The sequence below is a fragment of the Pleurodeles waltl genome, chromosome 4_1, assembly GCF_031143425.1.
Source record: "Pleurodeles waltl isolate 20211129_DDA chromosome 4_1, aPleWal1.hap1.20221129, whole genome shotgun sequence".
Lineage (NCBI taxonomy): Eukaryota > Metazoa > Chordata > Amphibia > Caudata > Salamandridae > Pleurodeles > Pleurodeles waltl.
The window spans coordinates 896004589-896076677 of NC_090442.1; positions in this window are offsets into that span (position 1 = coordinate 896004589).

Genomic DNA, 72089 nt, shown 5'->3' on the forward strand with positions numbered 1-72089 from the left:
CTGACCCTTGACTCTAGAACCCTGAGGTCTCTGGAATGAGGTTACTTAGTTATAAAAACTAAAATGTTGCTACATGTATCTGGATTTGAAAACTTAACATGGATGTGTGCAATCGAGTCTGATCATAGGCTTTTATCCATTATCAATTGTCTGTTGTCATGATAAAGAAAACAACTGAAATATTAGCTAGCTTTGCAGTACAAATTCAAGACTGATTTTTTTTTCTGGAGGTCTCAGTGCACAGGCATATTGTATTTCAAGGCTGATGTAGAAGGAGATTCTTCAGAGACAATGGAGGACAAAATTGCAGGGTGTGATGTTAACAGCCTAATGTGTGAAGGTGAAGGCAAGTGAAAGATAAAAATGTCTAAGGATAGTGTCATGAATGAAGCCTTAGGGATTTTAGAGAATGGTTAGCCCAAAGAAAAAGCGATGAACTAAGATGTCCAATCATCTGCAAAAACGTTGATAATTTATTAGAGTTGATTGGTTTGTTGTTCTGAAGAGAAATGTTGGTTCTCTCAGTGGGTTTATGCAAACATATTAAAAGTCCACTACAATGGTTATTTTGTAGCTAACTTTACCTCAAGAATGATGAGGAAAGAATCCTGGCGGCCTTGAATATATAGTAATGCGACAAAAGGTGGGGCTGGAATTTGTTGGCCCTTTTGATATTTTGGAGCTGCAGCTCCTTTACATTATTGTTTTCATTGATAATTTCTGGGTTGAGTTGAAGTCAGGTTTGTGTGTAAACCTTCCATTGAAGGCGCAGTAGGTATTTAATATCATATTTTGATTAAGAAGGAAGTTGCAGAATTTATTCTCGTGGACAAATTACATCTTGTATGATGCATGCTTTTGTTAAAGAGTGTGGTGTGAACCATTTAAGAACTCCTCTGAATGGGCCACAAGACAATGTTATGGTTGAATGGTATATTTTGGTGTCAGTATAGCGTGTTTATAAGTGCCAATGAGAGTATGAAAGACGAGTGAAGCTGTGCCTAGAAAGTTACGGTTGTAAAGAATAAGCCCTATGGTTCAGCTGGAATGGTGCCTTTTCATGTAGCATAGAAGATAATCATGCTCAGAAATGGGCCCTGCTTGAATTATTTCTAAAAATAACAATGTTTACCAGGGAGTTTATGGAGGCCAAAATGCAGACTAGCCTTAAAAAAATGTTCATAGCAGACAATAACACACTTAAATGTCCAACTTGTATTGTGCGCAATTGTATGAGGATTAGAGAACTCATTTTCATGAAGAAACACTTGTGCAGATTTTGTGACACTGTGAATTCCATTGATGTAACATGCCTGTGATAGTCAGATGGGGAATTGGTGGCATGTTAGGAATGAAGTCAGAGGATTTCCTCTTCAGTTCATCTCAAAGCAATGGGGGCACTAGCACTGAAGAATAATTCATCCATTGTAGCACACATTCCTGTAGTACCTAGCCAACTGGATTGATTATGCATGCTCTCAAGTGAATATTATCTTTGGCTGATAGTGTTGATCCCCAGAACATTCCCTGTTGAAATATTTCCTTCTGTTTTTCAATTGTAGTTCCATTAGTTTTCCCTATTATTGATCATTGTTCCAGAAGTCTTTTTTTATGCCTTAGGTAATATTTTTACGGGTAGTGTTCGTATTATCATTTGAAAGAGGGGAAGCATGTGTGGTTACTGTAGTGTAATATCCTGTTGTTTTGTCATCATGGAACACTCCTATATCACAATGGAACCATGAGAGTGGAGTTAGATCGCACTGGAGCCTAGTGTGAGTCATTTCCTCACAATTGGGGTTTCACAAATGTACACTTGTTGTGCCTGGATAAACTCATGAACTACCTGAACTCAGTTCCTTTGTGTGCTGCTGGCTGTTTTTCTCTTTTCAGTTGCTTCCATATTACATAAACAGTGAGTTATTATTTATGTTACTAATCTAAGTATGTTTCGGGGTTTAAAGCATTCTAACAGTTTCTGAAGTATTATATTTTATTTAAAATGAATTAAAATAAAATATGGGTGTCACCCTATAACATGTAATTTAGGTCTTTATATGTTTAAACAGGAATAATAAATGAATACAGTAACTAATACATAGTTTTAAAACGTCTGAAAATGTTGGATTGTGTTGGAAATAGTATATCTGTCTCCCAATATATATTCTTTTGAACATATTTGTGGAATTGAAGTTAAAATACCAAATCTTAACCCTCAGGATATGCTTTATCCCTCCTAGTTCTTTTGGGATTGCAGTTAGAATAGCAAATTTGTTCCCTTCGAACATGTAAATTCTTTCCTCATTTCTTTCTTTGGGGATTTAGTTATGTTAGTAAATCTGATTCGCCTCATCCTTGAATGCTTTTTTTGCAATGTCTGTGGGCTTGTTTATTCAATATGGCACAGCAGTATATGCAGTTTCACTGTTTTATGTTGTATTAGTTAGAATAGTGAATCTGACCAATATAGGAACATTTCAGAAACATTTCGATTTAGATTAATAAATATGATACATCTCTTTATATACTGTTTGCCCAATATTTTTGTGCATTGGAAGTAAATAGTAGTAAACCTGACCCTGTGTTAATGCAGGTGTTTCCTCTGTGGCATTGGAATAATGTTAAACCTGAGCTTATTGCAATAAATGTTGTTTCCTTTAGTTTGTGGAATTGGAGTCAGAATGGTAAATTTAGTCTGCCACTAGTAATATCCACTTTCTCTAATGTTTTTATACTTATATACTTGTTTTTAGAATAATAAGCATGACACCACCTGTATGAGCGGTTTAACCTAGTACGTGTAGGACTGGAGTTAAAAAATCTGATCCTCCCTAATATATAAATTTTCGCAAACATTTGAGGGACTTGAGCTAGAATGATACATATGATCTATCTTTAGAAGCTGCTTCTCCAATGTTTTTGGGGATTAGATTTTAAATAGTATATCTGAAACTCCCAAAACATATAGGGGGTTATTCCAACTTTGGAGGAGGTGTTAATCCGTTCCAAAAGTGATGGAAAAGTGACGGATTTACCACCAGCCGTATTACGAGTCCATTATATCCTATGGAACTCGTAATACGGCTGGTGGTATATCCGTCACTTTACCGTCACTTTTGGGACGGATTAACACTCCTCCAAAGTTGGAATAACCCCCATAGTTTCCCTAATGCTTGTTGGGCTGGAATAAGGATATAAACTTGTTGCTCATCTTTCCACTTTGCTTGTGGGATTAGAGATAAAATAGTAAATCTGTTCCTCTCCCATATATGAACTTATTTCAGCATGTTCCTAGGATTGCAGGTAGAAGAGGAAATGTCACCCCCAATGTAACTGGAACTTTCAAATTGGCATTTTGATTGAACTTACTATTCTTACCTTACTAAATTATGTACTTGGTTCTATACACATTTTCTGATCTATAGATTATATACATTAAACTGGAATGCATTTATTTGTAAACTTTTTTAATTCGATTTTTTTTATGTTTATTTTTTTATGAAATAAGAGCTTTACACTTACTGTCTGAATTTTTTTCTTATTGATCATCTTTCAGATGATCAGTTAAAATTGCAATATTTCTGTGTTAAAATGAGTAGAATGATTTTTAGCTGGAGTAGCCACAGTGAAACATTTATTAAGGGGAAATAAGTATTTGAAGTACATGATTTTTTGTGCATAGGTTTCATGGTAAGTTTAATTAATGATGTAAATCAAACAAATGTGAAAGCCTTTTAAGACTGGAGTTTATTCTGTTGGCCAAAGTGGTACCCCTCTATTTCCTCCGGCAGGTGTGCAGTAGCATGGCTTGTTTGGCATCTCTTCCGTGTACACTCATAATTAGTGGTGTTTTCTTGTTAACTGTTTTAGTTTTAAGTTAGATTGATTTATGCAATATTTTAATGATAATATCTTTGTTTTTGGTATGGCTGTATCTTACTAGGATTGTTTACAAGTGGATGATTATGTTGTTATTGTTTAGAAAATGACATGTTTGTTTCATTATGTTCTTGATGTTAGTAAGTAAGTAGTAAGTTCCTATCCACTAGTTTTTGGCGGGTGATTAGGAAGAAAACAATTTCCAGAAATTGGACAAGCCTAATATTCAGTATGTTGTTGCTAGGGTTAAGTCCTTCAATTAGAGCTTGTCTGCATGATCTAACCCCTAATTCATTTAGTTCTTTCTTCAGTATTTAACTTCTTTCTATGGCCAAAGCTGGACCAATACAGACACGTGCACAACGGTTTCTACCGCCAGATGACATAGGCGGCATTCCTGGTTGTGTTTTTGCGAAATATTTTTCCATTGTGGCATGAGGTCTAGCGTTGGAATATCGCCCAGCCTTAGTTTTAAAAAGCGTTGTTTAATTTTTAGTGAGTAGCTGCAGCCAATAATCGTGATTCTTTAAATACTTTATATGAGGTAAGAATCAACCAGCCACAAGACCGTTTAGCAAATTCTTCCCTGTATTCTACCCAGCTATGTAATTTACTAATTTTGTTCACTACTTTATTAAAGGCCGGGCTAGGGAGCGACTGATCCCATACATCAACTAGATTCACATGTGTTAGGCTTTTTTCCAGATAGTTTTCATAATTGCTATGGCCTCTTTACATGTTAATTCCCTGCAACACTAGGTTAGCCAACGTCTTCCTTGTGGCATGAAATATTTATAGCAACATTTGATATATGCCGCAGGTCAAGCCAGTGAGTGCTTGACCACCATAAATTCCAGTCTGACCAGGGCCGGGGAAGCATATCCCGGTAGCTGGAAGACATGCTTATATTCCTTTACCAGAAGTTTATCCAAGAGAGCTTCCTCCATCCCCCTCATTAATTGAATCCCATAGGCGATAGTTGGAAGTAATTCTGCCCTCATTATAACAGTCAGTGGATTCAAAGAGTGGCCACGAATGATATTTGCAAGCATACCAAAAGTGTGAATTAGTGCTTGTGCCTTGCTTTTTATTGCTTATTTCTGGGGTACGTAGTTGCCTCTTACGTCGATCATAGCTCCTCGGTATCTGTACAAGGTTACTTCCTCTGTGGTCTTCCCATTTAGATACCACTTGCGTTGGCTAGAGGGTCTGCGTTTAAAGGCAATCATTTTGGTTTTACTTTAATTTATTTCTAATTTATATATTCCAGCATATCCTTCAAGATTGTTCAACAGTTTTTGCATACCAAGTCTAGTGTTACTAAGCAATATCAGATCATCTGTGTATAGCATGTTGGATAATTGTTGACCCCGAGAGAGGGGGAGTGGGCTGACTGTTTAAATTGGCAGAAAGGTCTGCTATGTGCAGATTAAAAAGAATTGGTACCAAAACACAGCCTAGTTTTAATTCAACTGTCGTTTTAACTACCCTAGATAGATATGAACCTCCCCAAGTTTAACCTTCACCCATGTATCAGAGTAAATCAATTGAATGGCATTTAAAATGGGTGCTGGCAGCCCCCATTGCTGTAGTTCTGCCCACAGTTTACAGCGGGGGACGCAATCAAAGGCAGTTTTAAAATCAACAAAACACAGGTATGTGGGGGTCCCAATTGCCTTTGCTCTGTTGAAAATCAGTCCCAGCACCATAAGTTTCATTAACGTTCCCTGGTTCTTGGTAAATCTGCTTTGATTTATGGGAAGTATGTTGTTAGCTGCAGTCCATACCTCTAAATGCTGCAGCAAGCATGATGTTGATTTTGTGAGTTAGAATCAACAGGAGTTGTTCTGGGTGTCGCACACATCAATGAACTCCTTCTTGTGCCATCATTAACAATGGCCATTATCATTAATTGCTGTGATGGGAGTCCTCTGCTCCTTTGGACCTCAGTACTTTTCCATGCACTATAAGACCATTTTTATTGAAACTCACCTGCATTGCTATGAACCTTTAAGACATCTCTAAATGTCCTCCGAGGTATAATATAATATGTAGCTGTTCTATGTGGCAGCCTTAGGGTGGCCTTCTCCCACATTTTTTTCCTTACTCCTCAATCTTTGCTGATATTGTTTTTCTTGGCCTTAGGACTCTGTGCACTTTACCACTGCTAACCAGTGCTAAAGTGTGTGTGCTCACTCCCTAATATATGATAACATTGGTTTACACACAATTGGCACATTTCATTTGGTTGTAAGACCCTAGTAAATTGGTACTCTATGTACTCAAGCCCTGTAAATTAAATGCTACTAGTAGACCTGCAACACTCATCATGCCACCCACTTAAGCAGTCCATTAAAACCTGTTTGAGGATCACCTTCGCAGCCTATGTGTGCAGTTCTTATCTGCCATTTTGCCAGGCCTAAACCTTTCTTTTTAATAAATATAAGTCACAGCTAGGATAGGCCCTACACAACCCATAGGCCAGTAGGAAGCATATTTAAAAAGTTAAATGAGTACTTTTGACTTTTACATGTCCTGGTAGTAAGAAAATCTTAAATTCATATTTCCATATTGCACATCCTGCCTCTAAAATAGGATTGCGTTTGCTTATTTTATTAGAATTAATAAATCATAACTTCCAATTGAGACAGGTAGGAAGGTTGAATTTGGTGTCTAAAGATCTGTAATTTAAAGCCCTCTTAAATGGTTAAGCCAGATTGTAAGCCACAATTCTGAAAACGCCAAAACACAAAGTTTAATTTTCCTTTCCCCAATCAGTTGGTGCCTGCAGCCTGTCACCTGGGTCACATGACTAGGTGTAGCTGGCAGTTGGTCTGTGTATTATTCCCAGACAGTGAAACAAAGGTGAATACGTATTGGCAGGATTTGCCATCTATGACTAAACAAGGGGGATGAGCTGTTACCTACCACACTTGCACATCACAAAGGCCCTGCCTGAACATACTCACAAAGGGATTGACATTAGTCTTTTGTGACCCCTGACAAGCTGGGTCTAGGACATGCAGGCAAGGAATTTCTATCACCTCTTATGGTGGAAACATCCCGAACCTTCTCCTACTTCAACGTGGATACACGGTATTATTAATGGACTCTCAGACTAACTCTTCAGTACACCTCTGGACCTGTGGAAGTCTCAGAAAGATTGTTGTGCTGCTATGCAAGAAAGACTGCTACTTTGTTGCCCAGCTGCCAGGGTGAGAAGACCTGGACCTCCATCTTGAACTAAGAATGACATGAAAGACTCTAAGGGATCATTGGCTTGCCTCCTGGTCAGTCTCAGGGACAGAAAAGGCTCCAACCACCTTGAACCCAGCAACTGGACTCTGTATGTTGTGAGTCCTACTCCCAAGTGGTACCACATTGGTCATTTACACTTGGAAGTGGGCCTGAAAATGCTCTAACAGCCCAGCTGTGATCCTGTGACCAGAACCAATGCAGTGCAATGCATCTCTTCACAGCTCTGTTTTGGAACCTCTGCAGCACAAATCATCCCTGCTATCAGACCTCACACAGCAGCCTGCAGTCTCCTGAGAGCCCCTGCTGTGTGACCAATCCTCAATGCAGGCCTTCGAATCACCGGACCTTTGTCAACAGAGTCTTTCTCATTGACATTTCAGGACTTCACATCGCAGCACCGCAGCTTCTTTGGAACTGGTACTGCATGATGAGTCCTCGAAGCTGGACTCGCATCACAAACCGCTCATTGATGGCATCCGCAACAATGACAAAGGACTACACATTGCAGCCCCACAACTTCCTTGCATCCGCTTCTGCACCATGCATTCTCAACACAAGATTTTGCGGTACTGCACAAGCCAAGATTTAAGGTTTTTTTGTTCAGCAGTCCTAATTTGGCTAATTTGGTCCCTGTAACTGGCTGCTCTTCATTGCGGTCAGCCTGAACTTGGGACTTCATACTAGTCCAGCAGGACCAGGTAACCACACTTTGTACTTTGTGCTTCTAGGCACTATTCTCACTTAAATCTTTGGAAATGCATATCTCCGGTTCTACTGATTGTATTTTTGTGGTTCCGGTTTCAAATAATTGATTACATTTTACTCTATTTTTCTAAAGTGGCTTGAGATTTTCCTGTCTTGTGTTTTAACGTTATTACTTTTTGAAGTGCTACATAAATACTTTAACCATTGCCTTTACGCCTGAGCGCTTTTGTGCCAAACCATCTGAGGGGTGAGCACAGGTTAATTTGGGGTTTTCTTGTGACTTCACCATGACAGAAATTGTGGTTGCTGCTTGATTAGAGTTTCACTCTCCTCAATCAATAACTCAATTTACAACACTAGTATTATTTGATGGGAGCTTCCAAAATCTAAACTCTAATGTGGCCAATTCAAAAGGGAAAAAGTGTTCAAGTTCTCTGATGAGATGGACATTACAGATGGGAGTATGTTTTGTACACAGCATTCTGCATAACACCAGTGGTGTTGTTGACCTCTTCCTCCTCCCTGCTTACATTTACTGAGCCGGTCAGGGTATTGCTCGCTAATAGTTAAGGATTAGCCACGAGCAGCATGGCCCTAGGATCCGTGGGTAACTGTCCCAATACCCCACAGTCTTCTTTATTTGTGTTGTGTTCCACACCCCTATTGGAGTCCATCAAGGGCACGTGTCCATGATAAGAGACATCGACCACTGCAGTGGATCCATAAAGTTATTGGATCAGCTGCCTCACTTTACAGATGTGACTCCCTCCAAACATCTCTTGTAATGCTTTGCTACTGTATCTTTTCATTTCACTCAAGGTTACAAGGCAGGATCCCGGGTGTTTGGAACATTACCCTGCATTAATGATTCTGTAGTCTCTCATCCCCATTGCTCTTACATTTGTCCTGCAGCTATAAGATGAAAACTAGACAGTGTACATTGCTTAAACTTGCAGCTCAAATGTGATAGACTAATGAAGTGAGGAGGACTGATTTGTTCTTAGCTGTTTCTGCCTATTAAGGGTGCTACTCTTCAGATTGCTGTGCCAGAGGACAGAAGTGGAAGAAATGAGGGGTTGAGAGAGGGCTAAGAAATTGCTAGGCAGCACCAGTATTGCTGGGGTAAATCTGATCACTTCTTTCCTCTTCGTGTGTGTTCTATTGCAGCATTGACACTGAGACTTCATACACTAGAGATGGAAGGCAAAAACAGATGAGGTAATTGACAACTGCAGAGTGGAGACCAGTACTTTCATAAAAGAGGGTTTAATAATGTTCAATATGATTTAATATGTGAATTCCTTAAAGCTAGGATGTTGATCCTGCAGCTTCTTTGGTCCCTACCTTCACAATGGCTGTATACTAACAGCAACTACTTTTGGCCATGGCTAGAATTCTGATATTTGAGGGAATGGTGATGCCTTGCCATGCCCAACGATGGTTGCCATAGCAAAGAACAGTCCTGCTTGTAGCTAGAACCATGATTTCCAAAAATAATCTCTCCTCATGAATCTTATAAAATAAGGCACTTGGTGAAGTAGAAACTCCAGACAGGATGGCTACCTCAATAATGGGGACCACCCCACTGGACCTATTAGGAGTTTTTGGCCAGGCAGCTGGCAGAAACCTCAGTTTCCACCTGCCAGCCTAGTTGGAAACAGGCTACAGCATAAGTCTTTAGCTCGTAATTGAGCCAACGGCAATGCTGTAGCCCACAGGGTGCACCAGCACCCTCACAATGTTCACTGACCCCTGTGGCCCCCTATACCTGTTCTCGGTCAGCCTTGTCATGGCAGTGAAACCACCATGAAAAGGCTGGCAGAGAACAAGGTCATAATCCGTAGGGTAATGCACCAGGCAGCGCCTCCCTGGAGGATCACAATCTTTGCCACTGCCAGCCCATCGGGATCATGGATCCCGGCAGTGCTGGTGGAACCCTGGTGGTCTAATTGCCAGGGTCTTTATGTGGTGGTGGGACCGCCACAGCAGTGGCGGTCCTGACCATCACCACGGGGCTAGCATAATTATAATCTACAATGTGTCCATCATTTATTCCATCTTGGAACGCTTACATATTTTTTTGAGGTTCAAGATTCATTTTACATTTCATGCTTTCAGTTTTTGAATATCTTTTAACTTTAGACTATTTCTACATACTGCAGAAAAGGTCTATATTCAGTTTCATTATGGCATTTTCTTTATTTTATATAAATATCTGTTCCATAAAATCTGTTTTCTCATCTATTTTCACATGCATTAGAACATTATTTACAGATTTGACCAGGAAATACACCAAATAGCTTGATTGAGGTTATTCCCTTACATTGATCACCTGTTGAGGAAGAGGTGTGTGAAAACTGTCATTATCCCTAAGACTCAAGATCAGACCCAGAGAGAAGGGATTAAACAAAACTATTGCCCTTATAAAAAGTCATGGTTGCAATAATGGTTACACCCATTATCTGTATTTAAGATTTTTGTTTTCCAGAAACACTAAGGCCCTCATTACAACCTTAGTGGCAAATGGTGCCTACCGCCATGCTGACGGGTGCCAACATACTGTGACCGCGGCGGTAATACGCCACGGGTATTATGACCCACACTGAGAATACCACCACTATAGAGACACTCACACAAGTCCGCCACACCAAAGGTCAGCAATAAACTGGCGGTACCAAAACCCACACTGTTATGCCAACAGGAATACGCCCACACTATCATGACCCATGAATCAAAGTGGCGGTCTTTCAACCGCGGTAAACCATTGGCGGTACACACCGCTGCGCTCAAAATGCACACACACTTAAAATATTACACCACATTGGACAATTCAAACTTCACACACCTGACACACATCCATACACCAGACCCACACACTCACAACATTATAAAACACACACCCACATTACCCACAACCCCTTACAACCCAAAAAATCTAACAAGCACAGACAGACAAGCAAAGAGCACACATACACTCAGAGGCACAGAACACCATCACTCATACACCATCGATGCACATCACATAAAACATCACAACACATATCACTCACACCACATCATGGCACATCAAAGACACCCCAGGTTTTCTTAGGAGGAGCTAAGGGTCATGGTGGAGGAAATCATCCGGGTAGAGCCACAGCTATTAGGATCACACATCACAGGTGCAGCAGACGTCCATTGCTAGGAAGATAGAGCTATGGCAGAGAATCGTCAACAGGGTCAACGCCGTGGGACTGCATCCAAGAACCATGAATAATATCAGGAAAAGTTGGAAAGACCTACGGGGGAAGGTGTGTTCCGTGGTATCAAGACACAAGATTGCAGTACAGAGGACTGGCAGTGGACCCCCACCTCCTCCCCCACAACTAACAACATGGGAGGAGCAAGTCTTGGTAATAAGGCATCCTGAGTGCCTTGCAGGAGTAGCAGGAGAACTGGACTCTGGTAAGTCAAATCTTTACTACTAGTAGTAAAGATTTGACTTACCAGAGTCCAGCACAATTCGATAAGGGAAACACACCCATTGCACAAGATGACACACACAGATACAATAACAATGCATTTGCATCCCAACAGGACCCCTATCCAACGTCACCGGACAGGAGTTGCCAGCTACATCCAGCCCCCCCACAGAAGAGACCCACAATGATGACAGCAGCTCTGCACGCCTGGATCACGATGACCAACCTGGCCCATCAGGGACCTTTGGACAGTCGGTTACCCTGCCACAGTCCCAACCCACCACAGAGTCTCCCCCCTCAGGAAACACCACCACAGCACCCACCCAGCGGGCCCATGCCACTGTCCCCAGGACACGTCAATCAGCAGTGTGTCCACCACTACAGGGACCCCAGGCAACCCCACTAACACAGGACGATCAGGGACCTGGGGTCAGTGGCAGTGGGCACAAGGTTCAGGGAACATAGGCACAGGACAACAGGGAAACTAGGAGGAGTGCTGTGCGACAGGGGGAGGACAGGCCCAGGGAACTGACCCTCCACGAGGCACTCTCCAACATCATGAGAGTATACCATCATTCCCAGGAGACCATGGGCACTGTACTGGCCAAGTTGCAGGAGACCCAGTGGCTGCAGGCGGGACAGTACATTGGGATCAGGGAGGACCTCACCAAAATCTACACCATCCTGGTCACCGTAGCAGGGGTGCTGGCTGATATGGACAAGACCCTGAGGGATGCAGTGGCTCAACAAAGGGTCCCTGACACTAGTCAAACCGAGGAACAGACTTCCACCTCCACCGGTGCTAGTGGACAGAACCAACAGGCCACCAGCACCCCACCTCCTGCAGAAGGAGAACCACCCCCACAAACGGTCCCTGCGATCCAGACAGAAGACAAAGAACATTGCCAAAACCCCCGCCAGGAAATAGGACCCTCTTGATAGTCACCCTACTGTCCCACGCTGTCACCCTGTACACCTTGAACTGCCATTGCTCCACTTCCTATGTCCCCTTGGACAATGCACCTGCGATGCCATGAGACTGGACTCTACCATGGACCTTCCTCCACCATCACCCCAACTCCTTGCACATACCCCTATATTTATTTGCACCTAAATAAACACCCTTGAAACAAACACCATTCTGAAGTCAGTCTGATGATTCACAAATGTATTACTACAACATTAGCAAAGCATTGCAATGTATATGTTCCTTTACTCATACCAATGTATGACAGTTGTTAGGGAGCAGTACACATAGCAGAAGCCAGAATGGGGTACACAGATCTGAAAAAAAGGGAATCCAAAGGGAACAGCCATTGTCCCTAGACAGAGGGTAAGAGGCTGCCATGTACAATGTCCAAAGTAAACTGAGATGTCAAGAGGAGCTAAAGTGTCTTACCTGTGTGTCACTGGAAGTACTGCAGGATAATGCTTGTTCTGTTGTCAACATCTTCTTCCTCTGCCTCCTCTTCCTCACTGTCCACAGGCTCCACGGCTGCCACAACACCATCACCAGGCTCACCCTCCAGCAGAAAAGGCACCGGCTGTCTCAATGCCAGGTTGTGCAACATACAGCATGCCACAATTATCTGGCATACCTTCTTCGGTGAGTAGTACAGTACACCTGTCAGATTGAGGCACCGGAATCTGACTTTCAGGAGGCCGAATGTCCTCTCAATGATCAACCTAGTCCGCCTATGTGCCTCATTGTAATGCTCCTCTGCCCTTGTCCTGGGATTCCTCACTGGGGTCAGTAGCCATGAGAGGTTGGGGTAACCACAGTCACCTGCAAATGTTGAGGGAAAATAGTGAGACACACACCCTTAGGGACAACCCCATATCCAGACACCTACACATACTGTGGGGGGGCCTTGGGCTCACCTATTAGCCACACCCAGTGCCTCCAGAGTTGGCCCATCACATAACGGATACTGCTATTGCGCAAGATATAGGCATCATGCACAGAGCCAAGATACTTGACATTTACATGGGAGAGGTACTGGTCCGCCAAACATACCATTTGCACATTAATTGAATGGTAGCTTTTTCTATTTCTGTGCACCTGTTCATTTCTGTGAGGGGGAAGAAATGCCACATGTGTCCAATCAATGGCACCAATGATGTTGGGAATATGTCCCAGGGCATAGACGTCTGCTTTCACTGTGGCCAAATCCTCCACCAGGGGAACATGATGTAGCTACGCATATGTTTCAGCAGGGCAGACAGCACCCTGCTCAACACGTTTGAGAACATTGGCTGAGACACCCCTGATGCCATGGCCACTGTAGTTTGGAAGGAGCCACTTGGCAGAAAATGGAGCACTGACATGACCTGCAATAGAGGGGGTATTCCTGGGGTTGGCGGATAGCTGACATCAGGTCCGGCTCCAATTGGGCACACAGTTCTTGGATTGTGGCACAATCAAGTCTGTATGTGATCATCATGTGTCTGTCCTCCATTGTCGACAGGTCCACCAGGGGGCTGTACAACGGAGGATGCCGCCATCTCATCATCTGCCTCAGCGGTTGTAGCCTATGGAGGAGAACGGTGAGCAGAAGGTCATATTTCCACTTAGAATGCACAACTGTGTCTGAATGAATGTTACAGAAGCCGTGTGTTAAAGCGTGATTGTGTGTATGTGCCAATATGTTCTGTGACGCAGTTAGCTGCCATGCCATGTGCCCCCCTGAAATGGCGGCTGCCTGACTTGTGAGGAGGGACAAGGGGAAATGAGGTAACTGCGCTGGCATTGTGCAGTGTCGCGGTAGGCGGTTGAAGACCGCCGTGCAACTCCGCATTGGTTAACATTGGGCCCTATGGGTCCTAGGAACCAATGGCGATGTACGCCGGTGGAGACGATACGCACCGCCACAGACGTCACCGCCATTTTCTACCCATTCACTCACTTGATACCTGCCCTTCAACAGGAGAGGACCTACACTGCAAATGCTGCTGTGACCTGAGTCTGGAAGCGACAATGGCTAGAGTGTCTGGGAAAAGGGCCCCTGCCTTCACTGCGGAGGAGTTGGAGAAACTGGTGGATGTGGTCCTCCCCCAGTACACACTACTTTAAGGTCCTCCAGACAAACAGGTGAGTACACTGTGAGCATGTTGCATGGGCAATGCCTGTTTGGAGTGGTGTGGATGTAAGCCACATTCTGGGGGGTGGCCGGAGGGCTGCAATTGAGGTGGTCAGTCTATGTGCGTCAGGGTATGGCTGGGAACTGGTGGGCAATGGGTATGATTGTCCGGATGGGTAACTAATTCCCTTTTCTGCTGTCTTTTCCCAGTGCCCACCAGAAAAAGGGTATTTGGGGTGCCATTGTCAAGGAGGTGAGGACCCTTGGGGTCTATCACAGGCAGAGCACCCACTGCCGCAAGAGATGGGAGGACCTGCACCGCTGAACCAAGAAGACGGCGGAGGGCCAGCTGGGGCTGACCTCCCAACGTAAAAGGGGTGCCCGTCGCACCATGACCCCCTGATGTTCTGCATCCTGGAGGTGGCCTATCCGGAGTTGGGCGGGCACTTGAGGGCATCACAGCAGCCACAAGGGGGTGAGTACAGTTCAGAAAGCTGACTTTGCACGCTTAAGGAACTAGCTGGGTGGGGGGTGTGGGCTGTGGGTGTCCCTAGGCCAGGGTGATCATGCCAGGATAGGTCCCTTGTTTACAGGCTCTGAAGCACCCCTACACCAATGATACAAGTGGGCAAGTACTACTGGGCAGGGTCCTGTGGGTGTCAGGGGTGCAGGTGCTGGCGGTGGGCATTGTACCCTATTGGCTGGTGACTGTCTTTGTAAACGGTTGGGCATGGCACAGTGTATACGGCAGCACTGTGTGTTGTGTCTACCAACGGTAGTGATGTTGCTGACATTGCCCATGTGTGTACACTGTCTTTCCCCCTTTTTTTTCGTCACCCTGTCCTTGTGTGCATTAGTATCATATGGTGGAGGAGCAGAGGCCCAGCGACAGAGGGAGCTGCATCCCACATGGCCCATGAGGGTGAATCCATGGAGGGTGAAGGCACCAGTGGGACAGAGGGCGAGGGGAGCTCCAGGACAGAGACAGGGGGAGATACCAGTGACAGCGACTCCTCCTCTGATGGAAGCTCCCTGCCGGTGGCGGACACGTCTGTGCCCACCCCAACAATAGGTACAGCCACCACCCCTCGCCTACCATCACCGCCCTCCCAGCAGCCCCTCAGCGTGTTTCCCGTGCCTGCTCACCCAGGAGGGTGGGCATCTCCTTCACCCAGGCACCTCAGGCTCTGCCCCAGTCAGCCCTGCTGCCCTCCTTGAGGAGGCTATTGACCTCCTGAGATCCCTCACTGTTGGGCAGTCAACCATTCTGAATGCCATTCAGAGTGTCGAGAGGCATTTGCAACAAGCACATTTTTTTCATTCTGGCATGGCGGCCCAACAGAGAGCATTTCAGGCTCTGGCATCAGCACTGATGGCATCCATTGTCCCTGTGTCCAGCCTCCCCCCTCCAACTTCCACTACCCAGGCCCAATCCCCTCTACCTCAGCCTATCCCAAGCACACCTTCAGACCAGCATGCACACACATCAACACAAAAAATGGCTGAGGAAAACAAGCACCACACATCAACACACAGCACTCACACAAGCACCATACCCATGCACACACACCAACATCTACTGCCTTCACTGTGTCCCGCTCCTCCTCGTCCTCCACCTCCCTCCCAGTATCATCTCCACTCATACCTGCATGCACAACATCGTCAGCCACTGCCTCCATCACCAGCACGGCCATCACAATAACGCTCACTGGCAATCACCACCCCCACAACCATTCACACATCCCCTGTATCCTCTCCCAGTGTGTCTGTGAGCCCTCCTCCCAAAGTACACAAACGCAGACACACACCCACTCAACGGCCATCCACCTCACAACAGCCTCCAGCCCATACACCTTCACCCAAACTCAGCAGACGTACACCTCCTACAACCACTCACTTTTCCTCCACTCCCACACCCCCTCCATATTCCCATCCCAGTGTGTCAAAAAAACTTTTCCCAGCTAATATCTACCTCTTCCCTACATCTCTCCCCGTCCTTCACCTAGGGCCAGGATGTCTAGATCCCAGGCCAGCACCTCAGCTACCAAATCCGCATCCACTGTGGTCCCTGCAAGTCCGGGTGGATCAAAGGGGGCACCCATCCGAGCTGTCAGTGTGCCTCCTACAGATGGGAAGGACTACCTGATTGTGCCATCTGCCAAGATCAAGAAGGGGCCGGCATGCAGCAGGGGAAAGTCACAACACCCACCAAGCAAGGCCTCATCCAAACCCAAAGAGGACAGTGCCAAGGTCCCAGCAGTGACTACCAAGGTGGGGAAGGGACACAAGAACAAGGCCAGGTCACCTCAGGGAACGGAGCCTCCTGATGAGGGGTTGGTGACCACCGTTTCCCCAGACATGTCAGCGACATGTACCACGGTCACCACCACCTGCACCGCCACCTGCACCGCCGCTGCCACAGCGTCAGTCAGCAGCATCCTCCCCAGTGATCATCTGGTCTGGTGTCTCCCTCCACCACTACAGACACCTGCACCACGGCCGGCACCGGCAGCATCTCCACCACAGCCCCCACCACCTTGTCCGCCATCTGCACCGCCACGTGCCCAGCCGGTGCCACTACATCAGACAGCAGCAACATTCCCAGTGGGCAGCCATCTGAGGCTGCAGGTGACGTCCTGGACCCTGGACACACCACTTGAGGCACCATCACCAGCACTGGCACTACCAGCAGTTTGCAGCCTAAGTCGCCGTAGGATGGAGTGTGGCTCTGCCTCCATGGAGTATCATGCTACCTTTTCTGTGAACATCTCGGTCCGCAGTCACCCAGGTGAGAGAATGTGAACTGCCGCACTACCGGTGCAGCATCGCCAGGCAAAAAGCCCCCTCTAGAACCAGTGGAGAGATGCATCCATTCCCCCTGTCCTTGGCAGGATGAAGCACACTGGGCACAAATACCCCTCCAGAACCACTGGAAGAAAGCATCCACTCAGCCCCTCCTTGGCAGGATGAAGCACACTGGGCATCAAGCCCCCTCCAGAACCAGTGGAGAGATGCATCCACTCCCCCTATTCTTGGCAGGATGAAGCACACTGGGCACAAAGCCCCCTCCAGAACCAGTGGAAGAAGGCATCCAGTCAGCCCCTCCTTGGCAGGATGAAGCACACTGGGCACAAAACCCCCTCCGGAACCAGTGGAGAGATGCATCCACTCCCCCTATCTTTGGCAGGATGAAGCACACTGGGCATAAAGACCCCTCCAGAACCACTGGAAGAAGGCATCCACTCAGCCCCTCCTTGGCAGGATGAAGCAGACTGGGCACAAAGCCCCCTTCAGAACCAGTGGAGAGATGCATCCACTCCCCCTATCGTTGGCAGGATGAAGCACACTGGGGACAAAGCCCCCTCCAGAACCAGTGGAAGAAGCCATCCACTACAGAGACTGTGGCCTTGCACTCCCCAAGACCAAGCAGTGGGCAAACCACCCACTTGAAAGACTGTGGCTTTGCACTCCCCAGGACCAAGCAGTGTGCAAATCACCCACTTGAGAGACTGTGGCTTTGCACTCCCCAGAACCAAGCAGTGGACAAACCACCCACTTGAGAGACTGTGGCTTTGCACTGCCCAGGACCAAGCAGTGGGCATGTATCCCCCTCCAGGAGCAGTGGAGTTGTACTTTCTTCTGGCTGAGGTGCCCTCCCTCCCCTTCCCCCTGAGGTGCCTGTGTTTTTTCAACCTGATGCCTGATGCCTGATGCATGTTCTCTCCGTTTTGAGGCAGGTGTCATGTGTGGGCTTCGCCCATGATTTTTGGGACCACTGGTCCACGGACTTTACAAGGGACAGTGTACGTCCTTCTGTACATGATGTAAATATTTGTATATACTGATTACGGTAAATTCTATTGCTATATCTGAATGTTCCAATATATCACTGGTTAAACTCATTTCCTTTTGTCCGTGTGTTCTTCCAGGGGTGAGGGGGTGTATCTGTAATGTTGTTGGATGTGTTGGTGTGTATGGTGTTGTGGGTGAGGGTGGGGGGTGAGGGTGTTCCCTGCCACGTGTGTATGTAACTCTCTTTGACCTCCCCCCTCCACTGTGAGCTAGGGGCAATACTCACCGTCGTCATCGCTGACGCATTCTTTCAAATTCCTGGTGTATTAGTAGACACACTAACATGGGGAGGACCTGAAGTTCGGGCTCCATGGCGTCCTGGTTCTTCGTGGAGTGTCAAAAGGTGAGTGGTTCTCCTTCGGTGTACTGCTTCCGCCGTGCTTTTGATGTCGTTTGTACCACCCCGGAAAAGCTGGCGGATTGGCCTGTCATAATAGAGTGGGTGGTACATTGTTTTCCACCTGTCTGTTGGTGGTGACCTCCGCGGTGTTGGTTGCTACCACCCTGGCGGTCGGAGTGTTAAAGTGGCTGTCTATGATGGCGGTTTCCACCATGGTCGTGATCCCATTTTGTTTACCGCCGGCCTGTTGGTGGTATTGCCACTGCTTGAACACTGACCGCCAGGGTTGCAACGAGGGACTAAATACCTAGAAGAAAGACATATATAGCTATTTTCCAGCAGATTTTAGTTAAGTCAGTTGTGACAAAAAAATGTCATTTTAAATTGTTGTTCACCTAAACGTGGCTATAAGCTGGTGATAGATGTTTCCTTTCATTTTGAACAATCATTTCACTTTATAGTGTGTAATACTAAGCGAGAGTGTAGTGGGAAGTGGCAGATCTGCCATTGAAAGTGTAAAATCTGCTGTTCTTTAAACATTAGTTCTACTGGCTTAGCCTAAAATGCATTGTGGTTGTTTGAAAGATGAAGGCTTTGCATGCCAGGTGAGTAGAGAACTCCTCCCTTTTTGATTTCATTTGGAATGTGATCATTAAGTACAACTGTACACCTTACAAAAAGAAAGAAAATGAATATATGTCACTTTAGCTGACATTTGTCTTTTCATTTTAAGTGAAGGGTGCATGAAATCGGGGGATGTTTAGTATGCACCAGTTGCCTGCAATCAAAGTGCCAGAACTAAGATTGATTTCATAGAGGTGTCTGTTAATACAAATTTCTTCCTTTCTTTCTTTCCTTCCTTCTTTCTCTTTCTTTGTTTCTTTCTTTGTTTCCTCCTTTTTTCTTTCTTTCTTTAAGAGACATTGTAGAGAGTGTGCCGTGTATGTTCCCTGAGCTACCTTGTGACTATTGCACATGGTTAGTGGAGGTGTTATGCAAGAATTCGCCTGAGAAAGCTCTTTTTCATATGTCTTAGGTGTCTGGTCATATGTGATAACATGAAAGCTAGTGCTGGAGATGCATGTTTTCTGCCTGTTTCCACCTCACATATGCCCTCACTGTATATGCTCAATTATCAGTGGAGTGGATGTTCAAGACAGTCTATGTTTGGCTTGCTGAACTGACTTGTAAATTACTCTGCTTGTTTTAGTGTGGTACATGTGAACATGACATTCTTTCTGGTGTTTGTCATCCATGCAGGTCAACGTACATTAGAAGAAGGGGATTTGGTGTTCCATCCACAAGAAAGTGTGAAACCTGGGGGTCCACAGCTAGCAGAGCGCAGTGGGAGGACCTGAGGCACTGGGCCCAGAAGATCACAGAGGGCCCATAATGGCCCACATTTTTGTGGTGTGGCTTACCCTGAGTTGGATGGGCATTTGAAGGCAGCACAGCAGCCACAAGGATGTAATTTCAGACCTAAGAATGTTTGCTCCTTTTTCAGGTGAATGAGTTATGAAACAAATGGTTAGCTCTGACAATATGGGAAGTGGAAAGTGTCACAGCTCTCATGTGAACACAATAATGTACAGTGCCATCTATAGCACACAGGTGTGTACATCCAAATGCATTTTGAAACATATTACTCAAATTAGACCTGACAGCCTTAGGGTGGTCATCCCTAACTTTTTGCCTGCCTCCCTCCACTTTTTGGACACTGTTTTTGCTGGCTTTTAGACTGCTAACCAGTGCTAAAGTGGATATGCTCTCTCCCTCGAAACATGGTAAGCTTGGATCATACCTGATTGGACTATTTAATTGACTTATAAGTCCCTAGTAATGTGTACTACATGTGCCTTGGGCCTGTAGATTACATGGTACTAGTGGGCCTGCAGCACTGGTTGTGCCACCCACTTAAGTAGCCCCTTTACCTTGTCTCAGGCTTGCCATTGCAAGGCCTGTGTGTGCAGTTTAACTGTCACCTCGACTTGGCATTTAAAAGTACTTGCCAAGCCTAAACCCCCCCTTTCTCCACATATGTCACCTCTAATGTGTGCCCTAGGTAATCCCTAGAGCAGGGTGCTGTGGGGGTGAAAGGCAGGACATGTACCTGTGTAGTCTACATGTCCTGGTAGTATAAAACTCCTAAATTCATTTTTACACTACTGTGAGGCCTGCTCCCTTCATAGGCTAACATTGGGGCTGCCCTCATACAGTATTGAAGTAGTAGCTGCTGATCTGAAAGGAGTAGGAAGGTCATATTTAGTATGGCCAGAATGGTAAAACCAAATCCTGCTGACTGGTGAAGTTGGATTTAATATTACTATTCTAGAGATGCCACTTTTAGAAAGTGAGCATTTCTTTGCACTTAAATCTTTCTGTACCTTACAATCCACGTCTGGCTGGGCTTAGTTGACAGCTCCTTGTGCATTCACTCAGACACACCCCAAACACAGGGTACTCAGCCTCACTTGCATAAATCTGCATTTTGAATGGGTCTTCCTGGGCTGGGAGGGTGGAGGTCCTGCTCTCACACAAAGGACTGCCACACCCCCCACTGGGACCCTGGCAGACAGGATTGAACGGAAAGGGGACCTGGTGCACTTCTTAGCCACTCTTTGAAGTCTCCCCCACTTCAAAGGCACATTTGGGTATAAAACAGGGCCTCTGCCCTACCTCATCAGACACTTGCTGGAGAAGAAACCTGAACCAGAACCTGCATCCTGCCAAGAAGAACTGCCTGGCTGCCTAAAGGCCTCACCTGACTGCTTTCTACAGATGACTGCTGCCTTGCTGTTGCCCTGCTGCCTTGCTGAACTCTTGCCTTGCTGCTGAAGTGCTCTCCAAGGGCTTGGATAGAGCTTGCCTCCTGTTCCCTGAAGTCTAAGGACCAAAAAGACTTCTCTTTCTTATTTGGACGCTTTGTGCGACAAAAAATTTTATGCACAGCTTGCTCCGCAGTGAAAAATTCACTGCACACTGATCCGGAAAGACGCCGCTCGACGCGACGCCTGCGGTGCGACCGGAACTTCGACGCACGGCCTCGCCTGGACAACGCCACCCGACTTCAGGAAGGAAATCAATGTGACACCTGCCGTGAGGGAGAAGATTCCACACACTGCCCACTGGAACGACGCGCAGCCGGAAAACAAGCCTAGGATTCCACGCACAGACCCCGGGACATCTGTTAATCCCGCGAATCACAGAAGGAGACTGTCCGCGCGCCAGAAAACGACGCACGACTTCCCGCATGAAAAATAACAACGCAAGTCCGTGTGTGAAGGGGCGAAACCGACGCACACACAATTTTTCCACGAATCTTCTCCTCTGCGGCCCTTTGCGGAGATTTTCCACTTTAAGCCAGGTACTTTGTACTTGAAAGAGACTTTGTTTGCTTTTTAAAGACTTAAGACACTTTGGCCCTCATTCTGACCCTGGCGGTCGGTGATAAAGCGGCGGCCAAGCCGCCAACAGGCCGGCGGTCTAAAATATGCAATTCTGACCCTGGCGGGAACCGCCAACACAGCCCGCCGTATTAACACTCCGCCCGCCACGGCGGTACAAACAAACAGCGCCGCGGTCCCCGCCAACAGCCAGGCGGCAGACAATGTACCGCCCACCCTATCACGACCCACCAATCCGCCACCTTTTCCGGGGCGGGAGCACCGCCGATAAGAACACGGCGGAAACAGACTACGAACGGGAAAACGCTCACCTCTACGCACTCCACGCGAGATTCCGGCAGTATGGAACCAGAGTTGCAGGTCATCCCCACACTCCTATACCTGCTCATATACCAGGAGCACGCCCGGCGGCGCGGAAGACATCGGTGAGTACTGCACCTACGACACAGGGGAGGGAAAAGATTACCGTCACACACCCACCCACCCACACCCACTACAACACACACATCAATGCATTCCCACAGATCACTGTCACAACCCACAAACCACCCCCCTCCGAAATAATGCACAGACCAAAATAAGAGATCATAAACGGGCAGATATATTGAAATATGGACACCAGTAATCCCAATAAATAAATAAACTATGTACAAAATATACACAGCTACTAAATGTAGTCCAACCACTGTCCGTGGATCACAGGGGTCCTGTGCAAAGGGGCAAGGCCCAGTCCCACGACAAGAACTCCACGGAGAGAACACTGCAGGGGCATCAGAAAGAAAATAGGACAGGCACCTCAGGGGGAAGGGAAGGGGGGGCACCTCAGCCACTTGAGTACACGACGCCAGATCCACGAGGGGACTCCATGACCACTGGGCCATCCTGGGGAGTGCTAAGCCACAGTCCAAACAGTCCATACAGTGGGTGGCCTGCCCACTGGGCCATTCTGGGGAGTGCAAAGCCACAGTCCATACAGTCCATACAGTGGATGGCCTGCCCACTGGGCCATCCTGGGGACTGCAAAGCCACAGTCCATACAGTCCATACAGTGGGTGGCCTGCCCACTGGGCCATCCTGGGGAGTGCAAAGCCACAGTCCATACAGTCCATACAGTCCATACAGTGGGTGGCCTGCCCACTGGGCCATCCTGGGGAGTGCAAAGCCACAGTCCATACAGTCCATACAGTGGGTGGCCTGCCCACTGGGCCATCCTGGGGAGTGCTAAGCCACAGTCCAAACAGTCCATACAGTGGGTGGCCTGCCCACTGGGCCATCCTGGGGAATGCAAAGCCACAGTCCATACAGTCCATACAGTGGGTGGCCTGCCCACTGGGCCATCCTGGGGAGAGCAAAGCCACAGTCCATACAGTCCATACAGTGGGTGGCCTGCCCACTGGGCCATCCTGGGGAGTGCAAAGCCACGGTCCATACAGTCCATAACAGACCCCACTGCCACTGGAGGAGGCAAGTTGGCCAGAGGACATCCTGCAGCCCTGCCCGAGATAGATCCTGCCCTGCCAAGTCTGCCAAAGGGCCAGCGGTTCTTGCCTTGAAGGGCCCAGTTCAGCGGTTCTTGAGACGGCGGGGCCCAGCGGAGCGGTGCTTGAGACGGCGGGGCCCAGTTCAGCGGTTCTTGAGACGGCGGGGCCCAGTTCAGCGCTCCTTGCCTTGAAGGGCCCAGTTCAGCGGTTCTTGAGACGGCGGGGCCCAGCGGACCGGTGCTTGAGACGGCGGGGCCCAGTTCAGCGGTTCTTGAGACAGCGGGGCCCAGCGGACCGGTGCTTGAGACGGCGGGGCCCAGTTCAGCGGTTCTTGAGACGGCGGGGCCCAGCGGAGCGGTTCTTCAGACGGCGGGGCCCAGTTCAGCGGTTCTTGAGACGGCGGGGCCCAGTTCAGTGCTCCTTGCCTTGAAGGGCCCAGTTCAGCGGTTCTTGAGACGGCGGGGCCCAGCGGAGCGGTGCTTGAGACGGCGGGGCCCAGTTCAGCGGTTCTTGAGACGGCGGGGCCCAGCGGAGCGGTTCTTGAGACGGCGGGGCCCAGTTCAGCGGTTCTTGAGACGGCGGGCCCAGTTCAGCGGTTCTTGAGACGGCGGGGCCCAGTTCAGCGGTTCTTGAGACGGCGGGCCCAGTTCAGCGGTTCTGGAGACGGCGGGGCCCAGTTCAGCGCTCCTTGCCTTGAAGGGCCCAGTTCAGCGGTTCTTGAGACGGCGGGGCCCAGCGGAGCGGTGCTTGAGACGGCGGGGCCCAGTTCAGCGGTTCTTGAGACGGCGGGGCCCAGCGGAGCGGTTCTTGAGACGGCGGGGCCCAGTTCAGCGGTTCTTGAGACGGCGGGGCCCAGTTCAGCGGTTCTGGAGACGGCGGCCGGTCTATGGCCAACTGCTCATTGCCTGGTGGTGCCCCCCTGGGCAGCAGGGATGGTGCTCCTTCAATGCCCACCTGGGCTGTGGGTGGTGGGGCCCTCCTGGGCAGCTGGGCTGGGTCCTCCCTGGGCAGCGGCTATGGGGGTGGTGGGCTCTCCCGGGGCAGCTGTGCCGGTTCCTCCCGGGGCAGCGGCTATGGGGGTTGTGGGCTCCTCCTGGGCAGCAGGCCTGCTGCCTGACCTCTCCGACTTGCTGCCCTTGCCCTCCTTAGTCGTGGGCCTGTGGCCCTTTCCTCCCTTTGGAGCTGTGGCTGGTGACTGTCTCTGGGTGGTGTCCGGGGGGGATGTAGAAGGCGGGCTCCTGCGGCACCCTGAAGTAAATCCATAAGAAAAATACCAATTCAAAAAGTAGAACACTTGTTTATTTGTTCAAGTCCTGAATAATGAAAGACCCCAGCCGCTCCTGCTCAGCTCCTTCTTTAACTGCCTCCAATCCCCACATTCCAGGCAGTACCATTCTAAGAGCAGGGAGAGCAGGAAGATACCATTTCACATAACATAAATAAACGAAGCGTAAAGGGGCAAGATATAATTACCTGAACCTTGAATTACAATTTGCATACATAAATGTTTCCCCAACAAACAGAATACCACACCATCTTTCCCCTTCAAACAAATAACTATAAACATATATACATAATATTATTTTGACATTCCTATTGAGATTCCTAAATAACTATTAATATATACACATTATTTTATTTTGACAATTCTATTGAGATTCCATACACGTCCATCATCCAATTTAACCGCTCCTTTATAGACTTTAATAATTTTAAAGACTCTACTAAAGTGAGAATGCCCTCCACCAGTTCTCCCTGGTAATTTGACTTTAACCAACTCCCCTACCCCAAAATGCATCTCCTTTACAGATTTTCTCGCATCATACACAAGTTTTCTTTTCTCCTGACAGGACAAATGCTTACTCCTTGCTGAAACTCTCCTGCCCTCATAATTGAGATGTTCCTTGGTATAATTTTTAACCCACGGTGGATTTATCACAGTGTGAGGTATACGTTTCCTGAACATGATGAACGGAGATTGACCAGTGCTAGTGTGAGGGGTGAACCTATATTCCTCAACCTTCTTCTTCACCATATACTCCCAATCACAATTTAAATGATTAGCTAACTGGATAGTCTCTTTTAATGTTCTGTTGAAGCGTTCTACCATGCCATTGGTTTCTGGATGATATAATGCACTCTTTTTGTGTAAAATCCCTCTTTTCCTCAAGAACTCACACATAAGTTTGGATGTGAATTGAACTCCATTATCAGTCAAAATAGACTTAGGATTACCCTCTCTACTAAATACTTCAGTGAGGAATTCTAAAACAGTCAAAGAAGACAGCTCAGAGACAATCTTGACTTCCGGCCATCTAGATAACTCATCCATGAGGACCACCACATACTTCGAATGAGATTTATAATTCAAAGGCCCCAAAATGTCAATAGATACAGAATCCCACACCTCACTGGGAATTTTTTTGAGTATCATGGGTTGGGTTCTGACTTTCAACGATTTATCTGCAACATTACACTCCACACAATCACGCACCCTTCTCTCGATAGATAAATCCATCCCTGGCCACCAATACACTCCCCTAAGTCTTTCTTTAGTTTTGCAGATCCCATGATGACCACTGTGAGCAAGATCCATAATACGTTCACGCAAATTGCACGGCGGGATCAACCTTTCCCCTCTTAACACAATTCCATTTTGAATGGACAATTCATGCCAAATCTTACCAAAACCATCACCTATACTCTCACTTTTATCTAAAACCTTACCAACAGAAAGTAAATCTCTCACACGGGAAAGTTCAACATCATCATCCACTCCTTGTTTCCATTCTTCCTCAGTAACACATCCATCCGTTACAGCACATACTTTCACCTCCTCATCTACCCACCAGGAACTTTCAGGGTCATCTTCTCCCACTCCTTTATTTCTGAGTCTGGATAAACAGTCTGCAGCTTTATTCTCACAACCTGGCACATACTTTACATCGAAAAAATAATCCTGTAGGCCCACAATCCATTTACAAATACGACCTGAAACATTATCCAAACCCTTCTTCTCAAAAATCTCACGTAGTGGTTTGTGATCAGTGCACACCACAAATTTAGTTCCCCACAGAAATTGTTTGAATTTCTTTATAGCCCAAAAAATTGCCAAAGCCTCTTTTTCAATGGTAGAATATTTATACTCCGCTCCACGTAAACTCCTTGACGCAAAAGCAATGGTTTTGTTCTCATCACCACTAAGTTGTTTCAAAACACAATCTAACCCTTTCTCAGATGCATCCGTAGTGATAGAGCACGGAAGGCCAGGTTGGAAACTATTTAAGGATTGCGCCGATGACAAGCTCTCTTTCAAGTCATCAAATTCCCTTTGACATTCTGAGTCCCACATGAATACAGATCGACTTTTAAGTAAATTTCTGATAGCACAAGTTCTTTTAGCTAGATCAGGAATGAACCTAGAATAATATTCCACCATTCCCAAGAACGTCTGCACATCAGACTTACTTTCAGGTACAGTAAGCTTGATAATAGATTTCACTAGATCATCTTTCGGCTTTACACCTTCTGCAGTAATCATGTGTCCAAGGTAAGAGATTTCATTTTTTTAAAACTTACACTTATCCCCTTTAAGAGTTATACCTTTGTTCCGGAAAATGTTGAGCACACTCCTCACAGATGTTCTGTGTTGTTCAAGAGTACTGGAGAATATGAGAACATCATCTTGAAAAAATTTCACGAAAGGCAACTCACCAAGAAGCTCATTCATGAGTCTTTGGAAGACCGAAGCCGCAGAACATAGACCAAACGGCATCCGGTTGAATTTATAAACACCAAAAGGAGTGATAAAGGAAGTCAACACTTTAGATTCTTCACAAAGCTGAACCTGGTGATAAGCCGAGCTGAGATCCAAAGTAGTGAAAAATCTAGCATTACCTAACGAACTTATCATTTCAGTTATGTTGGGTAAGGGAAACCTATCTTCAACTACTGCCTTATTTAAATTGCGCAAGTCCACACACAATCTTATGTCTCCATTGGCCTTAGAGGCAACCACAATGGGTGCAATCCATTCCGCAGCCTCAACTTTTTCAATGATACTTTCTGATTCTAATCTCTGAAGTTCCTTTCTCACATTGTCCCTTACACTAAACGGTATACTTCTAACTTTGCACATTACAGGTATTGCTCCTTTCTTAAGTACAATGCGATGCTTGTAGCCCTTAACACACCCAATTTTGTTGGAAAATACCTCAGGAAATTCATTCTTGAGATCTTCACCCTCCATACATACCTTCTGCACTTGAACTTGAGGGTTAGCATTAGGATTCAATATAATATTAAGTAATTTTTGATGAGGCCATCCCAAAATCGTGTCACCCACAACAGGAATATATATTTTTCCTTCAATTACGTTTCCCTTGAACGTGATCTTAGCCTCAAAGTACCCTCTTAACTCAATAGGTTTCCCACCATAACTAAACGGCATAACATCCGGAGGGAGAAGAGTCACATTGTTGATAAAGTATTTCAAATAATCTGACTCCGAAATCAGGGTTAACTTTGCGCCTGAATCCATCATCATGGAAACCTTGATCCCATTTACATCAACCTCATCAATGGGATAATCACAATTTACCCTGGCAATACAATTTACATCATTAACAACCTGTAACACAAACGACTTCTCTTCCTCTTCATCACTGCAAGCATACTCAATTTCATTCACTTTCACCATTTTCTTCTCACTTGACTTGCAACATCTAGCAAAATGCCCTCTTTTACCACATTTTTTACATAACATGTTAATTGCTGGACAATCCTTGCTATTGGCTAAGTGTGATGAAGAATTACACCTATAGCATAACAGTTTAGATTTGAGTGATCCAGTCGGTTTCTTTGTTGCCACCTTGGTTTCAACTAACTGGATATCCCTCAAGGCATTTTTAGATTTTCTTAAGTTTTCCATGCAAAGTTCAGAATGTTCAATTTGTTTTGCCACCATTATAACTTCATCCAAATTTGGATCACCTTTGGACCACAAGGCTTCTCTAATCTTGTCGCTCTTACATTCCAGCATAAATTGGTCCCTAATGCGCTCCTCCAAAGTGTCACCAAATTTACATTGGGCAGCCAATTTACGCAAAGCAGTCACAAAATCCTCCACTGTCTCAGTTTCACTTTGCTTACATTTACCAAAGTAGTACCTTTGTAAAATAATGGACACTTTAGGGAGATAATGTCTATCCAACCTGAGCAAAGTTAATTCAAACTCATTCAAATTTGTGTCGCCTTCCGCTCCATCTGGTGAATCAATTACCGGTAAATTCTCCAAAATCTCCTGACCTTCTGCACCCAGACAATGTTGGAGAATTGAAGTTTTCCGTTCTGCAGATAAATTGCTGCCACAAACTCGAATGTATGTAAGAAAAACCTTTTTCCATTTACTCCATGGTATAGGTGGATCACCAGGTAAAGACAAGAAAAAGGGGGGCGGTGTTATATTCTGCATTCTCTCAGATATACTCTTACTTAAATGCAACCCTTTGAAATGTAAAACTGCCTTAAATGTTAATAATCATGTGTAACAAAGCAGAGCATATCAAAAGAATACATAGTTGAAAACAAAGAGGAAAAAAACAATAGTCTTACAGCACTTGCTAGTGAGGTTGCTAAAGCTTGTGCGTTGCCTAGCAACAGAACCTTAATGCTGAGATAGAAGCATTGGCCCAAAGCCAAGATAAATACCCAACTTTTCTTAAACACAATGAAACAAGGTAATTATCAAGTTCAGCTGAACACTTCAAGACTCATGTTGGCAGGCATCCAAAGTAAATACCAAGCTCCGACAATCTTCTTAGAAGCACAGCAGCTCTAATAATTGTGAAATGTAAACATTGGCTGGGAGCCAAAACAACATCACACGGGTTAAATCCTTTCTTCGATAGTTTCAGCTGAACACTCTTTTGTTGGTAGGCAGCCAAAATCAATACTGAGCTCCGATGTTTTGGCTGGGAGCCAAAACAACATCACACTTAAATCCTTTCTTCCATAGTTTCAGCTGAACACTCTTTTGTTGGCAGGCAGCCAAAATCAATACCGAGCTCCATGAGCTAATTCTGTTTGAAGCAGGGATAGCACAATGTGTTAAGCTTCAAAGTAAATATTGGCAGGTGGCCAACATGAAATGAAACTCATCCGAATTCCTTCTCCTCCTCTGTCAATTAATAGGGGAAGGGCAGACAGCCTAAAGTAAACACAGATCCTTCAGTTCTAACGGCCTTAGGAGAGGAAATCCCTTCAGCTTCAGCCGTTGCCTAGGAAACCAGCAATGTCGAACAGCATGAATAGCTCTGGTTTAAAAGCTCAGATGAGAGCAGGTCCTGGGGTCAAAAAGTCACTCGTCGCCAAAATGAAGTAAATCCATAAGAAAAATACCAATTCAAAAAGTAGAACACTTGTTTATTTGTTCAAGTCCTGAATAATGAAAGACCCCAGCCGCTCCTGCTCAGCTCCTTCTTTAACTGCCTCCAATCCCCACATTCCAGGCAGTACCATTCTAAGAGCAGGGAGAGCAGGAAGATACCATTTCACATAACATAAATAAACGAAGCGTAAAGGGGCAAGATATAATTACCTGAACCTTGAATTACAATTTGCATACATAAATGTTTCCCCAACAAACAGAATACCACACGCCCCTTCCGCCTTCTGCTCCTCTTCCCAGGGGGTGGGCTGCCTGTCCCCTTGCTGCTGGGCGAAGATCCAGACATGCGGGCTGGCGGGCTCCAATACCCCTGCACCCTTGTCAAGGGGGCTGCAGGGCTGGTGGTGGCTGAGGTGCTCTTCTTACCCCGACGAGAAGGAGGGGGGGGCTCAGGGTCAGGAAAGAAGTTAGTAGTGGCGAGGAAGAGTTTCTTGGGACAATGGAGAGTGGTAGGTACAGTGGGAATGGGAGTGGAGGGAGAGGATGTGGTTGTAGGTGAGTCACGTTTGCTGTCTTTGGGTGCAGGTGCAGGAGGGATAGGCTCTCGTGAGGTGGATGGCTGTTGGGTGGGTGGGTGGCTGCGTTTGTGTGGTGTGGAAGAGGGGGTGACAGACACAGTGGGAGAGGACACAGGGGACGTGTAAATGGCAGTGGGGGTGGTGACTGCACGTGTGCGGACTGGAGTGGAGGGTGTGCTGGTGATGGAAACACTGGCTGATGGTGAGGTGAATGGAGGTGTGAGTGTAGACGTCACAGGGAGGGAGGAGGGAGACGAGGAGGTGGGGGTCACAGAGGTGGTAGTGACTGTTGGCATGTCTGCATCGGAATGTTGCGTGTGTGAATGTCTGCGTGATCTGTGGTGCTTATGTTTGGATGAGCTTCTCTTGGGTGTTGAGGTGTGTGCAGGCTGGTCTGATGGTGTGGGTGGGACAGGCAGAGGAACAGGAGACTGGGAGGAGGGAGTTAGTAGAGGGAGGCAGGAGACAGGGACAAAGGCTGCCTTCAGTGCTGAGGCCAGAGCCTGGAACGATCGCTGATGGGCAGCCTGACCCGAATGAATGCCCTCCAGGTACGCATTGCTGCGATGAACCTCCCTCTCCACCCCCTGGATGGCATTCAAAAGGGTAGTCTGCCCAACAATGAGCGTTCGGAGGAGGTCAATGACCTCCTCACTGAGGGCAGCGGGGGTAACAGGGGCACGGCCTGAGGTGCCTGGGGCGAAGGAGATGCCCGGCTTCCTGGCAGAGCGGGCACGGGGCGAACGCTGAGGGGCTGCTGGGAGGGCGGAGATGTTGCGCTGGGTGGCGGCTGTACCTGTAATGGCGGGGGGCACGGATGGTGCCACCCCCGCAAGGGAGCCCCCTTCCGAGGACGTGTCCGTGTCGCTGCAGGGTCCAGTCGTCCCCGTCGTGGAGCTCCCCTCGCCCTCCGTCTCACTGGTCCAGTCTGACTCTGTGGCATGGCCCTCCTGGGCCATGTGAGATGCAGCTCCCTCCTGCCCCGATGCCACTTCTCCTCCGCCTGATGATGCTGATGCACACAAGCACAGAAAGACAAACAAAAAGGGGGGGGAGAGAGAAATAAAGGGATTTTGAGTACATGGATCTCCGGTACAGTTAGCGGACATGACAGACACAGATGCCCCCTGCACTAAGTTGCGCACTTGGGGTCCGCTACACATTCCGTGGAACATGCCCTACACGCCTAGAGTTGACAACTGCACCCATGGATGACACGGCCCAGGGATGGCTGTACTGACAAACTACTGAGGGTGGTGGCTGGGGACACAGGGGCTTACGGGGGTGCCCAGCCTACAGATATCGCCCTGGCCTAGGGGGACCCCCAGCCCTCCTCCCCCACCCAGACACCTCCACTGCGCGACAACAGAGTAGATAATGCTTGTACTCACCCCCTTGTGTCTGCTGTGCTGCCCTCACGCGCCCATCCAAATCAGGGTAGGCCACCGCCAGGATCCGGAACATCAGGGGGCTCAGTTGACGGCAGGCACCCCGCCTACGTTGGGAGGCCATCCCCAGCAGAGACTCGGCGGTCTTCTTGGTCCCGCGGCGGATGTCCTCCCACCTCTTGCGGCAGTGGGTGCCCCGTCGATGGTGGACCCCCAGGGTCCGGACTTCCTTGGCGATGGCACGCCAAATCCCGATCTTCTCATGGGCGCGGACCTATGTGACACGTACAGGGAGGGAGAAATACCACGTTCAAGTTTGTCAGCATTTTCCTTGCCAGTGGCCCAACGCCCCCCATCCCCGCCAGGCCCCCCGCCATGCCCCCCGCCAGGCCCAACATGCCCCCCATCCCCGCCATGCCCCCCGCCATGCCCCCCGCCAGGCCCAACATGCCCCCCATCCCCGCCAGGCCCCCCGCCATGCCCCCCGCCAGGCCCAACATGCCCCCCATCCCCGCCAGGCCCCCCGCCAGGCCCAACATGCCCCCCATCCCCGCCAGGCCCCCCGCCATGCCCCCCGCCAGGCCCAACATGCCCCCCATCCCCGCCATGCCCCCCGCCATGCCCCCCTGCCAGGCCCAACATGCCCCCCATCCCCGCCAGGCCCCCCGCCATGCCCCCTGCCAGGCCCAACATGCCCCCCATCCCCGCCAGGCCCCCCGCCATGCCCCCCGCCAGGCCCAACATGCCCCCCATCCCCGCCAGGCCCCCAAGCCAGCCAGTGGCCCCAAATCCAGATTGAATTTAACTCACTTGTTGGTCTGTAGGACCGTAGAGTAGCGCATACTGGGGGAGGACCCCATCCACAAGTTTCTCCAACTCCTCTCCAGTGAAGGCAGGGGCCCTTTCCCCAGGCGCAGCAGCCATTGTCCCTTCCAGACCGAGGTCACAGCAACACTTGCAGTATAGGTCCTCTCCTGTGAAAGTTCAAGTCGCAAGTGGATAAGTAGATAGAAAATGGCGGTCACGTCCGCGGCGGTGCGTACCGCGGCGGTGCGTCCCGCCACCGCCGGCGCCCTTCGCCATTGGCTCCTGAAACCCATAGGCTTCAATGTTAACCAATGCGGATACGCGCCGCGGTCTTCGACCGCCGCCCGCCGCGGTGTGCCACGCCAGCGCATTGACCTCACATCCCATTGTCACACTTCACAGGTCAGGCAGCCGCCATTTCCAGGGCCCACATGGCTCAATTTCAACTGCGTCACACAGGCCTAGGCCTTGCATAGCCACTCAGACACGCCATTCACTGCATAGAGAATCGTTTACTGTGCTAGCTGTGAGTACGTACCTGTGGGTTGCTTGACTGTGTGCTCCATGTTGTCCTTCCTAGGCACCGTCCGCTGGGTTGGGCGAGGAGACGGATGAATCCTCCCGTGTACCGACCGCTGGTGGACCTGTCGACAATGGAAGAACGCCACATTATCCTGACCTACCGTCTTAACCGTGCCACTATCCATGAACTGTGTGCCCAGCTGGAGCCCGACCTGATGTCCCCCATCCGCCAACCCACAGGGATTCCCCCTCTGGTGCAGGTCATGTCAGTACTCCATTTCTTGGCAAGTGGGTCATTTCAGACAACAGTGGGAATTGCTTCTGGGATGTCTCAGCCCATGTTTTCGAAGGTGTTATCCAGAGTGTTGTCTGCCCTGATGAAATCCGTGAGGAGCTACATCATTTTCCCTGAGGTGGGTGAATTGGCTACAGTGAAGGGTGATTTCTACGCCCTTGGACATATTCCCAACGTCATTGGTGCCATTGATGGGACCCATGTGGCTTTGGTTCCCCCAAGAGACAGGGAGCAGGTGTACAGGAACAGAAAAAATTACCATTCAATGAACATCCAGGTGGTGTGTTTGGCTGACCAGTACATCTCGCATGTCAATGCCAAATTCCCAGGGTCAGTGCATGACGCCTACATCCTAAGGAATAGCAGCATCCCTTACGTGATGGAACAGCTACAGAGACACCGTGTATGGCTAGTGGGGGACTCTGGGTACCCCAACCTGTCGTGGCTACTGACCCCAGTAAGGAATCCCCGGACCAGGGCAGAGGAACGGTACAATGAGGCCCATGGGCGTACTAGGAGGGTGATCGAACGCACCTTTGGCCTCCTAAAGGCCAGGTTTAGGTGCCTGCATATGACAGGTGGATCCCTAATGTACTCACCTAAGAAGGTGTGTCACATCATCGTGGCCTGCTGCATGCTTCACAACCTGGCTTTGCGCCGCCAGGTGCCTTTCCTGCAGGAGGATGGTCGAGACGGTGGTGTTGTGGCAGCGGTGGAACCTGAGGAGAGTGACGAGGAGGAAGACGACGGGGCTGAAACAGACAACAGGGACAGAATCATTGAACAGTACTTCCAATAGGACACAGGTAACATTTCAAAGATAATTTAGTAAATGTGAACTACTCTCCTGCATCTCTGCTGCCTGTCTATTTGCCCCAGTGTATGATGACTGAGTTTTGGCTTTTCCCTCCCTATTTCAGATCTGGGGTCCCCACTACGAGTCCTGTGCTTCGTTTCCCCATGGACTACAGCTTTGTGGCAGCTGTTTGTTGACTTCACCATGTACAAGGACATATTTGCACTGTCATGTCAATTACAATATATTGAAATCACAGCCAGACTCCAGATAGTTTTGTGCAAAATAGGTGTTTATTTAAGTGCTCAAAATGGGATGGGTGGTTTCAAGTGGGTGGGGGCTATGGTGAAGGAATGTCCATGGCAGAGTCCAGAGTAACAGTCACACAGGTGCATTGTCCAGAGGCCTGTGGAGAGATGGAGCATGGGCAGTTCAAGGATGGACAGGGTGACAATGTGGGACAGTGGGATGACATCAGGTGGTATCCATTGCTGGCGGGGGTCTTGACATCCTACTCTATCTTCTTGCGAGATCTCAGGGCCCTCTTGCGGGGTGGTTCTTCTCCTGCAGGAGGTGGGGGTCTGGTGGGCTGCTGCTGTGCGGGGGCCTCCTGTCCACTAGCGCCGGCGGAGGTGGTTGGCTGTTCTTGGTCCAGGCTAGTGACAGGGGCCCTTGGGTGTTGTTGAGTGTCCGCCCTGGTGTTGACGAGGTCCTGCAGCAGCCCTACCATGGTAACCAGGGTGGTGTTGATGGCTCTGATGTCCTCCCTGTACCCCCGATAGTGTTCCTCCTGCAGTACCTGGATCTCCTGGAACCGGGCCAGTACCGTCGCCATCGTCTCCTGGGAGCGGTTGTATGCTCCCATGATGGTGGTGAGGACCTCGTGGAGAGTGGGTTCCCTGGGCCCGTCCCCCCCCTGTCGCACAGCTGCCCTCCGAGTTGCCCTGTTTCCCTGGGCCTCTGCCCCCTGGCCGGTGTGCCCACTACCACTGCCCCCAGGTCCCTGTTGTTGTTGGGGTGGTGGGTTATCCTGGGTGCCCTGTAGTGGTAGACACACCGCAGATTGACGCGCCCTGGAGACAGGGAGCTGTGCTGGTGTTCCCAGAGGGGTTTGGGTCTGTAGTGGCCTGGGCCTGTGTGAGGGGAACCGACTGTCCAGAGGTCCCCGATGGTCCGGGCTGGTCATCGGTGTCCAGGTCGACAGAGCTGCTGTCATCGCTGACGGCCTCTTGGGTGGGGGGTGTGGAGAATTCTGGCCCCTCCGCCGCGGTGTGTTGACGGTCGGGTCCTGCAGGGGTATAGAGGTATGGTTATAGTTTCAATGTGTGGCATATGGGTGTATCTATGGGTTCTCGTGTCCCCAAGTGCTGGCATTCGTGTGTGGGGGCTTTGGTGAGGGTGGCTTGTGGGGGGGATGTGTATATGCATTGGGCATGCTTTGGTGATGGGTGTCCATGCTTAGTGGACGCATGCAGGCCTAGGTTTTGGGATGTGTGGGTTGTGATGGTGAGACATTGGCGGGGAATAGGTGTGCTGGGGGTGAGGGTGAGGATGGTGGTGGGGGTGAGGATGGTGGTGGGGGTGGGGGTGAGGGTGGGGTTCGAGGATGGGGGTGAGGGTTGGGGTATGATTTGGCATGCAGGTGGGGGGGAAGCAGTATTGAAGCTTCAACTTACCAGTATCCATTCCTCCGCCGACTCCTGCGAGGCCGTCAGGATGCAGGATGTTCAAGACTTCCTCCTCCCATGATGTGAATTGTGGGGGTTGAGGTGGGGGTCCTCCACCAGTCTTCTGCACGGCGATGTTGTGCCTGGATACCATGGAACGCACCTTCCCCCGTAGGTCGTTCCATCGCTTCCTGATGTCTTCCCGATTTCTGGGGTGCTGTCCCACAGCGTTGACCCTGTCGACAATCCTCTGCCATAGCTCCGTCCTCCGGGCAATGCTGGTGTATTGTATCTGTGTGCCGAACAGCTGGGGCTCTACCCGAACGATTTCCTCCACCATGACCCTGAGTTCGTCGTCTGTGAAGCGGGGTTGTCTTTGGGGTGCCATGGGGTGGTGTGTATGATGTGTGGGGTGGAGTATGTGGAGTTAAGTGTGTTGAGTGTGGTGGTGTGTGTTGTTTTGTGTGTGGATAGTGTGTGGGTGATGGTGTTGAGTGGCTGTGGCTGTTAGTTTGTGGATGCTGGTGTCTCGCTCTGGCCTTCTTTCAGAATTTTTTGGCGTAGGGGTTTGTGGGTGATGTGGGTGGGTGTTTTATATTGTATTGTGTGTGTGGGAGTGGTGTGTGTATGTGTATCAGGTGTGTGGGATTCAAATCGTCCAATGTGGCTGAGTTTTGTTCGTTTGTGTGTATTCTGACCGCGGCGGTGTGTCCCGCCAATGGAATACCGCGTTTGAATGACCGCCGCGTGGATTCGTGGGTCGTAATGGCATGGGCGTATTTCTGTTGGCGTGGCGGTGGAGGTTTTGTCACCTCCACCTTTCCGCCGACCGCTGGTCTGGCGGTCGGTTGTGGCTGTCGGATTTTCGGAGGTTTGCCTTCTGCGGGTCAGAATGACCGTGGCGGGTTTCCGCGGCCGCGGCGGTGTTATGGCGGTCTTCTGACCGGCGGTAAGTACATTTTACCGCCGGGGTCAGAATGACCCCCTTTATATCACTTTTCAGTGATATCTCTACAATTTCATATTGCATCTTTATTCGTTTTGACCTGCAAATATCCAGATAAATATTATATATTGTTCTAAACACTGTGTGGTGTATTGTTGTGGTGCTATATTGTGTTATTGTATGATTTATTGCACAAGTACTTTACACATTGCCTTCTAAGTTAAGCCTGACTGCTCGTGCCAAGCTACCAGACGGTGGGCACAGGATAATTTGGATTGTGTGTGACTTACCCTGACTAGAGTGAGGGTTCTTGCTTGGACAGAGGGTAACCTGACTGCCAACCAAAAACCCCATTTGTAACACTCAACTATGTTGTCCCTTCAGTACAATAGCACATAAAGGTGCACATATGACTTTTCTACCCTGTTGTTTGTCAATTCCCACCAACAGGTCAATCCTCCCAATCTCATAATGGTAAGGTGTGTAGGTCCTTGCTCTCTGTCTTCTGCAATGTCTCTAGATGCATGTCTATGTGCTACATAGTCTAAGACATAATCATGTCATCTCTAGTTTTCTAACAGTTTCTAATAAGTGACAGTATCATGTGCAGCTGTGATGTCCATTTGACATGTCATATGACATACAAGGTTAACATCTTCACACTTGTTACAAGGTAATCCCCCTTGGTAAGTGAGATAGGCATTTATGATGCCCCATCAGAGTGGGCAATATGCATATTGGATACCATTGAGGTGTTGTAACATTTATATAGGCATTTATATAGGCACACATATATTGGTATCAGTGGTATAAATGTAATCACCATGCTGATGTTCTGATAACAGAAACTGCCCATCAAGGTTTGTTCATAGGCATACTGTTGTAGGTATGATACATAGGCAATGGTAGCCTATTCACAGCTATGGCCCAGACATTAATTTGTCAATATCATGTGCCAATGGAAAATTAAGTAATGACTCAACATTGGTATCTGTTATGTGTACCTGCTGTTGCTATGAAGAGTATGTCAAATGAGGCCTGCCTGTTTCGTAACCTCCTGTTTGCTATGACACTTATTTGGTGCAGTTGTGGAAGTTCATATACATATGTGAGTAGATTGGTTAGTGTTTCAAGGCTTTTCTCATGTGTCATGGTTGTTGTACCAGTTATGTCAGCATCACATATGCTTTGGTTCTAGAAATCCTCCACAGACAGATGTCAGGTATGCCATGTCTTATATGTGGTTAGTGATGTTGTTAGTCAGTCAGTGGCCTATTGATGGACTAATTGCATAGTTAGCTAGGTCTGGTTCTCACCTTCCTGCACAGTGCAATAGTCCATCTGATACATACACTTTATTGACAACTTCTTATTGTGTGTGGAAGATCATTTTCCTATATGCCTTTGTGCACACTGCATTGTCACTCATTGGTAAGTCACCATTGGTGCATGTGTGTGTGACATGCATTCTAACTCCTTGAACAAAATATGACATGCATGACAATTTGAGGTGTTCCATGTTGGCATGTGTCTATTGTTTATGGTAGTAACTATGTGACATGAAACAGGTATGGCTTGTTTGCACAAGGCTTGCTTGCCCTTACTTCACAACGTGAGGCATTGCCTGGTATATAACATCAGGGTAAAGTATTTGTGTCTTAAATATGTGTTTTAGATTTGTGGAAAACTATTTCACATATCTGAACTATTGCTTGATTGGTGCTTTTCTATTTTGTTCTGGATGGAGAACCTTTCTCAAGTGGCATAGTCACCTTGTCATGTTATGGTCAGTGGGACTCGTCACCTGAGATCATGGTATTGTAGGTGTCTGCTAGGTAGCTTTGCTGGTGTGTCATAATATAGATTTTGAGTGACATACATTATATTTTCTTGTGACATGATGTTGGCACTATACTGGCACTTCCTGAGGGTGTTAGTGAACAGGATGGCATGAGATGTAGGTGTAATGTATGATGGAAGTGTTATCTTGTGAATTTAATAACCGCACTTCACTATCCATTTTAAGCATCAGCACTAGCAGGCAAAGGAGACAGGGCACAGCCAAGTGGGGAAGCTTCTGGCCACAGGACCTCCAGTCACGACACCACAGACACCAAGGGACCCAATGGCCGGAGGGTGAGAGGAGTGCCATGGGGAAGACCGGATCCACTACATCTTCTTGAAAATCCTCTTCCAGTGACCCCTGCCTAGTGGTGGCAGACCCATCTAGGACCACCTCATTACTACCTCTGTCCACCACACCCTTTCTATCAGTGCCCTGCCTGTAGCTCCCCACCAGTTGGCTGTGTCTGCTCATCCAAGAGGGTGGGCATCTCTTTCACCGCAGGCACCTCTGTCCCAGCCCCTGTTAGCCCTGCTGCCCTCAGAGAGGAGTCTATTGACCTCCAGATGTCTATCTCTATCAGTCAGATGGCCATCATGAATGTCATCCAGGGACTGGAAAGCCAGATCCAACAGAACAATGTGTTCCTGGAGTGCATTCACATTGTGATCTCTGGCCTACAGAGATCATTTTAGGCTCTGGCCTTCACACTGATGGCAGTCAGTCACCCCCTGTCTACTGTCCCCTCTCCACCTTCCTCTTCCCGGTCCAAATTCTCCCTTTCCACGACCCAGACAAAGCACAACTGACAGGCATGCACCCACCTCAACATCGAAGGGTCCAGACAAACATCAGCACCATAAGACACACCACTGGCAAGCACACAGACAACATCCACCTACAGACACAGCAACAGTCAAAACCTGCCCTGATACCCCCACCAACCCCAGAATAACAGACACAACACCTGACACACCTGCAGACACCACACCAACATCCAGTGATCCATTCACCACATCTATCATACCCACAGACAGCACTCCAGCAGACCCTTAGACACCCACCTTTGTCACAACACCTGCAGACACCACAACCACTGACATGCCTACAGGCAGCACGTCCACCATGTCTGTAGTCACCACCCAACAGACAGACAACCAAGGCATCCCCCAGCACCTCTACCCCCTCAGCCCAAGACACATAAACACCCTCACTCACCCACCCAACAGACACTCACCACCCACAAGCACACCAACCACAAAAATGCACCCAGGACATCCACACATAAACATCAAACAACCACTCCCTCACTCTCCACAACCAAATCCCCTTCTGATGACTGTTCCCATGTGTCAAAAAAAGTTTCCTTTTTGAGTTTAACCTTTTCCCTACTTTCTCCCATGACACCCCTAAAAGAACTGTTTCCCTCCACAAGACCATCTCTTCCAACTCAAAGGACTCCCCAACCCACTGTAAGCACCCATGCTTCTCCCCCGCCAAAAAGAAGTCCACCCCTAAAGCCCCACTCCCAAGCCCAACTCAAACCCCCCCTTCCCTACCATCCTCCAAGAATCCCTGAGGTGCCTGCCCCCTTGATGCCCCTACCTGTGGAAGTTACATGGAAGTCAGGAGGCAAGTTGGGGCACCATTATGTGCCTTTGGTACTAATCAAATGGGCTATGGACTGGCCTATGGTCTTGGACCTTACTATTTATTGTGAGTTTGAATACATGAAAGCCAACCTGTTGTTGGTCTTTTGGTAAGATATTTTTCCTGCATTTCCTTTCCTGGGTTTGAGTTGTTCCTGTCTGTCATTGGTAGTGTGCCTGTATTTGTGCTTGTGTGCTGCTTGTGCTTCATGTATTGTTAGAGCAGTATGTGAGGTTGTGTGCAGTGCTTTTATGTGTTGTGTGATGGGTTATGAATGTGTAGAAAAATGTGTTGTTGTCATGCTATTGTGTTGTGCTTGTGTTGATATGTGTTTGTTGTGCTGTGTGGCTTTGTTTGTTTTGACTTTTTGACTCTGTGTGTACTCTTCATGGCATAATGGGTTTGATTTGCTGTGTGTGTGTGAGTGATGTGTGTGTCAATTGCTTGGATGTATGATAGTGTAATTGTGTGTGTTCCATCACAGATATTTGTACATTGTGTTGTATGCGTGTTGAGTCCCTGGCCAGTGTTGGTTGTGTGTGACATGTGTTCATATTTGTGCAGTTTTAGTGTTGTTGTGACGTGTTGGTATGTTGTATGAGAATGTGTGAGGCTGCGCCTCTGCTGTGTTGCCATGCGTAACTGTATATTATTGATGTGAGTGTATGTGTGTCTGTGCTGGCTGCAGTGTGCGTGCTGTGTATATGTCGGTGTCGTTGATGCAGTATGTGAGTGTGTGTGTCACTGTACTTTTACATGTGTGTGCAGCCCTCAAACCCCCACGCTATGGTATTTTATGTAACTGGATAGAATTTGACAATTTACAAATATGACAGGTGAGTGTGTGTATTCACGGTTGTTGCTGTCCTCATCGGCGATGATTCCATTGTCTTTTGGCAAGCAGTAGCAGCAGGACAACATCTAGTTCCATGGCGGCTCCAGACATGCATGGCTTCCTGGAGGTGAGGGTCTCCTTTTATACTGGAAGGCTAAAGGGGAGACAATGACAAATCATCCGCAACTGCCTTGTTACTGCCTTGTGTTCCATAGTGGTTCGACTGCGGCGGTTATATTGAAAATGTGGAACCTCGTAATGAGTCTGGTGGAAACATGGTGTATGTCAGACAGTTTGTGCCTCCATTTGACTGCAGTGGTCTGTCCTGTCTGGCAGTGCCGGAGGTGCCTTGGCCGTCTTCTGTTTGCACTGCTGCCAAAGTCATCATTTGGTGGTCTTCTACATCAGCCTGTTGGCAGTCGGATCACCATCATGGGGGTCAGGAGACCATCAAAGTCATAATGAGTCCCTAAACATGGTGCTGGGCAGGGCCAGCTGGGATCTCTGCATATGCTTGGACACTACACTTGGAAGCCTCTTTTCGCAGTCTTAGGTCCATGCAGCAAGGTAAAAATGCACTCTTCACTGCAAAAGTGGCTTTAAAGCTGTCAGAAGCACTAAAGAGCCCATCAAGCCCTAGGCTGTGACAGGTGATGTGGATATACTTTATCCAAGGAATCTTCAAGTGATGATCCAGATGGAGGCAGTCAGTGAGGATGGTCCTTTTGAAACAGTGTGTTCCCTTGTCCATATATGTAGCAACAATAATAAGGGTTGCATATTTATGACATCCTCAGTGTAACTCAGTCTCACCTCCGAATGACAAATAAAAGAACTTGTACTAGTGGGAACAGATAACTGCCTTTTAGGGAACCCATTCTTGACAGAGTCAAGACCCCCTTGATCACTGATACCTTGGACCCCCACTCCTTAGGAAGCAACAGCTTGACACAGCCCAGTAAATAGCTATGTGTTCTCTAACTGGCTTCTGACCCATTCTGCTGGCAAAACTACAAACCGCCTCAACAGCTTTGGAGAATGCAGCAGTCTTATTAGTCATCAGGGGTCTCTATGACAAATGATTGTCAAAGAAAATACCTAAATAGGCAAATGCCAACACAGTGTGTCACTATTTACAATGAAAACTGATTTCTCTTTCTTCCCACCGTAAACCATGATGTGAGTTTTTGCCTGGTTGACCCTCAAGTTGAGGCTCATCATTTAGTGGCAGAAGCAGTTTAACAATTGCTGCAGCATCTTGGCTGTCCTGGCTATTAAAATCATGTTCTTGGCATAGAATGAAGTTAGAAGACTGCAGCTGCCGACACAGTGCTATCCACCCAATGTCCACTAACTGCCTCTCCAGACAATTAGTATGTATAGAAAAACAAGAACTGGGCCATCACACAATCCTGTTGCACACCCCTGGCAAGGCTAAAGGCCGCTGCGGTCTCCTCCTAGGCCATATCTTATGCTAGCCATAACATCACTATGGGGTTGCCTTAAGAAGTCACAATATACTGCTCCACTCCTATCTCTGACAAAATACTCCATAGTTTTATTTATTGACAGAATTGAAAGTGAAACTCAAAAGCCAAGTACAATTTGCCATTATTGGCCATGGCGTCCTTGACAATTAGGAGATATAAATTGAGTGCCTGCATCACTGCTCCCAGTCCAGGTCTAAAACCAAAAAACACATCACGTTCCAAAGCCCATGCCTGCAGTCATTCCAGCAAGACTTTCCCCATGGAAGTGGAATTATTCAGTGATATTGAGCAATAACAGTCTGTGTCACCTTTAGAGCCCTTCTTAAATATGGGTTATATGGTGGCATGTGCCAAAGATTTTTGGTGGGCCTATGGCTAGGGAAACATTGTGGATGTACAACAAAAGTGGGGCCCATAGCTCCACAATAGCTTTAAAAAGGTCGGCAGGGATCCCATCAGGACCTGGGGCTTTCCCGGGTGGCCAGCTATGCAGTGCTGTTAGGACCTCACTAAGTGTAATCTCTGGATCAGCCAAGGATGCTACCTGTGTTAGGGGATTCAAGGAAGGCTCAAGGGGAGACAATGACAAACCATCCACAACTGTCCCAAATGTTCCAGAAGTTATAGAAGCCCCAGTCTTTGGATCTACATAGAGGGCCTGATTCTAACTTTGGAGGACGGTGTTAAACCGTCCCAAAAGTGGCGGATGTACCACCTACCGTATTACGAGTTCCATAGGATATAATGGACTCGTAATACGGTAGGTGGTATATCCGCCACTTTTGGGACGGTTTAACACCATCCTCCAAAGTTAGAATCAGGCCCAGAGTGTCATAAAGTGGGTCACCCAGGCATTGTTGGTAAAATACTTTTGGTTAACTGTGGCCAAGACTGTCATAGCTCACTGGTCTGGAGCAAGGACGAAAAAACTTCCTCTCTAATGGTGGCTGTCCTCTCATAGTGTGTCTGTAGTAGGCCCTACATTTCTGCACCTTGTTCTGATCTCTCTGAGACTCTTTCAAAGCAACCAGCAGATAATTATGAGCTGCTGTACAATCTGCATCAAACTACTTAACATTCATCCTCTTTTTGATCTTACACGGGCCCGGAGCAGATTATGTCCGGAGCTACAGATCCTGACAAAGCACTCAATGACCTCCCACCCAATCCCCGCCATGTAGTCATCCACAAGGCAATGTATGTAGAAAACCAAGCAGTGTTGAGACTATCAGGAATGGCATGAATGAAGCTACATGTACCATAGGACACCTCTTAACTAACCACTTATTCCATGTGTGTTGAAGAGGTTGGGGATAACACACATGGAGATTTTAGCCAAAAAGTAGGCATGCAGAGGTAGGAATAGGAGCCTATGGTCACTAAACTGTGAATTCATCAGTTCATAGGCCATAACCCAATCCCAAAATGATAGGGAGAACAGAATAAAAACCTATCTGACTAGGAGTTCCCCTCCCTACAGATGTTGGTAGCACAATGGTAGACGGGCTCCTCCATCAGCAAAAGAAAAGAAAACAGCAAATCATACTTAGTGGTAATATGATTAAATTCATCCCCAAGCAAACTGTGGGAAAAGTGGATGATCAAATCCCCCACACAATCCACCAACAGAGACATAGAACGCTGGCAAAGCCTTAAAAAAAAAGTCTCCCATAAGCACCACTATATAATTCCCCTGTTTATTGGTAATGCAGTTGTCAAAGTCTTCAAGGAGGGACCTGAGCAGATTTACCCTAGAGTTTTCAAATACTTTATTGTACACTTTTACTAGATACAGCTGAGCTGTTAGACACTAGAGAAGTATAAGTTGATAATATGGGGAAGTACGATTCAACCATGTAACCTGTGCAGGGAATTTAAGAGAAATAAAGGTTATAAGGCCTCCTTTTGCCCTTTCAACAGAGCTTGGTAGAGCAGGCATGAAGTGCATAGCATATCCACCCTTAAACACAGGTTTGTGAGCCATGTCTCCTGCAAACAAATAATCCTGTAGGAATTGACAAAATCATGTCAATCATTCCCATCCAACATACTAGGCAGACCAGCAACATTCTATGAGGAGACTGAGAAATGCGTACTCCCAAGCTAGCAAAGCCCACAGCGAGGGCACCACCAATCATATTAACCAGAGACAATGCAGCATCTCTGCCCAGTTGTAGTGGACCTATCCCCACCTGCAAAGTAATACCTGTGATAGTAGCACTAGGCAAAGTCTCAGCTGGAACAAATTCCCTTGAACTAGTCTCTGCCACTGGAGTTGGCTGAGGTGTGGTTACTCAAAGCTGGGACAAGTCAGTCCTGCTCATCCAGGTGAGAAATTGGTGCAAAGCAGTGGTCTGGCCTGAGCATGACTGAGGAATCGAGTCATTCTGGAGCTTATAGAAAAACCCAGTAGGAAGGGCCTCAATGACTTAAGGCGATGGGACTGGAAAATTTGCTCTCGTTCAGATTTCCTTGGCCACCCTTCTGTCTTTATAATTGATTACTATACAGTCTTTAGTGAATTCCCGACCAATGCCAACCTGCAAACAAAGTTGATCTGGTTATGTGCCCACCCAGTCTCCACTGGTTCAATGGACCACTTTGTTTACTAGTTGATCATGCTCCTCCCTTGCTTTACCTCTCAAAGATGGAACATTCTTCAGAATGACCAAATACAGGGTTGCCCGTGGGAGGAGGTCATAGCGTATGAAGATTTAAGTGAGCCGGGGCCTTCAAAGACCTAATGGACCCTGATAAAGTCACCCTGGGGTTACCACTGACCTGAGCATTGTGCATTGCCTGTGTATTGTGGCAGCATCTCAGGCCTCCATTCAGGCCGAGAGTTCTGCACAAGTCCATTAGACCTTCCAATAGACACATCTGTTGAGATCACATGGCCCATACCCTGCTGCGCTGGGGCATCAACTTCTCCACCTCCAATCAACCCCAAAGTCAGTGCAACCCCAAAGGCAGTGCCTTTGCAGGGCATTGACCTGTCCCACCACTCCTCAAGTCTCTCAGGGCTGCTTGCACTTTTCTAACCCATCCAATATTGGACACCGTGCAGTGGTGTGACAAAGTCCCCCACAATTCCCATGGTGTGGAGAGCCCTCAAGCTCCAGGGAGCTCCCTCAGCACAGTACACTGTGCACTGGTGGCAGGCCTCTGACTAGGTCCAGGTGGGAAGGGGCCCCATCATGTACTTTTCATGGGGCCCCTCTCAAGTTTCGTTACACCACTGGTCCAGTGAATTACTGAGCGATGATACCACCGTCTCGCAGATTTTGCCCAGACTGTTAGCTGAAATTTATGAAATTTAGCCAGGGTTGATTGACGGGAGGCTGTGAGGATCTAAGTTAGGCTGGGGTGCTTGGCTGGAAGGGGTCAGTGGATACTCAGGGCACTGTCCTTTGGACTTAGTACCCTTTTCCACTCTCTTTCTCTGTACCCCATTGCCTCTAGACTTCCTTTTTTCCACACATATGCTGTTAGGAGAATGGAAAACCATTATGGCATTCCCTGACGTCCACCATGGCCTCAAATAAATTAGGTGAGCTGAGGGGAACCAAGATGGAGTTCAGTGGCAGGGTTAATGGATAAATGTGGAGAAGAAGCAGTAATGGCGAGGCTGTTTGCCAGAGTCCTTGGTGGGGTCCTACAGTCTGAATCCAAAGAGGCAGATAATGATAAGCACCGCTAGGCAAGTTCTATCTTTGTGCTAATTACCCCCGCCATACCCCGTAAGAAGCTGTCAAGGGTGGACCTTGACTTACAATTCACACCTGTGGCCCTTTGTTTCCCCATCACGTGCTCTCAATTGGGGTTTGTGCTGTGACTGAAATCTTGTAGCCTAAGAGTTACAGTCAAGTATCAAGAGAAAATCAAATGAGTAAAAGGAAAAAGTGCTCAGTACCTTTAACAGGAGATCAAGAGGGATGACCCAGTCCAGCCTCTTCCAGCCAGTGATGGGCAAAGACGGGCCCAGTCTTAGCCCAGGCTTCACATGGGTGTGTGCCCGGGCATGACCCGCATACGTCCCGTGCAGCAGGTAGAAGCACCTCTTTTTAAAATGTGCTGCATGGCAGTAAATGGCTGCAGGATTCCCATCCTCCTCTCAGGGATGTCTGTCAATGAAGCGATGCAGGGTAGGCAATGGTACCCCTGTGAGCATAGCGTCCCACACCACAGGTAAAAGCAATTCTTTTTTAAAGATGCAGCATGGCAAAAGGTGGTTGCTGGAGGCCCCTCCTCCTCTCAGGGCAGTATCTCACAAAGCAACGCAGGGTGGACAATGGAGTCCCCCCTTTGAGCACAGCCTCCCATTGTGTCATCTACCTATGAGTGGTAGCACAGACCCTTCTTCTTCAGTAATTTACAAAAACATTTATGCTCATGCAATGGTGATATAACCATATTTACTACAAACTTAGATTATCAAGGATAACCAGAGGAGGGCCTGTAGATTTGTAGGACTTCTAGTTCAAGTGAAGCCTTTTTAATGAGCTGGAATAGCACAGATATCTTTTGATAAACTGGGAAATTGCCTGCCTGCAATGGTTAGCGAACCAAATTCATTACACCTGGTATTTCTGCATCCGCTAAGTACTCTTTTTCGGTCACAAACAATCTTAAAAAATACAATAGATCATAAGTAAAAGCAAGGTCTTAAAACTTCAAGCTAAAAACAGATTAATAAATGTAAAAATATAAAAACAAATATCAACAGGCAATGATCTTTAGAAACTGCAGAAGTGGCATACATAAATTCAGGACATCGCATACCAGCAAGGGCAGTTTCTCACAAATTAAGCCTCATGCCAGGGCCTGACAGGTAGTGGCAAAAAATGCATGTGTCAGAAATATAATGTACACTCCAGATAGACAGTAAAGGGCAAAACAGCTCAACAGTGCATCCTAAAATATTTTAGATGATCAATTATTATTTGGAATTGCACACTTGCCAGAGTAGAAGTAAAAGTCAAGGAGTGTAAAATAAATTATATACCTTTAGCTGTAATATCACAAGGCCAGCCCAGGTCGCGACCAGGCAGGCAGAGCGACCATTATAAATCCCAGTTGCTCATTTACATAAATACAAATTCAGCAACTCTGGCATAAAATGTATGAATTATGAAACTGGATCACTGTCTCTAATCAGGCCTTTAGAATCCCAAGTGGAGAGAGAGTCATACAACCAGTTTTGGCACCTCTAACACAGGCCTACAGCACAGCAGCTCTACAGACCAAGCCCACTATGGAAATCTTGAAAGAGCTAATACAATATGGTCTAATGTGTCAAAGTTTTATAGATGTAAGGCAAGCCTACACAGCTTTACCCCAAGATTAGGACATAAACAGAAGGTTCACATAGATCTCAGAATTCTATACTTCTGGCAGACTAATAAAAAGTGTACCTCAGTTTCTGATCCATAGTGGCAAAAAAGGCAATCGACCACCACTTTCCCCTCATTGTTCCTCTCAAGGTAAAAGCCCTTTGTGGGAATGTACCAACTTGGAAACAAATGTACTGGGTCATTGCCAGAGTGGGGGTGATTCTGTCAAGAAATAATTGAAGCACTGAATATATTTATGACTTACAAAATGTATCCATGAGGTCATTAGGCCTCATCCCACACCATGCCCTCTAAAAAACAAACTCCCATTAAAGACCTTTCACCCATTTGGTTGTGTTATTCGCCATCTTGCTGGGATCTTCTCACACACCCTTGAGCTTTAGCTCGCTACACAAAGTTTTCATGGCTTCAAGCCAGGGTGTTTTACAGCACTTATCTAGGAGGATTAGCTCCTGCAATGCAGCTTATACAGGGCCAATTCCTGGGTTGTATAGATTCCTACCCAGTGAATCAAAACTTTGAGGTGGGCAGTGTGCACAATCAGTTTAAGATTCATGTCCCATCTCATAGGTAAAAGTGGTGTGCTTACTGGGACATTTAAAGTTTGCCTTACAAATTTATTTTCCATGATGTTGAGTTGCAAAATATCCCCAGGGCCCCAAATTTCTGCTCCGTACAGTAGACCTCCTGTGGCCACAGCTCTATACACATCAAAAGCTGAAGACAAAGCAATATTAATTGATGCTTTGTATTTCCTGACAATGGCTGCTGATTTATAGGATAGTGTGGAGTTATTTTTTTACAGCTGGAGATCCCAAGAAAGCTTATCCATAATTCTAACTCTCAAGTGATCAAAACTCCTAACCTGATCAATGCTTAAATGATCCACAGATATTTTTTCACTTAAGGAGCAATGGGGGTTGATGGCAATCTTGGATTTGCCAGCATTGACCTCTAGGTCTCTGTACTTGCAAAACCCCACAAAGTGGTTTAGCAATTCCTGCAAACCCACTGGAGTGTGAGAAAGCAACAACATGTAGTCAGCAAAAGGCAATAGAGGGGTAAACGCACTAGCTATCTTGGGAGCATCATGCTGGCAATTGTTTAGTGCTTCCACAATGCAGTTCATAAACAAAAGAGCAGTGTGGGGACCAGGAAACATCCCTGCCTCACACCTCACTTAATGGGAATCCTAGGAGTCAAATCGCCTTGATCATTCCATCTAACCTGAGCATACATATCCGCATGTAATCTAAAAAGAAGATGGAGGAGATCAGTGGGATCCATGTTTGAGGCAATACCTCTCACAAAGTATGTCTTAGCACCAAATTGGATGCAGCCCTCATGCCCATGAAGGATGCATACAGATGGTTCTTGTTGAAAGTAATATACTTCCAGCAGATGGTTATGAAGTAGAATATATGGTCAATCCTGCCTATATTCTTATGGAAATCTACCCGTAAATGTGACAGGACCTGATGTTCATTCATATACTCCTGCAGGCGGGCTAAGGCTTGCCTGTGGAAGAGTTTCTGTGTATTATCAGTAAGACTAATTGGCCTATGGTTTGCTGGAGTGTCTTTTGGTCCTGTCTTATGGATTGCAATGATGATAGCTTCATGCCATGACTTTGGAATGTTCTCCCTGTTTACTACAGTATTACTTAGCATGTTTAAGTATAGCATCCACATATCACACGCAAGGTGAATAATTCCACTGGTATACTGTACTGACCAGGAACTTTTTCCTTCTGCATGTGAGAGAGCCAACTTGGTTTACTCTAGGGAAAATACTACTGGTTGAGCACTAGGGGGCCAGAGTCACAAAGGTAAATGTAGATGTTTGGTCTAAATTTAGACCAAGGGTCTACATTTACAACTTTGGGAATTCACAAAGGGCACTTATGAGTACTATCTCTAGTCTGTACTCAGGGCAGCGATTGGTGCAGGGCACATGGGGATAAATTGCCATGGAGTTGGAGTTTCTGGATGTGCCAGGCCTCCCCGTTCCCCGGTAGTTCAGTCAGTTTATCTACCTTCTCTGACAGTGTCTGTGTGAAGACACTAACAACTCTCTGTAGCTCACCTATTTCTTCCCTCAGGGCAATCAGCTGGGCTTCTTTTATGCTGCTCACTGGAGATTGAGACAAAAATGAACTCAAGTCACGTAAGACTGGCTCACTAATAGAGGGGGGATCCTCTAGCAGGTACAGGATTGAAAACCTGTATGTACATCAACATTGACCCTTATTGGGGTAGATAGGATTTCATCCCACCCGATACCAGGGTCTACATTATCCAAAGGTGTACTTGATGGTGCCAAGGTATTGTTTTAATGAGCATGCGACCAAGGTACCAAAGTCTGACTTAAGTTAGGGAATGGTTTTGTTAAATAAGACTTTGGCCCTCATTACGACCCTGCCGGTGATTGATTTTTTATAACATATTTTATTGTTTTCTATACAAGTCATACAGTAGTTATCAATGACGTTAGTCCAACAGCATTTATGTTGATAAACAGCACATATTGGTATACATCAGCTGTAATATCACAATGTATTTCGCATATATGCATTATTATAAATTAGCACATTATATAATCTCTTTATGACAATTGTAATCACTACGACTTCTTGGATTCTTAACAGTGAACATTACTACTCAACTTTAAACTATTAACTAGACATCTTCTTTACATTTGATAGGGGTTGTCTGCTCCTGCATTATCAGCTGTCGTCTTTTGTATTTGCCTCCTTGTATGTATAAAAACATGTATTCATCTATACATCTATTTAATTGGGGGAAGTACCATATCCATTACACGTACTAAAGGACTTATTGTGGACTGCTCCACTCAGGTTGTAATGATTTAATGGCGTTCGTTATTGTGACTATCTTCCTTACTAAGTGATGCGAACGTGTCTAGTAGTTCATCACATTCTTGGGCTATGGGGTAATTCCTAACTCTGGCATATTCTTCACTTCTAAGGACAGCTCCTTCCGCTTTTCCCCATTCCATCACTTCCATACTCCATTGTGTCACTGTGGGTGCTATTGTGGCTTTCCTGCACCTTGTCAACAGGCGCTTTGCTAGTATAAGTGCAAGGTTTATCAATTGTGGAAGCATTTTCCTTTTCTTGGGGCGTGGAAGCTTACCCAGTATACTGTACACACTTCCATTCTTCCGTATATGACATTTCCTGCCAACTTATTTAGTATGGTGGTTATTTTCTTCCAGTATTCAATTATGCCTGGGCAGCTCCAAAGCATATGCAAGAGCCCTGCCTCATCCCCCCTGCATCTAGGACATGACGACGACAGTTCCGGGTATAGTATATGTAACTTGTGCGGAATGAGATATGCTCTGTGTAATATAGCATATTGGATAAATTTGAATCTCGTATTATGTGATATTTGACTAGGATATTTTAGTATGGTAGTCTATTCCTTATCCAAAATCTCTCTCTCCATATCTGTTTCCCATTTAAGTTTAAGCGCCGTCAGAGGCCGAAACAAGTGGGTCCTCAGCCCGCTGTACAACCATTTATTCAAGTGTTTACCTTGACCTATAATATAGATAGTATGCACAAGGGCATGTGTAGGAGGCGCTATGTTATCCGGGGCCCAATGCTTTTTAACATAGTGTATGATATTAGCGTGTAGGAGGAAGAGCGCTGACGACAAGTTATGTTTGTGTATAAAGTCAGTGTGTGTTAGCAAGCGTTGATCTTTGAACAGTGAACCTATGGTGTCAATTTCTTCCTGTGTCCATCTTTGTAGTTGTGTGCCGGTTAATATGCCTTTAGTTACTGGTAAACCCAATAGCAGACTATTAGGAGAGTAGGGAATCGCATTAGATGTGTATCAAAGCAACAATTTCTAGTACTGCAGCGCTATTTTCAATAAAAGAGGGGTACACTCCGGGGCTGGGGCCCCAGAGCGTAAAAGGGAATGCATGCTGCCTCTATCCAGCATATGTTGGGTATATTCTATTTCCTGTAGATTTCGGCCAATCAGCCAGAACGCTAACCATTGAAGTTGACTTGCTTTACAGTAGGCCTCAAAATCTGGTGCACTCATACCTCCTCGATCCACGGGCATCTGCACCTAGCCAAACTTATTCTACGTCTTCCTCGTCCCCATATAAGCTCCAGCAACATAGAGTTGAATGTTTTAAAGTTTGTTTCTGGTACTCCCACCAATAAATTTGTGAAGTAATATAAGAGGCGGGGCAACATTACCATCTTGGCCAATGCTAGTCTACCCGCAATCAAAATTGGCAATGTTATCCAAAACTGAATCTGTGGCTTAAGTGAGGTAATGGCTCTTTTTAAGTTACCCTCTAGGAGATCCGTCGGTGTGCGATACACCTGGATACCAAGGTATCGGAATGTGTCACCTGTAACTGTCGATCACCAAATGGTATTGCAGAGCCTCTATGCAATCCACAGAAGGAGAATGCTATGGATTTATTAAAGTTTATGGCCAATCTGGACAGAGGCGTGAACCTCTCGAAGATACGTGCAGCTGTAACAGGGTTTTGTCCGAGATCTTTTAAGTATAATATAATGTCATCTGCATATAGTGAAACTACATGCTTAATATTTTCCATGTCAATTCCCCATGAACTACCATCCTGTCTCAACAATTGCACTAGGGGCTCTATCGCCAGGACAAACAACAAGGGGGATAAAGGACAGCCCTGTTTGGTGCCCTATACACGTGGTAGGAATCAGAAATATTTTGCCCTGTACGTGCTCTGGCCGTTGTGCTGCATATAATAGGCGGACTCATTGAATATAGGCCGGAGGGACCCGGAACTTCTCTAGGACCACAATCATGTAGTCCCAACTCAGGGAGTCAAAAGCCTGGTGGAGATCTAATGAGAGGCATCCCGCTTGTGGGAACTTCCCCACAGCTACATCCATTACATGATACAGCCTCCAGATATTTAGGGAGGTGCTTCTGGCCTGCACAAATCTGCATTGATCCGTGTGTATGAGACTACCTATATATTTGAGGAGTCTTTGTGCCAGTATCTTTGCTAATATTTTATATTTCGTGTTTAGTAAGGACAATTGTCTGTAGGATGAGATATCAGTTGCATCTTTACCCGGTTTCAGAAGGGATGTCACTAGTTCCTGTCTAGTAGTGTCTGGGAGATGCCCTGTCTTCAATGATGTCTGGTATAGTTGTTCTAAGTGTGGAGCAAGTTCTTCACTGTACAATGAATAAAATTCAGCTGGGAGACCGTCTGATCCCGGCGTTTTATTGCGTGCCATGGTTTTAATTTTCTCGTATCTCCCCCTGTGTGTGTTGTGCCTCTAGCTTCTGTCTAGCCTCCACATTGAGTGTCAGCAGTTCAACCTTAGCCAGGAAGAAGTAAATTTGTTCCCGCTCTATTGCTGGTGGAGTGGAGTATAGTGCTGTGTAATAATCTTTGAATGCGGTGTTAATGTCCAATTGAGTAATGATATCACCCTGTTGTGGGGTGTTGATATGTAATATGGGAGTGAGAGCTAGGTCCCCTCTTATGAGACGAGCCAGGAGTGGTTCTGCCTTATCTCCTTCTCTGTGTGTTCGTTCTCTGTGTTTAGCATAGTCAAATTTCCATAATCTTTCAACCAGTTGTGCATGCTCAGTTCTGAGTTCCTGTAACTTTTGAGCTTTAGTAGGGTGCGATATTGACTCATTCTCTAAGATGCCCAACCGGTCCTCTACCTGTGTGAGTTCTCTTATAAATGTTTTCCGCACTCCTGATATTGCTCCCATTGTTACACCCCGTATCACTACGTTGAACGCCTCCCATTCTACCAGTGGAGAGGACGCCAAGCCTGCGTTGTTATGGAAGAAGGTTGGGATCGTCTGCGCTAGCTCTTCTCGTAGAGCAGTATCCTCTAGGATCGTTGGCTATAATCACCATGTTGGGATAGGCGTAGACGCTCGCCCCCATCTCATGGTCAAAGGGGTTGTGATCTGATAGTGTCTTTCCTAGGTAGGTGGTCTTAGTCACCTGTGCTTGCATAGATGTTGTACAAACAATACGTCTCATATGTACTTTGTGTGGGTGTGAATAAAAGGAATATTCTTTCATGTCACTATTTTTAACCCGCCATACATCTGATAGGGACCAGCCCTGCAGCCATCTCCGTGGCGCATCTGCCTGCCTCTGCGCATTAGTTCCGGACACAGACGGGGTGTTCCGGTCCATTGCAACATCTAGCACTGCATTGAAATCCCCACCAACCACCCAGGGGATATGTGTCCATTGTATCAATGCCCTCGACAGGCGATCCAAAAAGATGTCCTGTCCATTGTTTGGGGAATATATGCTATCTAGTACTATAAGTTTCCCATCCAGCCTGCCACTAATCAAGGTGAATCTGCCCTCATCGTCAATCTTAGTATCAATCACCTCAAAGGGTACCCCAGCCCTTAACCACACAGCTGCTCCATGTGCAAACGCCAAGTACGACGTGGTAGGATTTGGCCTCAGCATTTTTTGCGGAGCTTCGTTGCTTCGTGTGTGGTGAGATGGGTTTCTTGCAGATAGGCAATGTGCGTTTTCTGGAAATTTAGTTGAGCCAGGATTCTGTGCCATTTTTGGATAGATCTTATCCCCCTTACATTCCATGTGATAATATTATATTCGCGTTGTGTAGCCATATGGAGACCTTAATATAACTGTTGCTTTTTTGCCCAATTCCAGCCTATATTACCTTCGGAATAGTGTATATGGTATTAATGCAGATGTCTGTCTTTGAAAAAAATAAACAACTCTATACATTATCGAAATACCAGGTAAAGCTTAAACCAGCTCTACCAAACAGTTATATAATACATAACCCTTGTGCTAGAACAAAAGCAAATGGGTGTTCAAAGAGCCTACGCAATGGGGTTGTGGCCAATAGTTCTTGCCCGCGGTCAGCAGGTTTCTCTAGTTATAGCAAGAAAAATATACCAAGGAGCTCCACCGACCGAGCCCGCCATATCAAGGAGGGAGCAAAGGCCCCCACAAAACAAAAGACAGGTGCATTGTTAATGGTAATGTGGAGAGATATCTGTTAAAAGTCTTGTGCGAGTTGTGGAGTGATAGCAGGAAACAGAGCTAAGCTCCCTTCCGAGTCCGACGCCGCGGTGCTGTCCATGGAAGAGGTAGCAACACATGGGGAGGAGTTCATCTCTTGCATAGAGTATGCCAACTGTATTGCATCATTTGGCCTTCCAAGGCCTGCTGCGGCATCGGGCCTGTTTTTTTCTGCACTATTTGAGCTTTAATACGCTTGTCTCTATGGGGCTGAGGGTGTTGTCTCATATAAGAGGTGTAACTTTGTTCTTCAGCCTGTGAATGCAGAAAAGTTTCATCAAGCCAAGCACATACCAGGTCAAAGAAATGTGTTTTTTGGTGAGGTGTAATTCTGAGTCTGGGTGGAATAGTAGAGTGTATGTTATTTCCTCTGGGCGCAGTCTTTGTTTTATGGACTGAAATGATGCTCTTCGCTTCTGGACCGCTAGAGTGTAGTCCGGATATAATGAGATTCGGGCGTTGTCCACCATAATGGGGTCCATCCCTCTTGCCGCCTGTAAGGCAACATCCCTATCTCGATAGTTCAGTATCCTTGCTTTCAAGGGGCGTGCCGAAGCTCCCGGTGTGGGTTTTCTGCCTGGTATACGATGTTCTCTTTCCACCATTAAGTGTACCGACAGTCTATCCATGGCTATGGACTGCAGCCTTTTCTCTGTATATTGCATTGGATCTTTTCCTTCTTTGACCTCCGGAAGCCCAATTATGCGGACATTATTGCACCTTGAGCGCCCTTCTGCATCTTCGATTCTTTCTTGTAGAACTTCCACTTGTTGTTGAAGTCTTTCAATGGCGGTTTTATTCTCATTGTGGGTTGGGAGAATTTCTGCGAGGCTTGACTCTGTCTTTTTTATTACATCCGATAGCTTTGTTTGATCATCATTCAGGATATTCAGTTCCACTGTGATAGAGCCCAATCTGTTCTCTATAGCTTGTCGAGAGTCTTTGATTTCTTGCAAAATGGTGTCGAGCTTGTCCGCATTTTCTTTTGCTGATAATACCAAGATTTGGTCTTCGGGAGTAGGACTTTCTCCACCTTCCATTTACTTGCCTTTTGTACGACCCATAATTTAGTTTTTCTGCCGGGTGATTGTCCCCGCAACACAAAGCTTTTAAACGGGCAGCAAACTACAGGAAGACGTTTGAGCCAGGTGAGTTTACTGATTATAAGTGGTGCGTGCTCTGGAGAATTTACAGTATGGTTTAGTACATTGCAAGGCTGTCAGAATTGAGCTATGCCAGTGGTATTTAGTAGTGGATCTGGGGTTCCCTCAGGGTCAGAACTGTGCCTTTTGTGTAGATTATACTTTTTAACGCTCACTGTTCGCAGTATTGCACTATGCTCATTTTAGTGCCATATGCATTAAAAAATGTCTCCAGTTCACCCGACCTGTCGGCGCTCTATATCTTTTTAAGCGCTATTTCCCGAGTATTTAGTCTCTGCCATGCAGCAAGATGGTGGTGCGAGGCCTTTCGATAAGCCGTGTATTGCAACCTATACCACCATTTAGCATGGTATGTCTTTCAGTTCTTATGCCGCAGTATATTTCTCTCTGCGTGGATCTCTAGTTTCTCGCCCTTCTGTATTGCTCGCTGGCTTCTTTGTCTGCCCGGCCACTATATTTTCCACTCTCTGTCTCAGCCCCTGTCTCAGGGCTACTTGTGTATCACACATGTCTCTTGCGCTTTGCGCCTGCGGCGCCGTACTGCTGGAAGGGATGGGAGGAGGGGGGGCGAAGAGCTGGAGCACCTCCTCTCGACGCAGCCGAACTCGGCCCCAGCCTCCAGCTTCTGGTCGTGTCTCCGTATCACCCCCCTCTTACCTTCCCATGGCCACGATCCTGGCTGCGTCACAACCCGTTGTCGTCCGTACGCCGTGGGCCCAATTTTCCTCCGTTTCTTTCTGCAGCGTCAAGACTTCACCAGGAGTCTGGAATCCGCTTCCCCAGTCCCTTGATCGATTCCGTGGCAGTGTCTTCGCTCCTAATTGTACCGGATTGTAGTCTTGTGGCGAGCCCGGTCGGGAGCTCCTCGATTCAGCGACTGCCATCTTGGGCAGTTAGCCACACCCCTCCACCCTGCCAGTGATTGATAAAGTGGCAATAATACTGCCAACAGGCTGGCGGTAAGTACCTCCAAATTATGACCTTGGCGGTGATAACTCCCATAGACAGCCAATGTACACACCAACCGCCAGGGCGAAAACAACACTCACCATGACGGTAGCCATCAGTAGCCAGGCTGAATACAAAGGACCACCCACCATGTTAAGACACACAAATCCTCCACCTTTTCTGGGCCGGTACCAGCGCCATCAAAAGCCTGGCCAAAACAGAGCTCAGAAGGGAAGGGACTCACCATGGGAGACACAGGGAAGAACTACGCCGCCATGAAACCCGAACTGCAAGTCTTCCCGATGATCTTCTACTTTATGCTCTACCTGGAACACCAACGGCGACAAAGATTACGACGGTGAGGGAGGGAGGGAGGGAGGAAAACGAGAGTGACACAAACACGCACAACATACACCAGACACACACACACCATATACACAATCAGTTGCAGAGGAAAAATAATGGCACATGACACACGGCACAATGAAACAAAGACCAGATTTCGGAAGTACTGACAATGTATTAGCATAGCGAAACCTACCACACAAACCAAATATATACAATTGTTCATAAAGGGCCAATGCCAAGTCCAAAGTCATAAGGGCACACAAGGCCACAGGGCACAGTCCAAGGCCCAACTTGTATCCTGACATCATCCAGAGAGAACACTGCAGGGGTATCAGTTTTCAAGTGGGCAGGCACCTCAGAGGGATCTCAGACAAATATGGGAACTGCCCCACTGGTGCTGGAGGGGGCTCCATGCCCATTATCCTTTGCTGGGGAGTGCAAGGCCACCGTCTCTCAGGTGGGGAACATGCCCCCTGGGTCTGGAGGGGGCTCCATGCCCATTTCTGTTTTCTAGGGAGTGCAAGCCCACAGTCTCTGAGGTGGGGAACATGCCCTTCTGAAGGGGGCTACATGTCCAATGTCTTTTGCTGGGAAACATGTCCAATGGTTCTGGAGGGGACTCCATGCCCATTTCTTAGTGTTGGGGAGTGTAAAGTCACAGTCTCTGAGCTAGGGAACATGCCCACTGGTTCTGGAGGGGGGCCCTTGTGCAGCAGTCCCTGGGGGGTGGCCTACATGTCCTCTGCTGGCGGTGATAGCTGCACTGCCTCAGCTGATGGGAGGTGTTGTTCTATGGCAACAGGTGATGGTGCCTCCTGGGCTGCCTCTTCCGGCAGTGATAGCTGCACTGCCTCAGCTGGTGGGGATTACTGCTCTGTGGCAACTTGTGATGGTGCCTCCTGACCTGCCTCTGGGGGCAGTGAGGGCTTTGTGACCACAGACGGTGATGGTGGTGGTTTCACCATCCCAGCCTCTGATGGAGTTGAGGGCTTTATTCCCTCCATGGCAGGAGGTGTGGGCACCTTCGCTCTTTCTGACTGTAGGTGTTGTGGGCTCCTTCCCCTTCCCAGCTGTAGTTGTTGTGGGTTCCTTCCCCTTCCTGGCTGTAGTTGTTGTGGGATCCTTCTCCTTCCTGGCTGTAGGTGTTGTGGGCTGCTTCCCCTTCCTGGCTAAAGTTGTTGTGGGCTCCTTCCCCTTCCTGGCTGTAGTTGTTGAGGGCTCCTTCCTTTTCCTGGCTGTATGTGTTGTGGGCTCCTTCCCCTTTCTGGCTGTAGTTGTTGTGGGCTCCACCCCCTTTCAGGCTGTTGGAGTGGAATCCCTCACAGTCCTGCCCCCGCGACTAGGAGATACCTCCACTGTCCCAGTGGACTGTTTGGCTGAGGTGCTGGGCTGGCCGGTTGGCACCTTGGTCCTATGGGCAGGATGGGGGGAGGGGGAGGAAAGAGGTCAAGTTGGGCAAGGAAAAGCTTCTTAGGGAGGTTGGCGTGGACGGAAGGAAGGGAGTGGAGGTTGAGGGAGCGGTTGTTGGAGGTGTTTGTCTGCTGGACTTAGGTGCAGGTGCAAGGGCAGTGTGTGTGTGAGGTTGATGGCTGTTGGGTGTCTGAGTGCTTGTGTTTGTGTCCTTTAGGAGGGGGGACAGACACAGCGGGAGAGGACACAGGGAACAAGTGGATGGATGTTGTGGAGGTGTCTGCTAGTGAGGCATGTGTGCTGCTTGGTGTGGTGATCCTGGTGGTGGATGTTGAGGCAGTGCATGCAGGTGTGAGTGTGGACATGACTGGGAGGGAGGTGGAAGAGGAGGAGGAGGGGGAGACATTGGAAGTAGTGGATGTGGTTGTGTCTGCAATTGTATGGTGTTTGCATGAGTGCTTGTGGGATGAAGTGTGGTGCTTGTGTCTGCCTGTGCCACTCTTGGGTGTTGTCTTGTGTGCATGCTCATCAGTGTGTGTGTGCCTGGGATGGGTTGGAATTGAGGAGAATGGGACTGGGAAATAGTTGTTGGAGGGGGACAGAAGAAACAGGGACAATGGCTGCCATCAGATAGGAGGCCAGAGCCTGATTCGATCTCTGTTGGGCCGCCAATCCACTGTGAATGCCCTCCAGGAATGCATTGCATTGCTGCATCTGGGATGCCAGCCCCTGGATGGCATTCACAATGGTTGATTGCCCTGGGCAGCAGGGCCCACTGCGGCAGGGCTTGAGGTTCCTGGGGCGAAGGAGATGCACACCCTCCTGGGTGAGTGGGCATGGGCAACTCGCTGAGGGGCTACTGGGAGGGCGGTGCTGGTCAGTGAGGTGGTGACTGTACCTGCAGCTGAGGTCGTCACAGAGGTGTCCGCCACCATCAGGGAGCTCCTATAGAAGGAGGTATCTGAGTCTGTGTTGTCTCCTCCAGTCTCCGCCGTGGTGCTCCCATTGCACTCCGTCCCACTGGGTCTTTCTGCGTTGGTGGACTCTGCTTCCTGGGTCCTGTAGGATGCAGCTCCCTCTGTTCCAGGTGACCTTCTCCTCCACCAGATGATGCTAATGAACACAAAGACAGGATGACAAAACAAGAACGGGGGACAGTGGATACACTTGGACAATGTCTGCACCAACACCACTATTGGCATGCACATCACCATCACACACAGGGAACAGGCTTCAGCACTATGCATTGCACTACCAGTGATATGGCTAGTCACCAAGGCAAGATGAGGACCACACAACGCCAACTGCAGCACTCCTGGGACCCACAATGTTCTGGCTGAAATGGACTGCTAACAAGCTAGTTTACCTGTATTTGTCATGCACACATTACCCTTCAGTTGACCCACACTGCAATGTCTAGCCAGGCCTTTGGGGCACCCACTAACACACATCCACCACCCATATACCACCCCACCAGCCAAAATATGTATTGATACCCACTGGAGGCCCATACAGCTGTCTGTACTGGGGTAGGACCCCATCCACCAGTCGGTCCAACTTCTCCGGAGTGAAGGCTGGGATCCTTTCCCCAGTCACACGCCCCATGGTAGGTTCCAGTCACAGGTCACAGCAGCACACACCGTGTAGGTGTTCTCCTGTTGAAGTTCTGGAAACAAGTGAGGAATCAGATAGAAAATGGCTGTAACGTCCGCGGCCGTGTACCCGGTCATCAGTGGTGTAGAACTCCGTTGGCCACTGTACTCCATACAGCCCCATATTATCCAATGATGAATTGCACGGCGGTGCAAGAACGCTTTCCGCCACGACGCCCAACGTCAGTGGAATTACCTCACTTCCACTTGTCCCTCCATACAGGACAGGCAGTCACCATTTCAGGGAGTGGGGCAGGCCTATTGACAAATACTGTGTCACAGATTAGATTGGCACATACTTCACCATTTACACAGTCCCAATACATAAGTGCACCATGTGGGCTGCAGATGTGGTTTTGTTGTTCCAATTGTGACACCCTCCTCACTCTTGTATTCCTTCAATGCCTATCGCTGCGGATGAATAGGAGGTGGAGACATAACCCTGTGTACAGACCTCTGGTGGACTTGGCTACATTGGAGACTGGCACAAAATACCGACCTATAGACTGGACAGGGCCACAATCACAGAGCTGTGGGCCCAGTTGGAGCCTGGCCTGATATCAGCTATAAGCCATCCCACTAGGATCCCCCCTCTTGTGCAAGTTCTATCGGTGCTCCATTTCCTGGCAACTGGTTCTTTCCAAGTAACAGCGGGCTTGGCAGCAGGAATGTCACAGCCAGTGCTTTTTAATCGTGCTGCAAGAGTTGTGTCTGCCTGGTGAAACACATGGGCAGCTACATAGCTTTCCCCCAGGTGGAGGATTTGGCCACTGTGAAGGCCAGATTATATGCAATGGGACATGTCCCCAATATTATTGGTGCAATTGATGGGACAGTTATTGTGTTTGTCCCCCCGTCAGAGTAAACAGGGGTTCAGGAATGTAAGAGTTTCCACTCAATGAATGTGCAAATGGTGTGCTTAGCGGACCAGTACATCTCCTACGTCAATATTAAGTATCTTGGATCAGTGCATGATGCGATTGTTCTGAGGAATAGCAGCATCCCAAATGTGATGGCCCAACTACAGAGGCATAGGGTGTGGCTCATAGGTGAGCCTTGGTCCCCCCCCACTGTATGTTAGAATATGCCTCTGGTGTCAACCCCACAGGATTGGGTGTGACTATATTTTGTCCCTCAATACTTGCAGGTGATTCGGCTACCCAAACCTATTGTGGCTGCTGACCCCTGTGAGGAATGCCAGGACAAGGGCTGAAGAACATTATAATGAGGCACATTGACGAACCAGAAGGATCATCGAGAGGATCTTTGGCCTCCTGAGGGCCAGGTTCAGGTTTTTCCATCTGACAGGTGGATCCCTGTGCTACTCACTCGAGAAGGTCTGCCAGATAGTGGTGGCAGGTTGCACAACCTGGCCCTCAGACAACATGTACCTTTTCTGCAGGAGGAGGAGACTGGGGATGCCCCTGTGGCAACAGTGAGGATGAAGAGGCTGAGGAGACTGAGGATGAGGATGAGGACAACAGACATCAGTAATCCGTCAGTACTTCCAATGACACACAGGTGAGACAGTGCAGAGTAACATTTCTGTGACTAATGGTGTTTTCTGTGTGGCTGTGGCAAGATGGCATTAACTTCCTTTTACCTCTACTCTCTGTCACCTATGGTTTGTCATTTTGCTGATGTTGGTGATATAACAACTGTGTACTGATGTACTGACTACAGCCAGCTACAGGTCATTCTTTCTATGCTCTAAAAATGTACAGTACATTTGCAATGGATATAACTGTTTCCAGAATACAAATTTTCAACACATGACATACAAGTAATCAAGTTGTGTCCAAGGGTGTTTATTGTAGTGCTAAGAAATTGAGGGGAAAGTGCAATGGAATGGGGTGATGATGGAGAACGTCCAGGGTATTGTTCCAGTGTGTTTGTAGCACAGGTCCAGTGTCCAAGGGGCCATAGGACGGGGAGCAAAGGCAGTTCAAAGTGGACAAGGTTACAGGGTGGGACACAAGGGGGACAATCAGGAGAATCTCACTTCCTGGCGGTGATCTTGTGGCAGGGCCTCCTGCCCACTAGCAGGAGCAGAAGTAGAGGGCTGGTCGATGGACTGTCTCGTGGTAAGGGCCCACTGGTGCATTGATGCCTCCCTCATGATGTTGGCCATATCTTCCAGCACCCTTGCTATGGAGATCAGGGTGGTGTTGATGGCCTGTAAGCCTCCCTGTTCCCCTTATATTGTTCCTCCTGCAGCCGGTTGTTCTCCTGCACATTGTCTAGGATCTGGCCCATTATGTCCTGGGAATGTTGGTAGGCTCCCAGGATCTCAGAAAGTGCCTCCTGGAGAGTCAGTTCCCTGCTCCTGTCCTCCCCCTGGTGCACAGCAGTCCTCCCAGTGTCCCTGTTGGCCTGTGCCTCTGTCCCCTGAATGGTGTGCCCGCTGCCACTGACCCCAGGTCCCTGATTGTTTTGTGGGTGAGGTGTGGCCTGGGGTCCCTGTACAGGTAGGCAAACTACTGATTGATGTGTCCTGGGGACAGAGGTGTGGGTACGCTGGGTGGGTGCTATGATGTTGGATCCTGATGGGGGAGGCTCTGTGGTGGTCTGTGAGTGGGCTTGGGTGACCAGCAGCCCAGTGGTCCCTGAAGGGCCAGGTTGGTCATCCAGATCCAGAAGTCCAGAGTTACTGTCATTGCCTGGGGGCATTTCTGTTGGGTGACTGGACAGTCGTGGCACCTCTTCTCCACTGACATTGGCTGGGGTACCTGTGGAGATGTAAGTGATGTATTATGCTTCATGTTTATGATATATTGTACACCCCTGGCTTCCTCTCTATGGGTGCTGTTGCCTTGCCACCTGTTTCTCTATGGTGATGTGGTGTGGGCTTGTTAGTTTCCCTATGCTGTGCATGCTTTTGTGATGGGTGTCCATGCAGGGCTGGGAGGGATGTCCATGCATTGGTATAGCATGCAGGTTTTGGCATTGGGGTTAGTCATATGTGTAGGTGCAGTGCAGTGATGGGAGTGAGGGTGAGGGTGTGAGATGTTATGCAGGATTGGGGTTGACAGGAAGTAAATGTTGCTTACCAGTGTCCAGTCCTCAGGCTACTCCAGCGTGTCCCTCAGGATGCAGTAATGCCAGTACTTGCTCCTCCCATGCTGTGAGCTGTGGAGGAGGAAGTGGGGATTCACCGTCAGTCCTCTGTATGGCGAGCTGGTGCCTTGCTGCAATGGAACGTACCTTCACCCATAGGTCGTTCCCCCTCTTCCTGATGTCGTCCCTTGTTCTTGGGTGCTGTTCCACGGCGTTCACCCTGTCCACAATTCTCCGCCATAGCTCCATCTTCCTTGTAATGGATTTATGCTGTACCTGTGCTCCAAACAGCTGTGTTTCTACCCTGATAATTTCCTCCACCATGACCCTTATCTCCTCATCAGTGAAACGGGGGTGCCTTTGTGGTGCCATGGGTGTTGTATGTTGTATGTTGGTGAGAGTGTGTTGGGTGATGTGGTGAGTTGTGTGATGTGGGGTACGTGAGGGATGTATGGGTGTCAGTGGTGTGTGTGTAGTTGTCTCTGTGATGTCAGTGGCTAACTCTTGCAGTCTTTTGGTGTTGGCAAAGTGTTGTGGGTACTGTGAGTGTGTGTTTTGTAGTGCTGTTTGTGTGTGGGTATGGTGTTTGTATGAATGTTAGGTGTGTGTCTTTGTATTGGCCAATGTCGTGTTGTTCTGATGTGGGTGTCCATTCTGGGTGCAGCAGTATGTACCGCCAATAGTTTAGCTCCATTGCATGTCTGCCGTGGTGATTCGTGTGTCATAATGTGGCGGGCGTTGTTTTTTGGCATAACGGAATGGGTGTTGGTATCGACACTTTAGCACTGACCTTTCGGCTGGTGGATTAGAGTGTATGGCAGTATTCTGTCAGCTTGGTGTGTATGTGTGTCATAATATGGAGAACGGATATCCGCCACCATGGTGGTATGTTGACGGCCATCAGCGTGGCGGTAAGCGGGATTTACCGCCAGTGTCATAATGAGGGCCTTTATGTCCATGTGCTTAGATTTAGTCATTCATAATGAAACCCCTTTATCTTTCTCAGTCAACAAACTCTCAACTTATTCGAATAAAGTCTCCAAGGTACAGTTTGCTGCAGCATGTTTTGCTTGGTCTTTGGCTTTCCCAGTCTCACCAATGTTATCTACAGGCTTTCATTTTACCGTTTTAAACAGAAAAAGGCCAAAGATATTTTGACAAGGATCTTAAATAGGCTCCTATCTAAATGACAGGAAGTTATTAGGGTGTACTGGGGCCACCACACTCAAAAATAGCAAAAATAGCCACTATCGCAAGCTAAACAGTTAATATTTTGAAAAGCACAAGTTGCACTTTATTTAGCACATTCTATACTTTTGGGCCCATATTTCCGGGCTTTTAACACAGGGCAGTGCTGCCCTGTGTCAAAGGGTAGGAATGCATTGTATTGAAGCAATTTGGTGCATTCCTGTCCTTTCCCACTGTGCTAGCACCGTTTGGAAAGCCTAGTGCCAACACAGGGACCCTTGCACAATGGTGCAAGGGTGTCTGCGGTGTAGGCAGGATTGCTTTTGTACAGGAAGGGGAGCCTTCCTGCACAACAACGATACTAGGAGGCTTTTTTCTCTTTCTATGTGTGCTGCAGAAAGCATCACACATAGAAAGAGAAAATAATGATGAGAAATAAAGATATTTCTCCTCATTGCACCTCCCTCTTGAAGGAGTAAGGTTTTTGCGCAAACCCATGTTTACAAGCTCCTGTAAATCTGGTGATGCATCAAAATCCTCAACACCCATCGAAACACCTCCCCTGCATGATTTATGCTGCCTTACCTTATTCCATATCTATGAGGCCAATCAAAGTCAAGCACACTGGTTTTGCCTGGCCTCAAAGATATGAGTTCAAGGTTTGTGCCGCTGTTGTGTCACAAAGCGATGCAATAGCAGCACAAGGGGCTCACAAATATTTCCCTTAGAGATTGACCCTTGAAGTAAGAATAATTAGCAAAACACTGTTGAGGGTTTCAAAGCATGTGCATGTACTGGTGACTAATAATGATTTCCTCAATGAGAGCAAAGCATTCTTTCAACTCAGGCTGAATTGTGAAAGAAGTCAATTCCTCAGTAGAAAAATGAGACAGAACAATTGTAGCAGACCCATATGGACAAACAGCTAAGACCCCACCTGCCGAGAGACTGTTATAACATATAAGGTCCAACAAGTTCCAAGGAAGACAGTACCTGTTCCAGAAGGGCCAAGACAGTGGCCCAGCCTGCTCTGGGCTCTGATGGGCACAGACAGGCCACTTTTGGCCCGGTCTTCCCCTGGACCATGCCCGGGTGCTTCCCGCACACGTTCCGTGGCCTATAGTAATGGCACATGTAATAAGCAGTTCTTCACTGGTGGCTCCTCCTTGAAAACCAATGGCAGCCAGGGTGTTGTATTTCCTCCTCCTAGGACGATGCAGAACATTATGTGGGCATTGCGCGGGCCACAGTAATGGCATGTGCTATAAGTGCTTCCTCTCTGGTGGCTCCTCCACCATAACCAATGGCAGCCTAGGGTCAAAGTCCCTCTTCCCAGGAAGATGTAGAACAGCAATGTGGACATCCTGCATGTTGCGGTAATGTCATGCACTATAAGCCATTCCTCCATGGTGGCCACTCCGCAAGAACTAATAGCAATCAGAGGTTTGTAGTCCCCCTCTCAGGGTGATGCAGAACATCAATGCAGGCTATGTATTTACCACTAAGGTATGAAAGAATGGTACTCCATAAGTGTGATTTTGATCTTTTAAAGACACCTTCCATTTAGGCTGTACCTACATCATAGGATTTTAATTGTGGGACATTACTTTATACAGATCTTTCATGTGCTGACAGATAGTTAGTAGAGGATTCCTAGGCATGGGCAGTAGATTGCTGAATACCCAGTGTTTTTATTAACCAAAAGGTTTTAAAAGGCAGAACTTTTATCCTAAGGGAGTGCGGAATGTAAGATTGAGCAGACTGAGTAGGCAACTGACTGGGCAATATGAGCGAGTTCCTTTACCCCATTGTTTAATTGCTCAATCCTATTTAATTTGTTCTTTTTTTTTTTTAGAGAAAAGGACAGTTTTACATGCTCAAAAAGACTGTTTTAGGCTTGCTAATCTTTTTTTTTTCATTTTTGAGGGTTTACTTTTCTGCTCTACCTACCTCATATCCTTCAAATAAGAATCTTCCTGAGATCCCTTGCACATTAACCAAAATTGATTACAGTTTAATTCCCTAATCTCTCTCTCCTAATAGCACTCAGGAAACCTCTGTGCATCCCATTTTCACCCCTTACCATTCAAGATCACTCCTTTTTTTAAAAATGTTTTTCAAGTCTACATGTACAGAATAACAATAATGAAATGGTGTGGAGTAGGGAGAGATACACGCATAATTAGAATAACAGTGAAAACCTCCAATGATCACTGAAGAAAATCTCATTATTTATGTCACCAATAATAACGTACAAAAAGGAATTGCATGTAATGTAAGACACAACATGTGTCACACTAGACCTGTCACAGGAAATTTCAGTAAAGCTCATAGATACAATCATATGCCAATAGACTAGTTTTAACTTGAAAAGTACTGGTGGAACAACCATCACACTTCAGAATTCCTTTATACATGCAAGAAAAGATTGCCAGTCCAATTGATCAAATTCAGTCCGTAACTAGAGGTAGTAGTAATGAGTAGCGTGAGGGATGATAGTTTAACCGTGATGACTGAATGTGGTGCAATCTTATTCCACTAATCTTATTCCTGGATTTGTAATACTCCTCAGCCTATATATCAACACATTTCAGCCCTTGGTTTATATGGGTCTCATCAGGACATTGGAAGAAAGAAGTACCTAATATAAAAATGACAATATTATGTACTTATGTTTATACATATATTTACAAATGCAACAAGGGTCACAAGGAGACCTGTTCACCACTTAACCACCATGTAACAAACAATTATCCCAAAAATAATCAACCATACTACATAAGCTACAAAAAGAGCCACATACACGTCAACTGAAAATGCTTAGTGAGGTTGGCACTCTATCCCTCGAGAGCCCAGTATAGGGAGGGGCAACATCAAGCTATTAAACAAGTGTTGGTCACTGACACTTAAAGGGCCAACAAAGCATAGTATAGAAAGCTCTCTAACTCCTGTTTAATAATTTGTGGAAGATTAAACAATGACTGTTGCTTGGCCTATAGCACTTAAAAAGTGCCTGGAATTTATCTGTTGGGGTTCAAGGGCTTTTCCCCGATCACAGTTCCTTGTTTCTGTTTGCACCTTGTCAAATACAGGGGTGTCTTCTTAAATAAGGATAACTCACATATGGTTTGAAAGGTATAATCATTTGTTGTCTCTCTCTGTTTATTTCCCTGCTCTCCGTAAGCAATCGATTTATCAGAGCCACACATGGTCAGCTACACTGAGGCACAGATAAATAAACTATTGGGACACCCTTCTCTTTTAAGTGGCAATCGGGTTACTCCAGTTTCCTCCAATGTGGACAATATTGAGAAACTGATACAGCTCAGGAAAAAGAATATAAGAACCCGGTCTCCTGGAATATTTGAAGAACAATACTATTCCAGTAGGCCTCCAAGTGAAAAACATCTCAGTAGTTTTTGTGTATGGTTGGCTCTCTCAATTGAAACCACCTTAAGGATAAGTGAGGGTGAATTGAAAGAGATCAAGACCTTAGAGCAATAAATTGCCCATGACCAGATGATTCAATATGGAAAACAACTTTTAGAGTCAGTAGAAAAAACTATAGCTGAATTTAAAACCTGCACAGTAAATCAGAAGGTCCACTAAGGTCCTCTAAGGTCCTCTAAGGTCCACTAAGGTCCCAAGAGTTATAAAAAACTTATAAAAAAGTATATACCTTAATTGAAGAAGATTTTTACAAATTCAACAAACCTAGTAATTTGAACTTACAGTATCAGACGAGGTCTCGCAAGAGGTTTCTCACATTCTCAGACACCTCATCCGACTCAGAAAAAGACACTTCGGATACTTCTACCCCTAAATTCCAATATCCAGGGGCCCAAACTTTTTTAAACAGAAGCTGCCACAGAGGGGAGAGGGGGCAGTACTTTTGGGAGAGGCCAATATCAAGAACAAGGAAGGGGTCAGAATCAAGAACAGGGTGAGATCTACAAGGAGAAAAACATACAGACAATAACAACAGTCTAATCAGCCTAAAGACCATGTACCTATTTATAATTTGTCTGATTGTTCTGTCTTACAAGCAGATAACCAAATACTGAGTAAAAGATTATCTTTTGCACCCTCTAAGATCCAGCACCCTGTTGACACCAAGACAGAAATTTTACAGTTTCTCTGCAAAGTCAAACTGCGTGTTTTTTTTGGCCATCACGCTCACAAAACAGAGGCCGAGTCAGCGGAACTGAATTGCAGTGGTCTGAAACCTAAATCTTCCTTTTTCCCAGATAACAACATAATGCCTCCAGAACTACTAATATTAATAGACATGGTACTTGGAGAGCTTGACCAACTCAATACAAAAAAAAATGTCTTTCAGCATAACTGCTCCAGAATTGAGATGTTGGCCACACACACCTTGGCCCATAATGATAGTATCATAATGAAGCCAGCAGACACAGGAGGTGGGATAATAGTGTTAGATAAGACTAAGTATGAGAATAAGATACTATGACAACTCAGTAATCCAGACCACTACCACCCCATCACAGAAGAACCTATACTGCATTAATGAGGTATATTAAATGAGATAGCTAAGGAAGCATTGGATAATGGGTGGATATGCAAAAATAAATTTGAGTGTTTAAACATTAGTGACAATCGAACACCCAGGTTATTCATTATTCCAAAAATCTATAAAGTTGCTATAAATCCAGCTGGTAGACCTCTCATTTCTGCCTGTGGATCTGTACTTAAACCACTTGCCTAATACTTGGGCACCTTTCTGAAGTAATTTGTGTGCAATACTCAGGCTTACGTATGTAACTCCATGGATATAATGAATAAACTTAAGGGTTTCATCTTTAATGAACAAACACAACTGTTAGTCACACTTGATTCTGAAGCTCTCTCTACCAATATTCCACAAGATGAGGCCATAGAAGTGATTAAGGTTTCATAGATTCTAGGCCTCTACCACACAAGGTCAATACTGAATTCATACTGATTTTTGCTTCCCTTTGCCTCAGAAGCAACTGTGTTACCTTCAAGAGCAATCTGTATCTCCAGGTGAAAGGCATACCGAATGGGTGTAGCTTTGCTCCTGAGATTTCAAATCTAGTTATGGATTTCTTTAAGAGGCAGTGGATTTATGACCATGTTAATCCTTTCTAGAATCATGTGACACAATGGCTCCCTTATAATGATGATAGATTCATGATATGGGAGGGGGAGAGCGAGCAGCTCTAAACCTTTCATGAGTGGCTTAATCAACAAGCTCCAGGTTTGAGATTTTCAATGTCCTATGATTCCAGCCGTATCAACTTTTTAGATTGTGGGTAGGATCAAGTAAAGGACAAATTTAAGTTAACCTATATACTAAGCCAACAGATGGAAACACATTACTACATTTTTCCAGCAGTCATCCCAAACGATGATGGAGAATCTGCCTTATGGACAGTTCCTCTGTGTATGGAGAAATTGTGCAAATAAGGCAGACTATTTTTTGAATGCTAAAAATGTGTTCTCCAGATTGATAAACAGTGGTAATCCAAAAAAACTTGTGAAGTGAGCTTGTAAGCGTGTGTGGTACACTCCAAGAGAGGAATTGTTGGTTCCAAAAATCCACACTAGAGAAACCTTGTTGACTTGTATTATCACATATAATCCAAAAGCCAACAGGGTTAGATCAATTATTGAAAGGAACTGCAAACTTTTGTTCCCACTAGAAATACCTAAGCCCTTATTTTCTTTCAAAAGAGGTCATAATATACAGGATGTCCTGGTGCACTCTTCATTTCCAGACGAAAAGAAAAGAGAACTTAGGGACCACCTGTAATTGGACATTACAGGTACAACAACTGCACAGCCCACAGGTTTACTAAGGACATCAAAACCATTGAGGTCAATGGAAAAGCACAGAAGCCGCTCAGATTTTCAAACTGCAACACTAAAAATGTAGTGTATTTCGTAAGATGTCCTTGTCCATTAATGTACATTGGGCAAACCGTCCAACCAGTCAAATCATGTGTTTTACAACACAGGTCCAGAATTAGATGTGCTGTGAGAGGTGCACCTCTCGTAGAACACTATGGGGGTCATTCCGACCCTGGCGGTCCAAGACCGCCAGGGCCGGGGACCACGGAAGCACCGCCAACAGGCTGGCGGTGCTTCCCAGCCCATTGTGACCGCGGCGGTAAAGCCGCGGTCAGAAAAGGGGATCCGGCGGTTTCCCACCGGATTTCCCCGGCATGGGCTGAATCTCCATGGCAGCGAGATTCTGACCACCTTCCCGCCATCCTGTTTCTTGCGGTTTTTACCGCCAGGAACAGGATGGCGGGAACGGGTGTCGTGGGGACTGGCATGGGCAGTGCAGGGGCCCCCTAACAGGGCCCCATAAAGATTTTCACTGTCTGCTTAGCAGACAGTGAAAATCGCGACGGGTGCAACTGCACCCGTCACACCCCTGCAACTCCGCCGGCTCCATTTGGAGCCGGCTTCATTGTTGCAGGGCCTTTCCCGCTGGGCCGGCGGGCGCTCTTTTGGCGGTCGCCCGCCGGCCCAGCGGGAAAGCCAGAATGGCATCCGCGGTCTTCTGACCGCGGAGCGGCCATTTGGCTGTGACCGCATGGCGGGCGGCGACCACCGCGGTCAGAATGACCGCCTATATGAGCAAGAACCACTCCAAAGATGATATATGGTGGTCAGTATTTTTTGTAGTGCTGACAAATCATAAAGGAACTGCCATTTTGCTGGTTTTGACTAAGATGAAAGTAAGATTTATTGAAACATATGGTACAGCTCGCAATTTGAATGGCCTAAATGGGATATGGTCTCTCATCCGTTGTTGAAAATATATGAATTAGTAGCATTTACTTCCTGTGCCATTTCTTCTTTTTTGCATCTTTTTCCTTTCCTGCAGTCATTTTTCAGACTGATTACTGATGCATTTTTATGTTTAGCCTTTCTAGGATATTTAAAAGGGTTTTGGCCGTCTTTTAATTTATCATTATCACAACACTGTTTATATCTCTGTGAGGTTTGGTGAGGTTAACACCCTTATTTTTAGACATAATACATCTCTTGTGGTTTACTTCTTGGAAACTTTTTTAATGACCCTCAGTGGTCATTTGAGCACCACTTAACTGTTATATGGATAGCTTAAATATGCCCCCCTAGATCCCTTCAATGTGGCACCCCTGTGAATGGGTTACCCATATTCTTTTACCACACACTAATCATTCCCTTAGCCTGATCCCC